This window comes from Macaca fascicularis, chromosome 2 (assembly GCF_037993035.2).
Source record: "Macaca fascicularis isolate 582-1 chromosome 2, T2T-MFA8v1.1".
Taxonomy (NCBI): Eukaryota; Metazoa; Chordata; class Mammalia; order Primates; family Cercopithecidae; genus Macaca; species Macaca fascicularis.
The window spans coordinates 54,723,590-54,775,000 of NC_088376.1; the positions used below are offsets into that span (position 1 = coordinate 54,723,590).

Sequence of the window (51,411 nt, forward strand, 5' to 3'; positions counted from 1 at the left end):
TAAGAAAAGGCTGAAATGCTTCCTGCAAAATCTATGAGATTTAATTAGATAAAGATAGGCATGGAGAGAATAAGATAGCATTTTCTTTCCAAGAAAAATGGTGGTGGTGCATTCAATATAAAGGAGCAGATTTCCCTTAAATGCACAAGTGGCCAAAAATGAGGGTGAAAATGGCATTTCTGAGCACTGTCCTCAGAACACTAGAAAACCATCATAGCAGCCTACCATGAACCTGGAGCTTGGATATTTTTTTCTTTAATTTAAAGTTTCATTTGCATTAAAAAAATTTCACCCAGTCAGGTAACGTCAATGACTTTCAAACTTTTAGCTGTGATCAAGTTTTCAAAATTGTTCAGGGAAATACTTTTGGAATTTAAATAGTAATCACAATCGAGATTTTGTGTGGCCCCAATAGGTACTGATGATTAATTATGTTTTCAGTAGCAAATCAAGACTCTTCTCAAGCATTTGGAAACTTATTTTGGTTTGGATTTGTTTTTTTATTGCCAAATTTATTTGAACTTCTCAGTAAATATCTTTCTTTCTAGGAATACTGGAATCTGCTCACAAACTTGGAATATCAGGTTTTGGTATATCTGACTTTATGGTCACTGAATAGTTCTCGCTGAATAGAGAGGCAAGAAATACGTTGTGCCTCACCTAAATAAAATAGCCTGACCCATAAAAGTGTTATGAATGAATTGCACTGTTATGGGATATTGAGAATCAGAGGCCACCAAATAAACCTACCTTTATTGCTACAGAAAAACACTAACCCTGCTAAGCCAGGACTAAAACTGCTGTAAATCAGTACAGCATATTATCATAGCCATTCAAATTTAAAACAGTATTGACAGCACACACCACAGCACTTCTCACTAGCAGGATTATCTATTATTGAAGAAGAGCAGAAAATAGTCATTGACCAGGAAAGGACCAATTTGTCTGCTAATGACAGGACACCAAAACTATTAGTAAGGGTGCCCCTAGACTCTGCCTAAAGATCTCAGAGAACAGAAACTTTCTCTTCCACATTTAATCCTTTAAGCTGAGTTAAAATGCTACTACTGTGTGCGAAGTCTCGGAATGCTTACACAACACGAAGGAAATACCCAATGTCTTCGCCTTTGTAACTACTAGCTCTATTGTGGTTTTTTGAGTACACTGATATTCATGACACGGGCTCATGTATTTGTTCTTTTAGGGAAGCATCATAATAGTCTAGCCCCCTCCTCTGTACATCCATATTATCCAATGTGCATATAAAAGTGCATATCAGAGTTGGCTACATAATTTGTGGAGTGCAGAGCAAAGTAAAAATAAAGGACACCTTATTCAAAAGGCAGACTTAAAAATGCAGTTAAAAATATTAAAACATAAAGACTTTTCTTTAAAAAAATGTATTATATTATAAAATAGGAGTAATAGTGATATGAATACAACATAAAGTTACAAATTGCAAAACCATGTTTGCATCATTTTGTATAATATAATGAATAACAACTGAATAAAAACAATTTTTCAGTGTGATTTATTGATTGATCATAAGATTTTCTGGCCCACTTTTTTGTAAATTTATTTTATCGTTCAAATTTATTTATTTTTTTGCTTCATTTTCTTTCTTTTTTTCTTTCTTTCTTTCTTTCTTTCTTTCTTTTTTTTTTTTTTTTTTTGGAGACAGAGTCTCGCTCTGTTGCCCAGGCTGGAGTGCAGTGGCATGATATCAGCTCACTGCAACCTCTGCCCCCTGGATTCAAGCAATTCTCCTGCCTCAGCCTCCCAAGTAGCTGGGACTACAGGTGCACTCCATCACGCCTGACTAATTTTTTGCATGAAACTAGGTTTCACTATGTTGCCCAGGCTGGTCTCGAACTGCTGAGCTCAGGCAATCTGCCTGCCTCGGCCTCCCAAAGTGCTATGATTACAGGCGGGAGCCACCGTGCCCTGTACATTTTCAAATGACATAGTTGAAAGTGAAGTCAGTTATTCTTGGCAAATGCAAGACTGCAATTAAGTTTTGATAATTTTTAGTTTTGAGAAGGCTCATTCTTCTGATACAACTGTTAGTAGAAGTGGGAAGACTATTTTATGGACTGTCACAACATTGGGATACATTTCTGATAACATTTAAAATATAAACTTCAATGCATCTGGAGTTGATGATTCCTTTGAAAGAATTCTTTAAAAAAGATTCAACTCTTGATATAAGTGCTTTTATAAAAGTTTGAATTAATTTTAAATGTACATTTGTACCATGAAATGTTAGTGTTTGCTCTGACATTACCTATAACTTGTGGAGGCTGTACAAGAAACTGAATTTTTTGTATGCCTACTGTTTTTCTGCATACTTGTTCTAATCATAGAATAATAATAATTAAAAGAATATTTTTCTAATAATAATAACCTATTATTAGACCATGTAAGAATTAATGAGATAAGAGTGTTAATCGCCAACTAATACTTTTTTTAAATTCTTTTTATTTTTTGAGACGGAGTCTTGCTCTTTCGCCCAGGCTGGAGTGCAATGATCTCGACTCACTGCAAACTCCACCTCCTGGGTTCACGCCATTCTCCTGCCTCAGCCTCCCGAGTAGTTGGGACTACAGGCACCCGCCACCACACCCGGCTAATTTTTTGTATTTTTAGTAGAGACGGGGTTTCACTGTGTTAGCCAGGATGGTCTCGTTCTCCTGACCTTGTGATCCACCCGCCTAGGAACCCAAAGTGCTGGGATTACAAGGGTGAGCCACCGCGCCTGGCCAATAATTTTTAGTATTACTGTCTTTCCCCTTACTATTTTCAGCTCTTGCTTCATTAACTATGAAGTTCTGTTGTTACATGCATATACACTTAGAATTGTTATGTCATCTTGGAGAACTGAACTTTTTGTTATTACAAAATGTCTCTATTCCAGTTAATATTCTTTTTTCCCAGACACTTATATGAATATTTTTGAGATCATTATATTAAGATTTCTCCTTGAACATCATTTTAATAATATTTGGAGAATAGAGAGGATGTTAAAACATTGCTTACCTTACCATCTTGTTTTATAGGTATTTCCTTTTGAAATATACACTTGAAAAATGAATAGGATTTTTTCTCTGAAATCTCAATAACTAGGCCTTCCATGAAAAAACTGTAGAAGTTTTTCATCTACTTTATTGAGTTGTTGGTCTATTCCTTCTTTGTATGAGTTTGTTATACTTTCTATATACTAATATTTTCATATTTTCTTATTTATATGTATTACATATATCATTATCCACATTGTAACTTGTCTTTTCTTTCCTTTCTTTTTTTCTTTTTTTGAGATGGAGTCTCGCTCTGTCGCCCAGGCTGGAGTGCAGTGACACAGTCTCGGCTCACTGCAACTTCTGCCTCCTGTGTTCAAGCAATTCTCCTACCTTGGCCTCCCAAGTAGCTAGTATTACAAGTGCCCACCACTGCACCTGGCTAATTTTTGTATTTTTAGTAGAGACAAGGTTTCACCATGTTGACCAGACTGCTCTAGAACTCCTGGCCTCAAGTGATCTGTCTCAGCCTCCCAAAGTGCTGGGATTACAGGCGTGAGCCTCCATATCTGGTCACGTAGCTTGCCTTTTCAATCACTTTATAGGGCAGTTTGATTAACACAAATTATTAATCTTAACTAAACTCAATTTTTCAATATTTCTATCATGGCTTTTGATGGTTTCCTTTGTTTGTTCCTTAACGTGTGTGTGTTTTATTAAATTTTTCTTAAGGATTGTCTCCTCTTACCCACTGTCATACGCCCAGAAGTATAGGAATAGCAGAAGACCTGCACTTCTCTCTTCCTATATTTTTGTTTTTCTCTAGGCTAAGCTCATTTAATCTGACTGAGAGGCCTTCTGCTAAGTTTGTTGTCCAAACTCTACTTTCCTTTCAAGTTCCAGTTCACTCCAAGTTGAAATTCTTTTCCTTCTCTTGCATCTTTATGATTATCTCAGATAACTTTGTCTATATCTCTGGTAAGATCTTGTTTTGTCATTCATGTCTCTCATTTGGCTCCAAGGTTTTTGTTGGTGGCAGTTTTGTTTTGTTTTAGGATGATGAATTTACCTGTTTCCACTTGGTCTTCACACTATTTCACGCAGAATTATAGACCCATAATGGTATTCCTATTGAATGATGGGTAAATGAGGATTCATTTCACTTAGAATAATTCTTATTTTACAATATTTGAACTTCTGTATATTAAAGTGGTATCATTTTTCCGAGAATATGTAATTTAAGACCATTTGGATCATACCATATATGAATGCGGACTTCTTGGTTCAAAATTATTTTTGACACTTAGAATGTGTGTGTATGTGTATGCGTTTTATTTTAGACCCTGTTTGCTGAAATGTTGGGGCCAAACAACTTGATAGAGCCTGTGATGTTCCTCTCAAGCTTCCTAAAGCTTCCACCAACCTCAGATGAAAATATAACTGTGAGAAGTAAATTTAACAGCATTCTTGTCTGCATATGTGTGCCAAAATGGAAGCCAGAATCATGAAGAATCAGCTTATTTTATAACCATGGTGGTGGCTTGTGTTTGAGTAGTAACAGTAAGTATCAATTGTTGGAAAATGTATTTAATACAATTCTGATATTACTTTGACTACTCATATATAATCTGCAAATTAAATATCATGTTCTTACTTCCGAAATTTATTTCATTAAAGCAAGATAAATTAATTGAATTTTTGAAATCTCAATCTAAATAAAAGTTTAGTAACAGCTGAACTTTGAAATATTTTACTAGTGTTTTGCCCTACCTAAGAGTTTCTGACCCTTCCATTCACTGACAGAACTTACAAATCTCACAGATTTACCAAGCTCCTTTGTGAGCTTGCCAACATACCGCTGGAAATGACTCATTTTTCTTTTGTGGCTCAAATAAATAATTCTTTTCCAAATATGCTTCTCTCAAGTCCCCAAATAGAGGTAGGAAAACTGCAGAGTTTTCATATACTAAAATTAAATATTGGCTAGGTGTGATGGCTCATGTCTATAACCCCAGCACTTTGGGAGGCCAAGGTGGGAGCATCACTTGAGGCCAGGAATTTGAGACCAACCTAGGCACAATAGTGAGACTCAGTCTATAAACTAAGTATAAACAATTGAATATTAAGACATAGTTTGCTTTCTTTGAATTGTTTCCTGCTTAATATTATAGGATTAAATAATGGGTTGTATTTTCCTTTTAATTTTTTCTCCAACAATATTATTATCCTTTCCAAGATCAAAACGTACTCCAGAAAAAATGCTTCAGTTTTCCTGTTTAATAAAACAGCTAGTATTTTTTTTTTTCATGTGGAATATTTCAATGAACAAGACAATAGATTAAATGTAGAAAGATAGTTCAAGGCTCAAGGTCCAGGGTGCTGGGAGTATGGCCTAGAAAGGAAGGGACATGCCCCCTTGCTCTGCTAGTCTATGCCCTACAGTGAAGCCAGCAATCAGAGGAAAGCCAGACAGTCCTCTAGAGTGTGGGGCTTGGGACAGAGGCCTCAATTGCCAAGATTTAAGGAGGGTTCTGATTGTCAGTGTTACAGGTTTGGGCTTAGAGTGTGCTGACCTGTAGCAACTTGCAAATGGTGAAGAGAGAGGGTACACTCTTAGGTGACTGAGAAGGGCTAGAGATCTACAGGAAGCCAAGAGAAAAGAATATCAGGAAAGAGGATGGACTTAGTAATTTTCCTTTTTGCATATAAATGTTTTATAATTTTATGCAACAGAACATAAGATTTCAGTAACGTAAAATGAAAATTAAATGTTAACTTGAAAAACTATAAAATTGCAAAAGTAATGAAATCGAGACAATCTTGTAGTATTAAATTTAAACATCGTTTTAAGCTCATGTTTTCAAAATCTGTCTTTTCTAGCTCTGCAAACTAAAATGGCTTAGTACCAATGACTACATATAATGTCAAGATTTTTTTCTTTACTAACATTTGCCACTAAAGGAAACCAGGACTCCTTGAAGAAATTATTTACTCCAGGCTTCAGCCAGGAAAGATTTATGTATGTATTAAAAAAGTTATAACAGTAAATACACGAAGGTGTCAACATCAGTGAGCTTAGCAATGTAGGAATCTGGTTTATTATTACTGTTAGGGTCCACCCAACTGGACTGTTTTCCCCTACCATAGACCTAAGCCCCAAAGGCCAAAAGTAAAACCCCCTACCCCAAACCCACCTGTGACTGACCAGAGGCCAGCTGTTTCAGGATGTGGTCAAGACGTCTACCTTACACAACAGAGCTGGCAAGAAAAACATCCCCAGGAAGCTGTCAGACACCTGGCACAAAGGACCCCCGCCCCCAACCTTTTCTTTTTCCTTTACCCTGACCCGTTTCTACACCCTGTACAACCTTGCTATAGCCTGTAAGCAGGGCTGCTTCCTCTGCTTTTGTCAGGAGGTAGCCGGGCAGGACTGACAATAAATCAGCTTGCCTGAACTTGGGTCTATTGGCCTCATTTCTTTCTTGGCTGTCCTTCCAATTATGCCTTACAATTATTATTTTTCTTTTGTGCATTTTTATTGTATAACATATATATATGTATATACAAGATCTTGGAAAAAAATAAGTTGTTTGAAAATGTTTTCTATGTACTCTCCGAGCTACCTTGATTTTTTTCTGGCTTTAGTACTTGAAGTATAATGACCTTGGCCAAGTGATTTAGACTTTTAAAAACTCATTTTACTCATTTTGAGAAAATAATAGTACTAGTCTTATAGGTGTCTGGACTCAGATTATATATCCAAATCACTTAACATAGGGTTTGAATCTCAGAATAAATAATAAATGTCCACTATTACTATTATCATTACTATCATTATTATTTTTATAATCTCCCTCTCAAAAAATTTTCAGATTGAATTACCAATATTTCTGTCTCTGACAAGATAATTTAAATTTTATAAGGGCAGAAATAATAGCTGTTTTGTTTTCTACACTCTCAACACTAAGAATATATTTGGCCGGGCGCTGTGGCTCACGCCTATAATCCCAATACTTTGGGAGGCCGAGGCAAGCAGATCACTGGAGGTCAGGAGTTCGAAATCAGCCTGGCTAACATGGTGAAACCCCGTCTCTACTAAAAATACAAAAATTAGCCAGGCATGGTGGCGCAGGCCTGTAATATATATACATATATGTATATATGTATATACATGTATACGTACATATATGTACATGTATATGTATATATGTATATACATATTTACGTATATATGTATATACACATATATGTACGTATAATGTGTATATACATATATATGTATGTATATGTACATATATATGTGTGTGTGTATATATATAATTTGTTTTTTCCATGATAAGCTATTTTAAAACAAAGATGCTGAATTCAGTATGTTTTCTATGGATAATTTTGTTAGAGTTAAAGAATTTTTTCCCAAGTTATTACTCAATACATGCTGTTTATTGGAATACAAATAACACTATGATCATTGACAAACTTTGCCCTAGTTTCCTGTTACTCATTAAACCTTGAAGTTGCACTTAACACAAGTGTATCTGGATAACAGATAAAATTTTGACCTTATTATGCCAACCCTTAAACTAAGTGAGCAACTCTATATTCAGAAGAGCAAGATAAAGCTTTTGGGTGGAGCTGAAGCACACTACTTATTAAAGTACACTATTCAGACACATCATGTGTCTGTAAGTTTACTTTCTGTGTTTCTAGAGACCAAGAAGCAGGACGTACACCATGGGAAGAAAATCACTGTACCTTCTGATTGGGGGGATCCTCATAGCATATTATATTTATACGCCTCTCTCAGATAACATTGAGGAGCCATGGAGATTGATGTGGATAAACGCGCATCAGAAAACTGTAGAAAATTTGGTAAGTTTGGAATTTTATGAATTCAGATGTGCATACACCACGAACTGACCCAGAGAATTAAGTTTTTCAAGATTCTATTCTTTTGATTTTTTGACTTATTCATCTTTTAAAATAAACGCTGTGGCCTCTGACAATATATTACTTAGAAACGTCGTTTGTTTTCTGTCTTACGTATTGGAATCATGTTAAAAAGCTATCAAGAACAGCAAGCAAGGAGTCATTTGAATAGGTTTTACTAAAAAGTACTTTGTTTAGGTAGCTTTAATGTCACGATAGTGGCTCTCCTTTGAATTATTATCTTAGGTATGGTTTGTTACCTAAATTTTATACTCAAATTAGAGATCATCTGATTATGCAGCACTGTGTTGGTTATAGATTTTTATGCATTTATCTTTAGAATTCAGAATATAGACTAAGGACACGTAAATAAGTTCTCAAGAAAAGATTCAATAGGCAGGCTGGTTGGCACATGCCTAGGATTAACCACGAGAGGCACAATATGCATAAATGAGAAGGGGAGGGAGACCTCGGTGTCCTGGCAACTGGCTGCTTGCCAGGGCAGCTTGAATGCTGGCAAACTAAAAAGGTGTAGCTCTCTCTGGATCCTTGAGGATATTTTACTATTACTTCTTTGGTTACTTTATTATCTTCATTAAAAAAAAAATCTCTTTTCAGAACTTAAACCAAATGAATGTTGTAACTCCTGGATTAATCTTTTACTATGCATTTATTCAACAATTCAACTCTGTCAAATCCTATTAGGCAAACAAGTGGTCTGTCCCCACACAGTTGACATTCTAGTGGTGGAGAAAAAATATAAATTAGAATTAAATGAATAAATGATTTTAATTCATGAGAAGTACCTTGAAGGAGGTAAGATGGAAAAAAGGAGTAATTTGGGCAGAAGGCAAGAGTGGGATACTGTATGTATGGCAAGAAAAAGCCATTCTGAAGAGGAAACATCTACTTAGAGACCAGAAGAATGAAAAGAAACCAACCGTTCTAAGTGCTCAGACAAATGTTTTCCAGCAGAGACAGCAGCAAGTACAAAAACCCCAGCTACAGAATATTGACAAGTCCAAGAAATCATATGAAACATTTGGGTTTAATGGGGAAATTGTTGCAATTAGTTTGGAGAGGTTAGAAGTCACATCATACAGTGCTTTGTGGGCACTGGTAGTAAGTTTTGATTTAATTCTGTATGTGATGCAGAACTATTAAAGATCTTTAAGAAAGGGACACATTTTTTTTTCCTCATATTTGCTGTCTGTGCTACAATATGTGAGAGGTCTTTGATTTTTTTTCTTGGAGTCTTTATATTAATTTTTTATTTATTTAAGCAATTATATATATATTCTTATCTGCTAGCCTTTTAATTCATTCATTCATTAATTTACTTACATTCTGCTCACAATTTATGAAAGTAACATATTTTCAGAGCTCTCAGTAGATATACTTTTTAAAGGTTGTTTTAATGCTTTTTCTTATTCCTGAATTATCTGCTTGTTTGTTTGCTTGCTTTTTTGTGGTCAATTATGCTCCTGGTTTGTCCCTTTTTTCCTGATTAGTTTTGCTGGCTTCTCTGAAATGTCTGGCAATCTTTGAGTGTTCATACCCTTTATTAAATGTTTACATTATGAACATTACATCAAGAATCAAACTACTAGATTGAGAATCCTGGTAAATATCATTTACTAGCTGTGTAGGCATAGACGACATATTTAACCTTCCTGGGCTCACTTTCCTCCTATCTGACATGGATATGAAAATGTTATCTTCCTCCCGTATAAGCAAGTTGTTAATATTACTGAGATGACAACAATAGAGTGCTCAGAACTGACTCATTCTACAGTGAAAGGATGGGCTGCAGGCAGGCAAGCTGCCCTCCCTTTTTCTCCCACTCATTCCTTCCCTCCCAACCCTGACTCTCAGCTCCCACGTACAACCAGCTGCATAGCCACACCTCACTGCACCTCCCTATTTCTAAACTAAACCAGTTCCTCGACCTGCCAGGGTTTTTCCTTTTCTTACTTGGTTAGCAAAAGACTTAGGAAAAGGTATTTATTTCAAGTCTCAGATAAAATTGCTTTTCCAGTTGCTACTCCCAGGTAGCTTTTTGTAATTGCCTGCTGTTTGCTCCCAAAGTACCTTGTACTGAGCTCTGTAATATATTTACATTGTTTGGTAACCATTTATTTATCTGTCTTTCACACTTAACTCTGAGATGCTTGAGAAGAGCATTTGTCTGGTTCATCTCTGAAACCCTAAAGCTTGGTAGAGAACCTGACACATTTTAGTGAAATAGGAACTAAATCAGTAGCAGGGGTCAATATGAAACTTCATCTTTGCCCTCTGAAGGTTGCTGAAAGTCAACTGACAGGTCTGGTTAATAGAAGAAAAAGGCATATACATTTTTTAGCATACTTAATAGACTTACAAAATATAAAATCTCAAAGAAATGGCCAGATGGGTGACCTTTTATTTTTATTTTTATTTTTATTTTTAAACTATCTTGAGGTTACAGAAAAAATGATGGCTTGGCCAAAAAATGTTATGGTGGCAAGACAGGTTATGGGAAGAAGAGAAGAGGAGACATGGTTAGTAAAAATGGTCTTGTTAGGTACATGGATCCTCATAGGTAGTAGCCCTCAGAGAGAATAGATGGTAAAAATTTCTTTCAGACCTTTAAAGGTGTCAGATTCTCAGTAGATTTTTCCCAAATCTGGACAAATGAAGGCTCTCAGAGAAAGCCTGCATTAATGCAGATTTTCTCTGCAGATGCAAATCACCTTCACAAAAGAAAAGCTTTCCAGCTATTCTTGTATTTCCAGCCCTTCTGAAAAGCCACCTTGCAATATGTCAAGGAGATATATTTTGGGATGAAATATTTTTATTTCCTTCACAGTATACTCCCTCTTTTTTAAGAACCACCCTAGGCATCACCTTCGAATTTCTGGTTTCTTTTAAAAGGACCAAACAAGATTCATGCATGAAAATTTAGTTCATTCCATTTGAGTTTATTAAGGATTAATGTGTACCTGTGAGTCCATAGATCTCTTTGCCATTTGATACTTGAATTTTAAGATGTTTTTGAATTTCATTTTTAGGCTACATTTGTGGAGCTGCTGGGACTTCACCACATTATGGATTCTTTGAAGGTTGTCTGGAGCTTTTATGAAGTCCCACCAACCTCAGATGAAAATGTCACTGTGACTGAGACAAAATTCAACAACATTCTTGTTCGAGTATATGTGCCAAAGAGAAAGTCTGAAGTACTAAGAAGGGGGTTGTTTTATATCCATGGTGGAGGCTGGTGCATGGGAAGTGCTGGTAAGTGAATGCTTTGAAAAATCTCTGTCACTGAGGTAGTTCGCAAACATTTTACTAAGTCTTCAGTAGGTATACATGCCCTTTGGCATGGACATTAATGCCTCTTTTATCTTCTCGTACTTTGTTCTGATGGCAAAGTTTTACTTTTCCTTGAATCTTTATATCACTCTTTTCCGCATATGCATTTCCTCATCAACCCAGGTAGAGGTGAGAAGACACTTTTTTTTTCTATTTATTGCAATTACTCTAAGAAAGCCGTGTTATTTCTATCATTCTCCACTTGATGTTATAGAACCATTTAATGTTTTCATCCATTTACTCATGTGTACTATATGCCTGGTAATATTTTGAGATCTTTGAATATATTTTTGAATAGACAAAATTTCCTCACACCTGTAATCCCAGTACTTTGGGAGGCCAAGGCGAGTGGATCACTTGAGATCAGGAGTTTGAGACCAGTCTGGCCAACATGGTGAAACCCCGTGTCTACTAAAAAAAATACAAAAATTAGCCAGGCATGGTAGCAGGTGCATGTTATCCCAGCTACTTGGGAGGCTGAGGCAGGATAATCTCTTGAACCCAGGAGGTGGAGGTCACAGTGAGCCAAGATCGCACCATTGCACTCCAGCCTGGGCAACAGAGCAAGACTCTGCCTCAAATTAATAATAATAATAATAATAATAATAATAATAATAATTCCTGTCTTCCTGTCTTCTTGGAGCTTACATTCTAATGGAGACAATCTTTAATCAATTGATAAATAACTAAAAAATGCAGTGTGTTTTAAAGTGATAAATGTAGGAAATAATAGGCCAGAATGTTAGAAGAAAAACCTTAGACAAATTGGCACCGTCCCAAACCAGAATAGGTTCAGAGAGTCTCCAGCGCTGCCTCATGGTTGAAGAAGAGTTACGAATAGAAAAAGGAAAGTGACATTTAGAAAACAGAAGTGAGGTACAGAAATAGGCGGATTGGTTACAGCTCAGCGTTTGCCTTATTTGAAACTGATTTGACAAGTTGGTTACCTTTGGCTGAAACTCAGTGATTGGGACAAGAGTAGATTACACATCCAATTAAGTTACAACTCACTATGTATCGAGAAACCTTTAAACTATGGAAAGAGGCAACTGTAGGCTAAACTTAGTTTATTTGGCAAGAGTAACCAAGATTGGGTGTGAAGGTTGTATATTTCTTGATGTATAGAATTACAGCAGAAAGAGAAAAACGTTTAGAAGTGGAAGCACTAGGATAAAAGTCCCAATTGTGTGAGAAAATCACCTAACCCACCTGAGCTCTAGGGCTCTTGATATTTATCTGTTTACCTCCAATGAATACAGTATAGATTAACTGGAGGAGTGAAGATTGGACTGGGCCTACTAAGTTAAGAACTCTGAACTCTAGAGAGGAAGAATAAATTAGTCCTGAAAAGAAAATGTTACAAGCTTGAAATTAAGCAGATTTGTCCATTGATGTGGGAAGTTAGATGAAAAAAAAGACAGAAAAAAATGAGAGAGACACCTGAATGAGTGCCTTGTTTCTGACAGGCTGACTGGGAGGGTGAGAACAGATTTCTGGGGAATGCAAACAAAATTGTTGGGTGAAGGAATAAGCAGACAGCAAAGCACTGAGGTGGTCAAAAAAGTCAAAAATGAAAAGAAAGCCAAAGAAGGTGAGAACCTCAAGAAAGACGAAATAATAAAAGTACTGGATTGTGTAGAAATGTCAAGTAAGTAGGATGGAAGTATGTCTCTTGGATGTTGAACTTTTTATGTTAATATTGTTGAGGAGAGACTTGTTGACATGACGGATATTCACAGAGAAACACATCACAGCAAGCAAAAAGAGAGACAGAAGAATATAAAATGGTAAGAATAATTGCTGGCCTTGTATTGATGGAACATATCGCAAAATAATAAGAGCTATTTATGACAAACTCACAGCCAGTATCATACTGAATGGGCAAAAACTGGAAACATTCCCTTTGAAAACTGGCACAAGACAGGGATGCCCTCTCCCACCACTCCTATTCAACATAGTGTTGGAAGTTCTGGCTAGGGCAATCAGGCAAGAGAAAGAAATCAAGGGTATTCCATTAAGAAAAGAAGAAGTCAAATTGTCCCTGTTTGCAGATGATATGATTTTATATTTAGAAAATCCCATTGTCTCAGCTCAAAATCTCCTTAAACTGATAAGCAACTTCAGCAAAGTCTCAGGATACAAAATTAATGTGCAAAAATCACAAGCATTCTTATACACCAGTAACAGACAAACAGAGAGTCAAATCGTTAATTAACTCCCATTCACAATTGCTTCAAAGAGAATAAAACACCTAGGAATCCAACTTACAAGGGATGTAAAGGACCTCTTCAAGGAGAACTACAAACCACTGCTCAGTAAAATAAAAGAGGACACAAACAAATGGAAGAACATACCATGCTCATGGACAGGAAGAATCAATATTGTGAAAATGGCTATACTGCCCAAGGTAATTTATAGATTCAATGCCATCCCCATCAAGCTACCAATGAGTTTCTTCACAGAATTGGAAAAAACTGCTTTAAAGTTCATATGGAACCAAAAAAGAGCCCGCATCTCCAAGACAATCCTAAGTCAAAAAACAAAGCTGGAGGCATCACGCTACCTGACTTCAAACTATACTACAAGGCTACAGTCACCAAAACAGCATGGTACTGGTACCAAAACAGAGATATAGACCAATGGAACAGAAGAGAGCCCTCAGAAATAATTCCACACATCTACAGCCATCTGATCTTCGACAAACTTGAGAGAAACAAGAAATGGGGAAAGGATTCCCTATTTAATAAATGGTGCTGGGAAAATTGGCTACCCATAAGTAGAAAGCTGAAATTGGATTCTTTCCTTACTTCTTATATGAAAATTAATTCAGGATGGATTAGAGACTTAAATGTTAGACCTAATACCATAAAAACCCTAGAAGAAAGCCTAGGCAATACCATTCAGGACATAGGCATGGGCAAGGACTTCATGTCTAAAACACCAAAAGTAATGGCAACAAAAACCAAAATTGAGAAATGGGATCTGATTAAACTAAAGAGCTTCTGCACAGCAAAAGAAACTACCATCAGAGTGAACAGGCAACCTACAGAATGGGAGAAAATTTTTGCAATCTGACAAAGGGCTAATATCCAGAACTCATCTGACAAAGGGCTAATATCCAGAACCTATAAAGAACTCAATCAAATTTACAAGAAAAAAACAAACAACCCCATCAAGAAGTGGGCAAAGGATATGAACAGACACTTATCAAAAGAAGACATTCATACAGCCAACAGACACATGAAAAAGATGCTCATCATCACTCACCATCAGAGAAATGCAAATCAAAACCACAATGATATACTATCTCACACCAGTTAGAATGGCAATCATTAAAAAATCAGGAAACAACAGGTGCTGGAGAGGATGTGGAGAAATAGGGACACTTTTACACTGTTGGTGGGACTGTAAACTAGTTCAACCATTGTGGAAAACAGTGTGGCGACTCCTCAAGGATCTAGAACTAGAAATACCATTTGACCCAGTCATCCCATTACTGGGGATATACCCAAAGGATTATAAGTCATGCTGCTATAAAGACACATGCACACTTATGTTTATTGCGGCACTATTCACAATAACAAAGACTTGGAATCAACCCAAATGTCCGTCAGTGACAGACTGGATTAAGAAAATGTGGCACATATATACCATGGAGTACTATGCAGCCATAAAAAGGATCAGTTCATGTCCTTTGTAGGGACACGGATGAAGCTGGAAACCATCATTCTCAGCAAACTATCGCAAGAACAGAAAACTAAATACCGCATGTTCTCACTCATAGCTGGGAATTGAACAATGAGATCACTTGGACACAGGAAGGGGAACATCACACACCAGGTCCTATTGTGGGGAGGGGGGGAGGGATAGCATTAGGAGATATATCTAATGTAAATGATGAGTTAATGGGTGCAGCACACCAACACGGCACATGCATACATATGTAACAAACCTGCATGTTGTGCACATGTACCCTAGAACTTAAAGTCTAAAAAAGAAAAAAAAGAATAATTGCTGGCCTTAAAAGGACTTAGTTGTGAAATAAGCAAGAAAATTATAGATTGAAACGAGAGCTAAGTAAGAGCATTTTCTTTTATTTTTGTGCAGGAGAAATATAAACAAGTTGGTAGACTGAAATAAATGAAGGTAATAAGTAGAAATACGTTAGCCAAGTAATGGGCTGGGAGTGTTGACTGATAGATACACATCCCAGAGGAAATGAAAGGGAAGAAAATTTAGAGCACTAGTAAAATAATTGGATATAGAGAGGAAGGTTGGAAATGGAAAAAAAGAGTATTACGTCTTCCTCTTAGACAAGAGAAAAAGAGGCAAAGACAGGCCTCAGCTAAGTATATTCTTAAAGTAGTAGTACAGATGCAAGCAGTAAGTTCTAGTGTTTGTTTAAGGGGACCTAGTTCTATTCCACTTATATTCAGGTGCCTTTTCTATTGTCCCGTGCAGACTTAGGTGATCCTTCTATGTTGCTACAATTCTGTCTGCATCTCCTTGGCTCACATATCTGACAACATGTTGGTCAAGTTAGCGACTTGTCTTTTTATCTTTGTATACCCATCATCTAAAACAGAGCCAAATCATTACCTCCTTCCAGTAACAGAGCTGGGTTAATCTAGAGAATGAGTCTGACATAGAAGGATCAATGGCAAAATGTGCAAGACAAAAGATAAAAGGCAGGGAGAGCATTAGGAGGTTCGCTGGGAAACTTGAATTCCACTGAGTCGTGGATGGATGGCTTCTTATAAATACAGTGTTAAATTTGTCTCTCCTGTTTTAAGGTAAAACAGAACTTCCAGAACGTGAAAGAAGTGCAGCAGGATTTTTTTGTGAAGGAAACAGCCTTGTCTTCGTTTGTCTATTTTACTAATATGTTGCTTTTATCCTTTTATTTCAGCTATAAATGATTATGACTTGCTGTCAAGATGGACAGCAGACCGACTTGATGCTGTCGTCATATCAACCAAGTAAGAGCTGTGCTGTTTGGTTTTCTGGCCAGATTCCTGACATGCCCAGATTCTCTCAGCTTTCTTTTTTTGTTTGTTTGTTGTGAGTGTGTGTGTGTGTGTGTGTGTGTGTCACAGTCTCACTCTGTCACCTAGGCTGGAGTGCAGTGGTAGGATCTCAGCTCGCTGCAACCTCTGTCCTGGGTTCAAGTGATTCTCAAACCTCAGCCTCCCGAGTAGCTGGGATTACAGGCGCGAATCACCACGCCCAGCTAATTTTTGTATTTTCAGTAGAGATGGGGGTTTCACCATGTTGGTCAGGCAGGTCTCGAGCTCCTGACCTCAAGTTATCTGCCCTCCTCAGCCTCCTAAAGTGCTGGGATTACAGGCGTGTGCCACCACGCTCAGTCAATTCTCTCAGCTTTCTCAGCCGATGCATGATTATGCCAAAAATAAATGTTTCTCAGATGACACTAAGTAGGCAATTGCAAGTGAGTGCTAGGCCTGACCTGATTAGAGCTGAGAAAAAAAAATCTGTATATGTGTGTACACGTGTTATTTAGGCAAAAAGAAACAACAAAAAGTAAAAAAACAAATTGTTTTCACATAAATTCAAACTGTATCATTTATGGACATAATTACCTGAATGATATTTCCTTTCAATCCTTAATTCACAGTCTTTCAAAATGAGTGCCCTGGAGTCACAGGGTCATCTATAAAAGTGCATCATAAATAATTTCCATCTCAGATGGTCATTGTGAAGAGTAAGTGATAACATCCTTGAAACAGACTTAGCCCAGTGTATAGCACTTGGTGAGCCTAAACTGTAGGCTATATAATTTTAAATATTTAAAATTTTTATATTTTAAATATTTAATTATTTAAAATTTTTATATTTTAAATATTTAATTATTTAAAATATAGCCTATATTTAAAATATTTAAATATTTAAAATATAGCCTACAGTTTAGGCTCACCAAGTGCTATACACTGCACTAAGTATATTAAAAATTTATTATCAAATTAAACAAAATAGATGAGTTCATATAAAATTGTGTTAAATAATCCACTTATGGAAAGAGCACTTAGGGACAGTAAAATTAGGGGTGGATTGCTGGGTAGACCCATGCCAGAGTAGTATATATTTAAATTGAAATTTCAGAAAGTAAATGAACAGTTAAAAAATAACATACTTATCCCCATTTGTCAAGTTAAATCATTATTATAATGTTGGGACATAATCTTGATCAATATTTGGTTGTATGTGATCACTCATAAATGTAGTGGCTAGAATAATATTTTGTAAAATGCAGTTAGAAAATCCAGGCTTATGGTGTTTTGCATTCCAACTTTATTCTTAAAGAGAATTTTCTTAAATATGGCAAGTCAAATTACAGGATAAGACCTACACCTGTGTTTGATTCATTGAAATGACTAATAAATCACATGCACTTGAAAGATAAAATATACTTTTAAATATGTATGAAATATATGCCTTACCTTCAAATATTCTCATTTTATTGATATTAAAGATGAAGAACTCCAACATTAAAAGATAGATAATTTTGGTTGTATTTAAATTAAAATGACCATTAAGCTCATGAAAAGATGCTCAATATCATTAGTCATTAGAGAAACGCAAGTCAAAACCACAATGAAATACCACTTCACACCCATTAGGATGGGTATAATATATATATTTAAAAAGATAATAACAAGTGTTGGTGGGGACATGGAAAAATCAGAATCCTCTATACTACTGGTGCGAATAAACACTTTGACAGCTCCTTAAAACGTCAAACAGAGTTACCATATTGACCCAGTATTTCCATTTCTAGGTGTATACACAAGAGAAATGAAAACATGCCCATATAAAAACTTGTATGTTTGTAGAAGCATTATTCATAAACCTTAAAAGTGGAAGCAACCCAATGTTCATGAACTGATAAATAGATGGATAAAATGTAGTATATCTATACAACTGAATATTTAAAATTCAATCAAATATTTAAATCAAATGCGGCATATCTATACAGATATTCAGTTGTGTAAATATACCACATTTTATTAATCCATTTATCAGTTAATTATTCGTTTGTTAATAGAAGGACTGCTACAGTATGGACAAATCTTGAAAATATTATGCTAGATGAAACAAGTCAGTCACAAATGGCAAGTTTTGTGATTCCATTTATAGAAAATGTCCAAAATAGGGCAAATGAGTAGAGACAGAATGTAGATTAATGGTTGCCTATGGTTGGGTTTGGAGGATGGGGAGAAATGAGAAGTGACTACTAATGGGTATAGGGTTTCCTTTCAGCGTGAGGAAAATCTCCCAAAATTGATTGTGGCAATGATTGCACAACTCTGAATATATTGAAAATCACTGAATTGCATACTTATAATGTGTTAATTTCATGGGTTATGAATGTCTCAGTAAAATGGTTATGTTAAAAATTCAGGTCGGGTGCAGTGGCTCACGCCTGTAATCCCAACACTTTGGGAGGCCGAGGCAGGTGGATCACGAGATCAGGAGTTCGAGCCCAGCCTGGCCAACATGGTGAAACTCCATCTCTACTAAAAATACAAAAATTAGCCAGGTGTGGTGGTGGTCACCAGCTACTCGGGAGGTTGAGGCAGGAGAATTGCTTGAACCTGGGAGTTGGAGGTTGCGGTGAGCTGAGATCGTGCCGCTGGACTCCAGCCTGGGCGACAGAGCTAGACTCTGTCATTAGCAGAAATCTTAAAGTTTGTGTGTGTGTATATATGTGGGTATAGACATATATGTAAGTTAAACAGTTTTAAATACATATATACTTTTTCAAATCCAAAATATAAAAACACTTACCGGCCGGGCGCGGTGGCTCAAGCCTGTAATCCCAGCACTTTGGGAGGCCGAGGCGGGTGGATCACGAGGTCAGGAGATCGAGACTATCCTGGCTAACACGGTGAAACCCCGTCTCTACTAAAAATACAAAAAACTAGCCGGGCGTGGTGGCGGGCGCCTGTAGTCTCAGCTACTCGGGAGGCTGAGGCGGGAGAATGGCGTGAACCCGGGAGGCAGAGCTTGCAGTGAGCCGAGATCACGCCACTGCACTCCAGCCTGGGAGACACAGCGAGACTCCGTCTCAAAAAAAAAAAAAAAAAAAAAAAGCACTTACCAATTAATAGAAGTATAGGGGAAAGACTCAGAAAGACAATTTACAGAAAAGGATATCCAAATCATCAAACAATATATGAAAATGTACTGTATACATCAGGAAAATACAAATTAAGACTATTGCGATACCTTTATATACTCAAAATTATAGATAAAATGAGAAAGACATAAAATACCAAGTGTTGATGAGGTTTTGAATCAACAGCATTTCCATAAGCTCTGGTTTGAGAATGACTTGGTAAACTACTTAGCAAAACTCTTTGACATTATTAAGTAAAGCTTATGCATACCTCTGTTACTATCAGTAACACAGGTATATATCAACAAGAATACATCCATATGATCACAAAAAAAACATGTACTAGAATATTCATAGCAGCACTGTTTGTGCCCAAGACTGCAAGCAGTCTAAATCCCCATAACATTTTTTTAATCTGGAAAAATATTTATTTAGTATTTATTGTTTGTTTAACTATTTGCAAGAATATTTAATATGTGATCTACCCTCTTAATGAATTTTTAAATTTGCATTATTTTTGACTCTACAGCAGATCTGTAGAGCTTATTCAACTTGTTTGACTGAAACTTTATGCCAGCTGATCAGTAACTCCCCATTTCCTCCTCCCCACAGCCCTTGCAACCATAGTTTCACTCTGATTCTATGAATTTGACTATTTTAGACACCTTATATAAGTGGAAACATACAGTATTGGTTATTCCACGACTGGCTTATTTCACTTAGCCCGTCAACATGTTAATGGCTGAATGATTTGTGGTATATTCAAACAATAGAGTACTATACAGGAAGGTAGAAGCAATGTGAATGAGGCTCAGAAACATAATGTTGAACAATTGAAACCAGATACATAGTATATGCTATATGATTTCATTTATTTAAAGGCAAAAACTAGGCAAAATTAATTTATGCTGTTATGTCAAATTAGTGGTTACTTTAGGAATTAAAGAGAGTAAACAAAAGGTTTCTGGGATGCTGGAAATGTTATATTTCATGATCTGAGTGCTGATTATGTGGCTGTGTTTAGTTTGAAAATTAAAGAAATTATATACTTATGTGCACTTCCAGCATGTACTAGGTTGGTGCAAAAGTTATTGCGGTTTTGCCATTATTTTGCACCAATAATATATTACGTTCTAATAAAAACAAAAAAATGTGTGAACTATGTTTTCTCTCTACAGCTACAGATTAGCACCTAAGTATCATTTCCCAATTCAATTTGAAGATGTATATAACGCCTTAAGGTGGTTCTTACGTAAAACAGTTCTTGCAAAATACGGTGTGAACCCTGAGAGAATCGGTATTTCTGGAGATAGTGCAGGAGGGAATTTAGCTGCAGCAGTGACTCAACAGGTATGATGTTGATAGTTTCTATGCTTTTTAAAAATAGTCTACTTATAAACATATTTAATGCATGTATTAAAATATAAATGCAAATAGAAGATATTAATTTTTTGAAACTATTAAAGAGAATATTGAGAAGAAATGACTAAAACATTATAATGTCAATCTCTGCTTCTGTCATAGATTTTTTTTTCTTTCTTAAGGGAATGTTAACTCTTTGGATAAATCATTAATTTGAAATTATAGCCTGCATGTGGTAGCTCAGAAGTGCAATCCCAGCGCGCTCTGAGAGACCAGGCAAAAGGATCACTTGAGACCAGGAGTTTGATAGCAGCCTGGGAAATACAGTGAGACCCTGTCTCTACAAAAATAAATGAATAAATAAATGAATAAATAAATAAATAATAAGAAAAGAAAAATTAGCCTGGCATAATAGTGTGAGTTTGTAGTTCTAGCTACCTGGGAGGCTGAGGAGGCTGAGGCGGAAGGATCTCTTAAGCACAGGAGTTCAAGGTTACAGTAAGCTATAATCACGGCTCTGTACTCCAGCCTGGTTGACAGAGTAAGGTCCTGTCTCTTAAAAGCATAAAAAATAAAATAATATGTGTCAGTAAAATATTATACTAAGTAGGTGAATGAGATCATGTAATTGTGAGACTAATGATCCTATTACCCTATTAGAGGTTCAGACGAATTCATAGAACCTTTGATGGCATATTCCTCTATTACCATAACAATAATCCTATTTTTAGAAAATTATCAACACATTCAAAGATTCCCATGCTACTTACAAAGAAGAAATATGAAGAATTCAAAAGATTTTTGTATGTAGATGTAAAATCAGATCTTTTTATCGTCATTTAATGATGATATAATAATAATAAATGGCATTTTTGCCCCAGATTATATGTAGAATAGATTTTGTTTTTATGATGAAGAAACACTGCTATTGATCGTTTAAACATCTAAACTCTTTTCCCATGTAGTAGTCGGAAAGGGACTATTTTCCCATGGAGTGGCAGTCAGGAGAAGGAGCTACCTAAGATCTTCTCTCTAAGAATGTATGTAGAAGGTTAGATTTTATTAGTTGACTTTAGTTACAAATGAGGGTTCTAAAGCAATTTTAAAACATTGCTGTTATTGGTTTTGTTAATTACATTTACTTATAATTTTTCACACTTAAAAGCATTTTGACTGCTAGAATCTGTTGAACAATATTCTCAAAAGTAAAGATTTATAATTGCACTTTGTTTCAATCATAAGACAGAACAAGTATTTGAAACTTCACAGGTAGATTTCTAATCATTACGATAAATTTCATAATGTAGCAGCAAAAGCATTAGATTGGACATCAGGAAACTTGGAGATGCAGTAATTTCTAGAATTGATACTGGCTTAATCTCTTTAAATAAATATTCATTTTCTCTCCTGTAAGAAAAATGAACTCTTTCAACTTTAAAGAGTTGTTTGAGGGTCATATGAATAAATTTATATAAAAATGCTTGGCAACTTGTACCAATCTTTACAAATAGTCTCCAAAATGGTCTATTTTGATAATTATAGTTAAAATGTAGATAAATACCACAATTTGCAAAATATTTGAGGTTACATCTAATAATATCTGTAATTTTATGTAGAAGTTCTATACATCTTTTATATTATATTATACACTTTGAAAACATAAAATTATTTTTTAACCTATATGTTTTCACAATTTAAAACATATTTTGTAATATTTCATTCTTATAAGTCTCCTTTTTTCCTACCTGGTATTGGTATATCTCTTTTTACAGACTGATTATTACAAATATTAGCACAATAGACTTGATATAGAAGATGATGTTAATAGACCATTTCACAGAGAAGTCTTGCCCAAATCTCCTAAAGTAACATGTCACTTTAGCATCAAAGCCATGTCAGAAACCTCTATTAAGTGATCCTTCTTCTTCATAGCAAAGCTTATTAATATACTGGTATATTTTAATAATTTTTTTTGAGACAGTGTCTCACTCTGTCTCCCAGGCTGGAGTACAGTGGTGTTTTCTCAGCTCACTGCAACCTCCACTTCACGGGTTCAAGCAATTCTTGTGTCTCAGCCTCCTGAGTAGCTTGAATGACGGGTGTGTGCTACCACACCTGGCTAATTTTTGTATTTTTAGTCAAGACAGGTTTTTGCCATGTTAGCCAGCTGGTCTCGAACTCCTGACCTCAAGCAATTCACCCACTTCAGCCTTCCAAAGTGCTGGGATTACAGGATTGAGCCACGATACCAGGCCTATTTTAATATACTCTTACATGAATAGAAGAGAATATTTATGCAGTTCTTCTGGTTATCATTCCTAGTAGAAAGTATAGGAGATTGACTTTGTAATGATCACTTAGATCTTTTTGTATTATCCATAAAGCATATATGACAGATGATTTTCCTTAAGTTGAAAATATTGATGAACATCTAGCTCTAGAAACCCATTTCGAATGTTAGAAAGTCTGTTGTGATGGTATGTTTCATTTATTACTTAAGTCTTTTTGAGATCATGAATAGATAGATAGATAAAGACAAGATAGATAGATAGATAATCTTATTAGGGCTACTTTATTGTTTTAAATGAAAATGATTTGTGCAAATCATCTTGTTTCTCAGCTCCTTGATGACCCAGATGTCAAGATCAAACTCAAGATCCAGGCTTTAATTTATCCTGCCCTTCAGCCTCTTGATGTAGATTTACCATCATATCAAGAAAATTCAAATTTTCTAATTCTATCCAAATCACTCATGGTCAGATTCTGGAGTGAATATTTTACCACTGATAGATCACTTGAAAAAGCCATGCTTTCCAGACAACATGTACCTGTGGAATCAAGTCATCTCTTCAAATTTGTTAATTGGAGTTCCCTGCTCCCTGAGAGGTTTATAAAAGGACATGTTTATAACAACCCAAATTATGGCAGTTCTGAGCTGGCTAAAAAATATCCAGGGTTCCTAGATGTGAGGGCAGCCCCTTTGTTGGCTGATGACAAAAAATTACATAGTTTACCCCTGACCTATGTCATCACCTGTCAATATGATCCCTTAAGAGATGATGGACTCATGTATGTCACCCGACTTCGCAACGCTGGAGTTCAGGTTACTCATAACCATGTTGAGGATGGATTCCATGGAGCATTTTCAATTCTGGAACTTAAAATTAGTCACAGACTTATAAATCAGTATATTGAGTGGCTAAAGGAAAATCTATAGTAAAACATGTAGCTATAACATATTTTTTAAAATAAAGTAAATCTCAAAACCTCAGAAAATTTGCATTAGAAATTGGCCTTTCTTAGAATGGTCTAATTAAGTTCCACATGTAGCATAATTCTTAAATAGTCACTTTTCTGTTTTTTTTTCTTACTGTGGGATTTCATTTCAATTTTCTACATTGTCTATTTGCTTTTTCTGAAATTTTCCTTCTTACACTGTTAATCTTATTTTTAAAAATATTACATTCTTGTATACTTTATTTTTGTGTGTTGGCTACTATTTACAATGCAGGAGAATAAATGTGAGCAAATATTGCCTGTCTGAATAATGTCCAGATTTTAATCAATGTTCATTTACAACCTGAAACATTCCTAATCACAGATATGAATTAAATGCCAATTCTTTTCAAAAGCAGTTGTCTCAGTGAAATGTCAATTTATTACCACAGTAAATTTCTCTATGTAACACTTTTAGAATTCAGGTACCAAGTGTTAAACTAATCAATGCTAAAATATATATATATATATATATATATATATATATATATATATATATATCTCACTGTGGTACTTTGGGGAATTAGCTGCTTTTTATTTGAGGAAAGGTAAAGAAACTGAAGTTTAGTAAAGACAGAAGAAATATTTGGGATGAAAACTTACCTAACAGCCAAAGACTACAGATGTGGAAGTCACTGGCCAATGATAGAAAAATCAGAGAAAATTTTAATCTCTGAAAATCCCATCCCAATACTGCAGGGAGAAAAATAAATAAAATGGAATATATTTAATGCTGGGCAGAATTACTTGTATTGACTATGAACTATGTAGTGTATTCTAATTATAAAGAAGCCCAACTACGGCAGTCTTCAGATGGTGCAGAAGCTCCACATCATTATCGGGGACTAAAGCTTTTTCTATCTTTGTACTCACTGATATGGTTTGACTGTGTCCCCACCCAAATCTCATCTTGAATTGTAATTCCCACAATTCTCAAGTGTCATGGGAGGAACCCAGTGGGAGGTAATTGAATCATGGGGACGACTCTTTCTCATGCTGTTCTCATGATAGAGAATAAGTCTCACAAGAGCTGATGGTTTTAAAAATGAGAGTTTCCCTGCACAAGCTCTCTCTCTCTTTGCTTGCTGCTATCCATGTAAGATATAACTTGCTCCTCCTTGCCTTCCCCCATGATTGTGAGGCCTCTCCAACCATGTGAAACTATAAGTCCATTAAACCCCTTTTGCTTCCCAGTCTCGGGTATGTCTTTACCAGCAGTGTGAAAACAGACTAATATACTCACCATCCTCAGTGTCTGTTTGTGTGCATACTTATAATTATTGTATTTTTGAGTACCATCTAAATATTCTATCTAGGCAGAGAAGGGATATGGCAGAAGAGCTATATTTGAGGTAATTTTATTTTATCAGAAAAGCAGTAGTAATCTCAGGACATCCAACTAAGAGACTTCTTATATTTCATTTTCTAGGACAGTGTCACAAGGAATTTTGCAAAATAGAATTTTAGTAGTTGGGCAAATTGTAGTTTTTTATTTTAAAAAATAAGGCAATACCCTAGCCAGAGCAATCAGACAAGAAGAAGAAATAAAGGGCATCCAAATCAGTAAAGAGGAACTCAAACTGTCACAGTTTGCCAGTGATATGATTATACCTAGAAAACCCTAAAGACTCATCAGATCATAGGTCTGATAAATGAATTCAGTAAAGTTTCAGGATACAAAATAAAATTACACAAATCAGTAGCTCTGCTATATACCAGCTCAGTGACCAAGCTGAAAATCAAATCAAGAACTCAACCCCTTTTACAACAGTTGCAAAAAATGAAATAAAATTAAATACTCAGGAATATACCTAACTAAGTAAGTGAAAGATCTCTACAAGGAAAACTACAAAACACTACTGAAAGAAATCATAGATGACCTAAACAAATGGAAATACATCCCATTCTCATGGATACATAGAATCAGTATTGTGAAAATGACCATACTACCAAAATCAATCTATAAAATCAATGCAATTCCCATCAAAATACAATCATTATTCTTCACAGAACTAGAAAAAATATATAAAATTCATGTGGAACCAGAAAAGAGCCCACATAGCCAAAGCAAGACTAAGTGAAACAAAAACAAAAGCAAAAACAAAAACAAATCTGGAGGCATCACATAACCTGACTTCAAACTATACTACAAGGCTATAGTTACCAAAACAGCATGAAAATGTTATAAAAACAGGCATGTAGACCAATGGAACAGAATAGAGAACCAAGAAATGAACCCAAATACTTACAGCCAACAAAGCAAATGAAAACATAAAGTAGGGAAAGGACAACCTATTCAACAAATAATGCTGGGATAATTGGCAAGTCACATGGAGAAGAATGAAACTGGATCCTTATCACTCATCTTATACAAAAATCAACTCAAGATGAATCAAAGACTTAAATCTAAGACCTGAAACCATAAAAATTATAGAAGATAACATTGGAAAAAACTTCTTCTACTTATTGGCTTAGGCAAAGTGTTCATGATGAAGAACCCAAAAGCGAATGCAACAAAAAGCAAAAATAAATAGGTGGGACTTAATTAAACCAACACACTTCTGCATAGCAAATGAAATAATCAGCAAATTTAACAGACAACCCACAGAGTGGGAGAAAATCTTTGCAATCTATGCATCTAACAAAGGACTAATATCCAGAATCCACAAGGAACCACAAGGAACAAATCAGCAACAAAAAAACAATCAAATCAAAAAATGGGCTAAGGCCATGAATAGACAGTTCTCAAAAAAAGATATACAAATGGCCAAGAAACATGAAAAAATTCTCAGCGTTACCAATTATCAGAGAAATGCAAATCAAACGGCAATACAATACCACCTTACTCCTGCAAGAAGGCCATAATTTAAAAATTAAAAAATAATAGATGTTGGCATGAATGTGGACAAAAGTGTAAAAGAAAACACTTTTACACTGCTGGTGGGAATGTAAAGTAATACAACCACTATGGAAAACACTATGAAACTTTCTTAAAGAACTAAAAGCTGAACTACTATTTGATCCAGTAATCCTGCTACTGGGTATCTTCCCAAAGGGAAAAGAAGTCATTATATGAAAAAGACCTTTGCACATGCATGTTTATAGCAGCACAATTTGCAATTGCAAAAGTATGGAACCAGCCTAAATGCCCATTAACCAACAAGTGGACAAATAACATATATATGTACACACACACACACACACACACACACACACACCCACCATGGAATACTACCTAGCCATAAAAAGAAATGAAATAATGGAATTTGCAGAAACCTGGATGGGTTTGGAGACCATCACTGTAAGTGAAATAATTCAGCAGTGGGAAACCAAATATTATATGTTCTCACTTATAAGTTGGAGCTCAGCTATGAGGACACAAAGGCATAAGAATGATATAATGAACACTGGGGACTTGGGGAGAAGGTTGAGAGGGTGGTGAGGGATAAAACCCTACACATTGGGACAGTGTATACTGCTCGGGTGATGGGTGCAACAAAATCTCAGAAATTACCACTAAAGAACTTATCCATGTACCCAAACACCACCTGCTGCCCCAAAATTATTAAAATAATGAAAAATGAAAAAAAAAGTCCAGGGGATAAAAGTTGGAAAAAAAATTAAAAGCACTTAATCTGTAAAACAGGCAAAAAATAAATAAAGAAAAGAAAAGAAAAAAAGAAAAGAAAAGAAAAGAAAGGAAAGGAAAGAAAGCAATAATATAGGCAACTAGTAGAATGTGCCACACATATCTACAGCAGGAATTTGTTAAAAAAACAATTGTGGAATAATGATTTTCTGAGTAAATAAGGAGAGTTGTAGGTTAATATTAAAGGTAATGAATAGAAACATAAGTTGCATTATGGTCCCAAATTGACCGTTTCTGTACCATGTACAAATAAAAAATGTGTTGGCTGCTTTGAAATAATCTCTAGAACTCATCCATGCCTGGCATGTGCTATTGTTTTATCTGATCCTTCTTCAAGGGTAGAAAGCAGTGACACTAACATAGATACTAATAAGCAAACACCTTCTTGGTCAGAAAGTTGGGTTTTTAACTGTTATCTGTGATATCTGTACGTTAAGCAAGTATTTTCTTTGACACTTTGATATTCTGCTTTTTGCCTTTAGGACAAAAAGAACTAAAAGCTGAACTACCATTTGATCCAGTTTTCAAAGGCATAAAGTCCTAAAGGCAGAAAGCAGACAGGAGAAGCAGGTCAGAGTGTCAGCCTACTGAGGTCTATGAAACTAACATTCTGAAAGTTGGAACTTTATCTTCATAAAGGTGATAATCTTTTTAGATTAGTTTAATTTTTAGTAAAGTTGAGTGGCAGTGATACGATTTCAAAACAGGGGGATTACTTTGGGAGAAAATCCAAAAATTCCAATGATCTGGCAATTCTACTTTCAGGTGTTTTTCTCAAAACAAATTGAGACATAGGTCTACAAGACAGACTGGTACAGGTAAGTGTACTTTAGCTTTATTAGCATCAGCAAAAAAATTGGGGAGGGTGGAATTCTCTAACATTTTGTATTTTCCTCCTCTTCAACTTCTAACAACTGAAATTTAGTACTTGAGGATGCTGCTTTCTCTATACTCCTGACACAAGGGCTAGGAGTGAAGTGGGGATTTGCCTTACTTACTGCTCCTTGAAGACCATTCCTTCTACCTCCAGTTTTGTTCAGGGGTTAGCAACCTACAGCCTACAGGCCAAATTCAACCTCTTGCCTGTTTTTGTACAACTCTAAGATAAAAATGATTTATACATTATAAAGCAGTGTGGAAAAAATAAGAAAAATAAGAAGCAGTGATGGTAGCAGTGGAGGAGGAGTAACAGGAGGAGCAGCAGCAGGAGGAAGAAGAGCAGGAGGAGGGAGGAACGGGAGCAGGAAACAAAGACTATATATGACTGGCAAAGCCTAAAATTTTATTATCTGACCCTTTACAGAAAAAGCTTGCAATAGACCTTACCACTAATACTCAGTTCTCTTTGAGGTCATCTCCTGAGCCCTGTGTTACTCTCTCTCATATCTTAAAAGATTTTTAGCTCACTGACAATATCTCACAATTACATTGGTAATCTCAGTATTTATCTAGATAATCTGTTGAACTACCTAGAATCTCAGCTGTTTGGCATTCTCTCCTCCAATAATCTTGTTATTTTCTTGGATAAAAGACTCTCATGGTCAATCCTAGAATGTGTTATGATCAATTACTGTGCCCACTCTAGAATATACCAAACATTCTAGTTCACTCCCGTTGGGTCTCTAATTTTAATAACATTTAAGAAATAATGGAACTTAAAATTCATTGACTATATCCAACATTTCACTCTTCCTCATTGCCCTAATGTAATTTTTTCTCTTCCTTACCCAGAATATGTTCTGTGGTCAATTAGAATAATGTCTCCCTTGCATATGCCATCAACCATCAACCCCTTTGGATCTCTACTAATGTACTTGTTTATCAGAACTCCAACCTTGAAGACCTTCACTCACTGCCTACTCTTCACATGTACCTATGCAGCTACACATGGTTGAAGAAAAGCAAAAAAGTGCTGAAATGTCCCAATTAAATGAAGTCTGTAAACCTCAATTATGCCTTTAATAATGCCTAGCAATCATACTATAATTTTCTAGTCCCTTGAGTCTTTTGTTCCTAACTCTCATCAGATCTACAACACCTCCTCCACCATCTTTTATCTCAACTGATTACTGTGCTTCCCATTTCACCAAGGACACAGAAACAATTGAAGAAAATTTCCACAAGTTCTCACCCTGTATCGATCCAAGCACCAATATCCTCACCTCTATAGTCTATTTCACCTTTTATTACTATAGATGAACTGAGCGTTTGTGCTTCTGTGTAAGGATTGTTCCTCTCAATATGTGCACACATGAATGACTTGATTTTGATATTTCTTCAAGTTTAGTGTGTATTAAGAATCATCTCAAAGGGTTCTTTTAACAAATGAATTTCGGGATACCACTACCCAGAACTTTCCTTCATCAGGAAGCCCTTAGATTATTCCAAACAAAGAACATTTGAAATAAAACCAATCTGGTGACAGAGAAAGATAAATATATTAACCACTTCAGTTGAATAAGAATTTTGTTCTTCAGACTGGAAAGAAGGAAGGAAGCGTACTGCCAAGAAAACCTTGACACTTGCTCTGAATTTGGAGGAACAGACGGGAGTCCCCAGTGAAGAGGATAGCTGTGGGAAAGCATTGGAAACAGGAGAAACAATGCTTTGGAGATCCTGGAGGCAGTAAACCACATAGTTCATTTCATTCTTTGACATCTTTCCTGGAGAGTAGAAGGCAGGAAAGCTGGCTGGAGAAGTGAGGTCCTGAGAAGCCTGGGCTGCGGAGCCAAATACACTGAAGGTTGCTCTGATTGATGCGGTACATGATGTGATCTTTAGGAGAACAGTGTGGTAGGTGGACTGCAGAGACACTAAATGGAAACAGAATGAGGCCCTGGCTATACCTGCAGTGATTGTGTGGCTTGAGAAGCTGCAAAAAAAACTAGGGGAGTGTCTCTGAGGAATTTGTAGGGACACAAGAATTTCAAGAAGAAGGGGGTAATTGGTTCTGTCGTTGCCAAAAATAAGATGTGAGAAAGTGTCAGCTAGTCTCCTAAAGACCTGTGGCTCATGCAGTTACTTTCTGGATCTTCCTTTTTCCTTCCCTGAGCTTCAAATATAAAGGTGAAGTCAAGTCATTCCTTTATGACATAGGGCAGTGGTCTCATATTACTATCACATGAGAGTTTTAAAACATCATTTGCTGAAGCCACACCTTGAGCTACTATTATGTCTCAATCTCTGATGGAATGGCCTAAGCATCGGTATTTTTTTGAAGCTCTTCACAAGATTTCAATGTACAGGAAGATCAAGAAACTCTGACTTAGAGAGTGAGGAACATTTCTTTTCATGTACAGAGTTCCAAAACCATTTAAGTGATTCAATTTTCCAGTAGTAATATTTATCATCGACCAATAATATTCATCAGACTTTACTTTAGGAAATATATATCTTAGAAAATCCTAGACATAGATAGATAGATAGATAGATAGATAGACAGATAGATAGATAGATACAGATGTACACATACATATATGTATATATGTCTATATCGTAGAACTAAATGAGTATATAAATATGTGTGTACACACTCATTTAGTTTTCACAATTTCATTAGGTAGACAATATATGTAGTATATATAAAAATATCCATATAGTTTTTCACATATATACACACATATATAAAATATATTTAATATATTTAATATATTTATATATAATATATATATAAAATATATGTGTGTGTGTGTGTTTGCGTATATATATATTTTTTATTTATTTATTTTTTTGAGATGGAGTCCCACTCTGTTGCCCAGGCTGGAGCGCAGTGGCACGATCTCGGATCACTGTAACCTCTGCCTTCCGGGTTCAAGAGATTCTCCTCCCTCTGCTTCTGGAGCAGCTGGGATCACAGGCGCCCACCACCACACCCGTCTAATTTTTTTTTTTTTTTTGAGAGGGAGTCTCACTCTGTCGCCCAGGCTGGAGGGCAGTGGCGCGATCTCGGCTCACTGCAAGCTCCGCCTCCCGGGTTTACGCCATTCTCCTGCCTCAGCCTCCCTAGAAGCTGGGACTACAGGCGTCCGCCACCTCGCCCGGCTAATTTTTTGTATTTTTAGTAGAGACGGGGTTTCACCGTGTTAGCCAGGATGGTCTCGATCTCTTGACCTCGTGATCCGCCCGCCTCGGCTTCCCAAAGTGCTGGGATTACAGGCGTGAGCCACCGCTCCTGGCTGACAACAATATTAATAGGTGTTTTGCAGAGAAGGAAAAGGAAGAAATTGAATTTACATGGGTTTCCAAGGTCCCATGGCTAACATGTGGCAGAGCTGGAAGCCAACCCCCATGGGCCTGCTTCAAAGGCTTTGCCATCAATTGCTTAAGGATTTTGGAGACTACTTTTTGCTTTCTTAGAAAGGGTGGCAGGAAAACAAGGGAATCTGAATCATAGAAATACTAGATTAAGTATAAAACCACTAACTAGATAACCTCAGGAAAGTCTCAAGATTCCTGAGACTGCCGCAAAGATCCACAGCTCTGTTGTTAATAGTGTGCAACGTGGATAATCAAGAGTTCGTTATGCTTAGTTTCTTTACCATAGAAACAAATCAACACCACTTGTGATGTACCTCAATCGTGGAAAAAGCATTTAACACTTTGCAATGAATCACTGCAAATTGGTATGTTGCTTTGGTCCCAAGTGTATGTGTTGGGGAGCATCAGGAGGGAATTTGAGCTGCACAAATACCCAGTGAACCAAAAAGGTGCTCAGGCGTTTAGAAACTCACCAGATGCCAGAGGAGGCATGATGAGCAGGATCCAGGAGTTAGATTTTGATTTCCTCTGTGCTCTGAGCTCTTTAACCTGGACCTGAGGAGTATCTGCCTAGCAACCCGTCAAAAGGAAGCAGTGGGAAAAACACCCATTGTGGCTGGTGACAATTTTAGCTCAAAAAAACCACAGCTGCTGTTTGTTACCAAATGCCAAAAAAATCACCAAACCTTGTTAATTGTTTCACGTAACTTATGTCTAGCCTTCTAGCTTTTAAAATTTTTCATTTACACGGGGAGCAGGATTGAAAATAAATTAAATTAAAAAATAAAATAAAATAAAATAAACTTTTCATAGCTTTCCCGGAGCTTTTCAAGTTTATTTTATATTATATTATTGTTAAATGGGGTCTAATCTTGGTACCAGTACTTTAAATTGTTCTCTTAGGATGAATATTCACAATTTCTTTCTCTTGATACCAAAAAGAGATTAATTAGGGCTGGAATTATTTCCAATGGCATTTCAAAAATTCGTAGCTCCTCCCTCTCCCTAGGCTTGAGCATTTTTATAAAATTAAAAATCGTCCTTTTTTGGAAAGTCCAAGATTCTTTAAAACTGAAGTCTCTTATAAAAAACCAAGAGGAGGCTGAGAGGAGGCTTCTCACTCATTTGCCAGTTTCTTTAAAACAAGAGGTACTGTTGTCAGTACTTTCAAAGTGCTGAAAAAGACTACATAGCTGCAAAAGAAGGCTGTTTCATTCTAGAGCTGTTTTCTCTCAGTGAACATCCATTGACTTCATTTGGATATTGTATCTGAGTGAGACCTCTTTTTCACAAGTAAAGTCAGTCAGTTGAACTCTTTATCAGACAAACATACTCTTCATTTATCTCTTGATGAGACAATGTCATTCTTCCCTTTGAAGCTGAGGCTTCGGATTCTCCAGAGGTCTCCACCTCCCACAAAGTCTTCACGAGGTGACTCGCTCTTCAAGGAGCCCTACTATTATGCCATATGGTGTTATGACTCAGCAAACCTGCAGTCCCTTCTACTTCCAAGACCTGGAGAGACATGTTCTAACTGCTTCTGGATGAGCCAGGCATACCAGTACTAGTTCATGCCATCCAAAAAGAAACTTCATGTTCTTTTAACTCTAAATTACTAAAGCTGGAAGCTATATTCTTCTGATCTTCAAGAGTTCCCGGAATTATGCTCTCTGGTGGTTAAACTCCCTTCCCTAAAAAGTGGCTCATCCTAATAGCGCAATGTTCACTATGTGTCAGCTTGAAAATTCGATGCCTGTAAAATACTTGAATTAGAGAATGCATTTTTTGTTTTTTTCCAAACGGTTCTTCTTAACTTTCTGAGGGTGAAGACCAATTTAACAGGATTACATGTAAATTGGCCTTTCAGCTACGACCATTTCAAATCTAGGAAAATTTTTCTCCTGTATATGCTTTATCCTTAGGTAAAGATACATAGTATCTATTTAGAGATCTAATCTCAACTTTATAACCTTTAAAATATTTATTCTATAAATTAAATACTAAATATGAACATAAAGTATGTACACATATACATATATGTATATGTGTGTGTGTGTATATAGGTATACACATATACATAAAATCTCAAAGAAATTGGCAATAAGATTAAACTGTGACCCCCTGGAGTATAGGAGAAGTTATATACATGAGCTAGAACTCAATCAGTAGTTTGGAATTGAAGATTGGTTAGGAAATAAGAAACTTCATACTTTATACTAATTTAAGTAAAACACTTTGCTTGAATATATTTAAGTATATAGACTGTTAGATGAATTCTATTTTTAATCTAATTAAATTAGAAGTAACATGCATTAATATATTAGCTAAATCTCATTTATTTACAGTGAATTGAAGTTGGACATATTCCTTGAAGATATTTTGAACATTATTTTAATGATTATTCAATTAAAAAGTGATTTTACTTTATTTGCTAAAGAATGACTTTCAGTAGTTTAGTCTCAAAATTGTTACACATGATTACCAGTGTGAAATATATGAGCACACATAAAAATAATATCTCCCTGACAAAAACAGCTCCTGTTAGAAAATATTTTATTAACTAATCAAATAATCTTCTGGTAAATATAGAGAGATGTTTAAAAGTTGCAATCAAACTATGAGGACACAATAAAACTAAAGGAAATGCAAGAATACCTGAACCATTTATTAATAAAATACTGATTTATACAATTGGTATTTAAAAATGACAGTTATTTTGTCATTTTCTTTTGAAAATAAACAAACTATGCCTGTAATCTCAGCACTTTGGGAAGCCGAGGTGGGCGAATCACGAGGTCAGGAGATCGAGACCATCCTGGCTAACATGGTGAAATCCCGTCTCTACTAAAAATACAAAAAATTAGCCCAGCACGGTGGCAGGCGCCTATAGTCCAGGCTACTGGGGAGGCTGCAGCAGGAGAGTCACTTGAACCCAGGAGGTGGAGGTTGCACTGAGTCGAGCTTGTGCCACTGCACTCCAGCCTGGGCAACAGAGCGAGACTCTGTCTCAAAAATAAATAAATAAATAAATAAATAAATAAATAAACTATTACTTAAAAATTAATTAATGGAAAATAATGGATTAGAAATTATTACAATTTACTCCTTTAGCATAATCGTGTATGACTTCTGCACAGTTTTCTCTCAGAAGAAAATGAGAAGATGGGTATAGTCAAATGAGTTTAGATTTTTTAGTGCTGAATTTTCCAATACTGTGCAAAGAAACTGAAATTGCTTTCACAGTCAGAAGAAAATAAGATAAAATTCAGAAAAAGGAAATAAAGGCAAATGCATTCAGTTGGAACGGAACTCCACCACCAGTTAGTGACTACAAAGTATGGATTGTTTTCTTTCATACGTTCTTAGTCTGCCCCCTTGTGGGCTCCAGAAAGCTGTTACCCAGCATAAGCTAACGTGATAAAGCTAGATATCCAATAAAATCATGTTTGAATAATTCCTTTAATGTGGTTTAGAAAAATGCCTACACTTGCTTTAGCCCATCAAATAAAAGCATTTACAATTATAAATAAATATCTCAAAACCTAGACCTCTAAATAAATTGAAAAAAGATATTTCCTTTAATTCCTAATTTTTTTTTAAGAATGAAATTACCCGTCCTGGGCAACATAGGGAGAGTCTGTCTCTAAAACAATTAGCCAGGGATGGTGGCATAGTCCCAGCCTCTCAGCAGGCTGAAGGGGGAGGATCCTTTGAGCCAAGGAGTTTCAAGCCGCAGTGAACTGCCATCATTGTGCTACTGTGCTCCAGCCTGGGCTGAGAGACGGAGACTCCGTCTTTCAAAATAAAAGAAAAAGAAAATAAATTACTATATAAGCCTCATAGAAATTGGAACTATAAAGCAATTGTCAAGAAATGTTATCTGAAACAATCTGGCTGAGGCTTTTTTTTTTTTTTTTTTTTTTTGCATTTATTTAATGTTCCATGTATAGAATGGAAAGCATTTATGACTTCTTTGTAAAAATAAACTGCATTACTATTATCGGAGAGAGGAATAGGCACATTAACTACAGTATCTTCGTGTAACTGAAAATTGCTCCGATGGAGATACTGCAAGTTTGAAGATCTGAACTTCATTGCCAATGTCATTGTCATTCCTTGATTTGCCTAAACTTAAAATTTCAATATTTGTAGATTATAAAAGGTATCCTGTGATAACCATCTCCTGGCATATTTATAACTAATAGCTAAATATTGTTGATGTGTTTTAAATTAAATTCTTAAATTTTTAGCATTTAAATAGGTAATCACTAGGTAACTATAATCAATATGCTTGATTTTGTTTTTTATTACGTATCCATATGTTTCATTTTATCTTCTACATTACACACAGTTCTTCTGTGAATTCAGGCATACATTGTTTTTCATTTTTGGCAGTACAGTACACTTTTGGCTTTCCATGTTTAATTGGATGAGTAGATTCTTACACATAATAAGACAAAGAATAAACATTAACACTTTGTTTAATTATAATACCATTTTCTCGAGTAGTGTTCCAGGATTCAGTATGATCATAACCTTTAAGTAAAGTTCACTACATTGTTTCAAGATATAAAGCAAAGTAAAACCAGGTAGTACAAACTATGTTACATGCTCATACAGGCCCGCGCGTGTGTGCGCGCGCACACACACACACACACACACACACACACAATTTTCTTACCGAGACATCTCCCTATAACTCTTTGGTAATCCTGGACAAGGTTCCCTTGCCTCTTTGGATTTAGTGTTCTTACCTATGAAATGGTAGTATATCAATATTTTTTTGAACCGAGGTCTACAAATCCGCTTGTGTATCCACAAGTGGTCCAGGAGGATTTTAAAGTACAGTTTTCCCTCAGTATCTCTAGGGAATTGATTCCAGGACCTCTCACAAATACTAAAATCCACTGGTGCTCAAGTTCCTGTTATAAAATGGCATAGTATTTGCATATAATCCAAGGAAATCCTCCTCTGTAGATTATTTGTAAATCCTCCTCTATACAGTCATGCATCACTTAACCATAGGGATACATTCTGAGAAATGTCGTTAAGCAATTTTGTTGTTGTGTGAATTTCATAGAATGTGCTTACACAAACCTGGATACACGACTATACACCTAGGCTATATGGTATAGCCCTATCACTTCTAGACTGCAAACCTGTACAGCATATTAGTGTACTGAATACCACAGGCAATTGGAATACAATTGTATTTGTGTATCTAAACATATTTAAAGATAGCAAAGGCGATGCCATGCACTATAATGTTAAAATGGCTGTGATATCACTAGGCAGCAGAAATTTTTCAGCTTCATTAGAATATTATGGGGCCACCATTGTATATGTGGTCCATTGTTGACCAAAACATCAATATGTAGCACATAACTGTACTTTAAATCATCTCTAGATTACTTATAATACCTCATCCACTGTAAATGTTATGTAAATAGTTATTATACCATGTTGTTTAAGGAATACGACAAGAAAAAATGTCTGCATATGTTCAGTGCAGATACGATTTAAAAAAATGTATTTTTGATCCAGGATTGGTTGAATCCACAGATGTATAACTCATGACTATGAAGGGATGACTGTGCTTTGTTTTTATAATTATGGTAATATAAATATACACAAATTGTGGATAATTTAGATGACCACTTTATAACTGGGCACAGCCATGAAACCAAAACCTAAAGTCGAGGTTTTGAATTTTTAAAATTGAAAAATCTTTGTAGTCCTCATAGGTACTCTTGATAGTCCATAAGTGCCCAAATTTGAGAAACGTTTCTCAGATTCCTTTCAGTATTTAATATTGATTTAAAAATATGATGTTCACTTGCTTTAAATGAAGCTATCAGCAGAAAGCAGCACACTGAAAAAAAAAAGACAAAATTGAATTTCCTCTATTGGGTTTGCGTACTCAACTTCTACAAGCGTCTTGAAAGAAGTAGAGCGATTTAGACGATAATGCATGTGATGTCTAAAGTCAAGCAGTAACAATGTTTGTGAAGGAAAACCTCCAGGAAGCGCTTGCTAAAATTTCTAACAAAATGATGTTAATCTATAGTGCTCTTTGTCAGCATGTAACAGAAGAGATGTCATAAACTCTGAGAGAAAAGAAAAGCCAAAACATTAAAAGGATTCATGACATCAATGATACAGAAGCAAAGAATGTTAAGCATTTCAAGGAAATACACTCCACAAGCACAAAAGTCACTCCCTTGTGGTTTCAAAATAATTGAACTTATGCAAAAATGAAGTTATGAATGGACTGAACATTATTAAGAGCAATTTATCAAAAGAAAGGTTGCTGATCAGTTGCAGAATGAACATACTCTAAAGGTAAAGATGGTTCAGAGTATTTGGACTAATCAGTTGTAATAACTCAAAACAGAAGGAAATAGATGGCAAGTAGAAAGACTAATATCTGTTGAGCTTCTACTGTGTGTTTATTTTAATCAAATAATTACTAAGATCATCTACCAATAACAATCATGGGTTCAAACACTGTCTCCACTAACAAATAATTCAAAGCCCACAAATTTGTAAAGATCACTAAAAACAAAAGCAGAATTCAAAAATTGTCAAATACAAAATTTCTTATTTTTAGGAGCCAATATAATTAGTTACCAATATTTATTTTTTGTTTGTTTTGGGGGTTTTCGTTTCATTTTATTTTTTGTTTTTTGGGTTTTGTTTTTGTTTTTGTTTTGAGACAAACAAAAACACTCTGTCACCCTGGCTAGAGTGCAGCAGTGCATTTATGGCTCAGCCTTATCCTCCCCAGACTCAGGTGATTCTCCCGTATCAGCCTCTGGAGTGGCTACAGGTGTGTGCCACCATGCCAGGCTAACTTTTCTTTTTTCTGTAGAGACCAGGGTTTTGCCGTGTTCCCCAGGCTGGTCTTGAACTCCTGGGCTCAAGGGATCCTCCCGACTCTGCCTCCCAAAGTGGCTGGATAACAGACTTTAGTCACCAGGCACAGTCAGTTACCAACACTTAATTACTATATTGATGCTACTTTTGAGATCTAATTATTTGAGTTTTATTTAATTTGATCTGATATGTTGAGTATAATAAAGACAATCATGAATCTGTTACCAAAATATCTAATGATTATACTTTTTCATTAAAGAAACTAATTTAAAATTCATAACTGAGTATTTGTCATAAAATACATCATTATCCTATAATTAATATGTCCTATAATTGTATCCTATAATCCTTTCTTTTTTAGCATATATGTGTTCTTTCTAGACATATAACAGAGGGGATATGCTTTAATACTAAAATTATAACTTTAATTTTTTAAAAAAATTATATTTCTTTATGAATCAGTCTTTAAAAATTTTAGACTCTTTATGGCACCATATATTCATTTCTGAACAAATACACCAAAAATAAAAACAAAAACCCAGATAAACACCAGAACTGCCCATCTAAGTTAGATCTTGCCCCTTTCTCTCTTGTGAATAATGGAAAAATCACCAGCTTTCACAACTTTGCAGAAAAGGTCAAAAATAAACAAAAGAACAGGCCCTGTGTTTTATTATGATAACACAAATAAAAGAGAAAGCAAACATTTCTCCCTCTGCTTTCATGGTACACAAGATTAAAAGCAACAGCTGGTTTTGCCTTCCTAAAGCTATCTATCATGTTCACAATTGCCTAACACTGACTTAGAGATAAACTGAGCTGAAGGTATATGGAGAGAAGGGGACTATCATAATTGTGCCGTGACTTCTGGCTGACCGAATTCTGTGAAACCTACAGCACTCCTGATATTCTCCCTCACTTCAGAGCAGTGTCTCAACACTTTACTAATTAGTGTACTAGCTTTGTGATTTTGCCATATCTATGTGTCATTCATACTATTAATTTTCTTAATGTTTTCTATTATTATGAAATTAAATACACTTGTTCTTAAGAAGTCAACTTTATATTATATCATAAGTAGGAAAGCAGTGTCTCCTGTCATGAATGTAATAGAAACAAAATACTAATACATACTATCTGAATACTCTTGCCTAACAAAACTTTGAGCCTAAGGTCTCCTATGTCTTTTATAAAGGATAACAGCAAGTGTTACAGAACACTAAAAACTTGAAATAATCAAATAAGAGTTTCTTCTTGATGTATTTCACATTGGTTGAAAGGTAATTGTGAAAAGGAAATGCAAGATGAGAGTTTGGTAATAAAAAAGTCAGGATTGAAAATGTTTTAGATTCTTACATTTCCAGGCACTTCAGAAAAATATCAATTTTATGTCAAGTTCCAAGACAACCCAGAATATCCCATCAGGCCTCCCCAAGGTTGGAGTGAAGTCTGCTGGAGGCATAATAGGTTTCATCCTCCACAGACTCAGCTCTCCATCTGTCCATATCATTCCTTTCTCCTGATATATGATTCTCTCACTATGTTTCCTTCAAGTTAATGGGCTGTTAAATGTACACTGGCTACTATATTAGAGTAACAGCAACTTATTGGGTATAAATAAAACTATGAGATTTGACAGAAATATAGTTTGGAATTTGCTGTTGTTTTCCAGGTTGACTTCCATCCAATACTAGGCTGAGGTCAGTTATGTTTATTTTGTTTGCTTGCTTTCTCCCCAGTTGTATCAATTATTGAGCATTTAAGATCCAATTTTGTTTGCCTCCAAAGTTTGCCATTGATCAACATATAATTCAATTTCTAGAAGCAAGTGATAAAACTTAACCGAACCAACTACGCCCAAACCACATCAGTTAACACCACTTGGCTGAATATAATTCTTTTCATTCTCTAAGGCTCAACCCGAAAACATTCTCTTTTTACTTTTTCAATAAGAACTTTATTTCATTGTTGCAACACTCAATTTTTGTCCTCTTTTTAAAAATTATTTTAAGTTATTTTTATTTCATATTTTCCTGTAGTACCTATTACAATGTTTTGTATTAGAAACTAAATAATTGCTGAATTCATTTATGAATAAATAGATAGGAAGTGACTATATTTGAACCAAACGCTATTAAAGACTTCCCAAACAATTATGTTGATTACATTAAAAAGAATATATATCTTGTTTTTTGCATACAGTATATTGAATCTCTAATGAAAACAAGCTTTGAAAATATATTTAGGAGATTAACTTTGCATTTTAAAATCCAACATGTGGTATTTTTATAAAGATGACAGCATTTTGCATAGAAATGTACTCCCTCCCTCAAAGGAAGAATGGAGAAAGTCATTGCTTTATCGTGATTCCATTTAATAAAATTTATATCTGTCCTCAGAGAACTTATGAAACCAAGTATTTAATTTTTATGTATTAAAACTGACATAACTATGTCATATAATAGCAATTGATATTTAAATGCAGAGACCAAAACTTTTAGAGTTGTTTTATAAAAGCAGACCTAACAAATACTTTTAAAATGTTTGTCTTTTTAACTTAGCTATAATTTATTACTGAGTAAGATATAAATCAAAGTTAATCATTCTCTGTATTTTTATTGCTTTAAAAGGCATATCTGAAATGGTGAATTATTTTCTCATTAGAATTTTAATCAATTAGAAAAGTTCCATTTTATGATTTATTTATTTTTGTAGTCAATATTTAATCTGCTATTATGTGTTAGGCACTTCAAGTGAATAATGATTAATCAGCTTTGTCTTTTCTGTTAGTTGGGACTCTTGTTTTTAAGTAAAAGAAACACGTTTAGTCATTTAAATAATAAAGCAGTTTAGTGGGGATTTGAGGGAATATGGGAGAGTAATTTCTAAAATACAGCAAAGCAGCTGATAGAAAACCAAAGGCAGAAACTGCATAGAGTCAGAGATCATGGAAAAGTGAAGGTAACAGCTATCAGTGACCCAAGGGCCTCTCTCTTAGAGGGTGATTCCCCTACCTTGCTCTGGATTTCTGATTTAAAATGGAATAAATGACACAGCAACAACTTTTACCTTATAGAAATCTTGATACATGCTTTGACTTCTGCTCTTGATGATGCCTCATTTTCTCAGTTACCCAGTTTGAAATTTCCAAAGAGAAATCTAATATCTAGGCTTACTTTTCCAAACCAGATTATTTGGAGATTCAGAGGTCAAACCATGAGAGCCCACCCTTAAACATCGTGCACAATAAGGGCTTACTTGCTCAGCATGCCCTGCGGGTTAGCAGGATCTCTTAAGTGTGACTGAGATTTCTTGAATATTTTCCTCCAAAAACTTTTGGTTTCTAGAGGTAGATAAGCACATCATTCAGAGTATTCTTTGCATATTCACAGGTAGAACCTAATTTCACTTTTTAGTTTTTTCAAATAATATGTTAACATAATCATATATGTTTTCTTATCTCACATTACAAGTAAAAATCTTGTCAGATTACATGAAAATTCTACTTATGTTATATTTCTTTTTTTCTTTTTTCTTTTACTTTAAGTTCTGGGATACAAGTGCAGAACATGTGGGTTTGTTACATAGGTATACATGTGCCAGAGTGGTTTGCTGCACCTATCAAGCCATCATCTAGGTTTTAAGCCCCACGTGCATTAGCTCTTTGTCCCAATGTTCTCCCCCGCTTCTCATTCATGCCCCTTACTGGCCCAAGTGTGTGTTGTTACCTTCCCTGTGTCCATGTATTCTCATTGTTCGACTCCCACTTATGAGTGAGAACATGTGGTGTTTGGTTTTCTGTTCCTGTGTTAGTATGCTGAGGATGATGGCTTCCAGCTTCATCCTTGTCCCTGCAAAGGACATGAACTCATTCCTTTTTATGGCTGCATAGTATTCCATGGTGTATATTACCACATTTTCTTTATCCAGTCTATCATTGATGGGCATTTGGGTTGTTTCCATGTCTTTGTTATTGTAAATAGTGCCACAATAAACATTCATGTGTATGTGTCTTTATAGTAGAGTAGAATGATTTATAATCTCTCAGGTATATATCAGTAATGGATTCCTAGGTCAAATGGTATTTCTGGTTCCAGATCCTTGAGGAATCACCCCACTGTCTTCCACAATGGTGGAACTAATTTACATGCCCACCAACAGTATAAAAGCTTCCCTATTTCTCCACAGCATTGCCAGTATCTATTGTTTCTTGACCTTTTTAATAATCGCCATTCTGACTGGCATGAGATAATATCTGATTGTGGTTCTGATTTGCACTTCTCTAATGATCAGTGATATTGAGCTTTTTTCATATGTTTGTTGACTTCATAAATGTCTTCTTTTGAGAAGTGTCTATTCATATCCTTTGCCCACTTTTTGATGGGGTTGTTTGGCTTTTTTTCTTGTAAATTTGTTTAAGTTCTTTGTAGATTCTGAATATTAGACCTTTGTCAGGTGGGTAGATTGCAAAAATTTTCTCCTATTCTTTAGGTTGTCATTCACTCTGATGATAGTTTATTTTGCTGTGCATAAGTTATTTAATTAGATCCCATTTGTCAATTTTGGCTTTTGTTGCCATTGCTTTTTGTCATGAAGTCTTTGCCCATGCCTATGTCCTGAATGGTACTGCCTAGGTTTTCTTCTAGGGTTTTCATGGTTTTGGGTTTTACATTTAAGTCTTTAATCCATCTTGAGTTAATTTTTGTATAAGGTCTAAGGAAGGGGTCCAGTTTCAGTTTTCTGCATATGGCTAGCCAGGTTTCCCAGCACCATTTATTAAATAGGGAATCCTTTCCCCATTACTTGTTCTTGTCAGGTTTGTCAAAGATCAGATGGTTGTAGATGTGTGGTGTTATTTCTGAGGTCTCTGTTGTGTTCCATTGATCGATATGTCTGTTTGGGTAGCAGTACCATGTTGTTTTGGTTATTGTAGCCTTGTATTATAGTTTGAAGTCAGGTAGCATGATGCCTCCAGCTTTGTTCATTTTGCTTAGGATTGTCTGGGCTATATGGGCTTTTTTTTTTTTCATTTAAATTTTAAAGGAGTTTTTTTCTAATTCTGTAAAGAATATTAAGGGTAGCTTGATGGGAATAGCATTGAATCTATAAATTACTTTGGGCAATATGGCCATTTTTATGATATTGATTCTTTCTAACCATGAAGATAGAATGTTTTTCTATTTATTTGTGTCCTCTCTTATTTCCTTGTGCAGTGGTTTGTAGTTCTCATTGAAGAGGTCTTTCACATCCCTTGTTAGCTGTATTCCTAGGTATTTTATTCTCTTTGTAGCAATTGTGATAGGGAGTTCATTTACAATTTGACTCTCTGCTTGTCTATTGTTGGTGTATAGGAATGCTTGTGATTTATGCACATTCATTCTGTATCCTGAGACTTTGCCTAAACCGCTTCTAAACTTAAGTAGTTTTTGGGCTGAATCAATGAGGTTTTCTAACTATAGAATCATGTCGGCAAACAGAGACAATTTGACTTCCTCTCTTCCTATTTGAATACTCTTTATTTCTTTCTCTGGCCTGATTGCCTTAGCCAGAACTTCCAATATCATGTCTATGAGGAGTGGTGAGAGAGGGCCTCCTTGTCTTGATCCGGTTTTCAAAAGGAATGCTTCCAGCTTTTGCCCATTTAGCATGTTATTGGCTGTAGGTTTGTCATAAATAGCTCTTATCATTTTGAGATACATTCCATCAGTACCTAGTTCATTGAGAGTTTTTAACATGAAGGGATGTTGAATGTTATCGAAGGCCTTTTCTGCATCTGTTGAGATAATCATGTGGTTTTTGTCATTGGTTCTAAGTGACAGATAATGTTTATTGATTTGTGTATGTTGCACCAGCCTTGCAACCCAGGATGAAGCCAAATTGATCATGCTGGATAAGCTTTTTGATGTGCTGCTGGATTCAGTTTGCCAGTATTTTATTGAGGATTTTCATATCAAAGTTCATCAGGTATATTGGACTGACTTTTTATTTTTTTGTGTGTGTGTCTCTGCCAGGTTTTGGTATCGGGATGATGCTGGCCTCATAAAATGAGTTAGGGAGGAGTCCTTTTCAATTGTTTGGAATAGTTTCAGAGCTTTTCTTTTTACCTCTAGTAGAACTCAGCTGTGAATCCATCTGGTCCTGGACTTTTTTTGGTTGATAAGCTACTAATTACTGCCTCAATTTCAGAACGTATTATTGGTCTATTCATGGATTCAACTTCTTCCTGGTTTAGTCTTGGGCAGGTGTATGTGTCCAGGAATCTATCCATTTTATAAATTTTCTAGTTTATTTGCATAGAAGTGTTTATAGTATTCTCTGATGGTAGTTTGTATTTCTGTAGGGTCAGTGGTGATATCCACTTTATTATTTTTTATTGTGTCTATTTGATTCTTCTCTCTTTTCTTCTTTATTAGTCTAGGATTCTTCTCTCTTTTCTTCTTTATTAGTCTAGTTAGTGGTCTATATATTTTGTTTTTTGTTTTTAATAAAAACAGCTCCTGGATTCATTGATTTTTTGAACTCTCTGTGTGTGTGTGTGTGTGTGTGTGTGTGTGTGTGTGTGTGTGTCTGTATCTCTTTCAGTTCTGCTCTGATCTTAGTTAATTGTCTTCTGCTAGGTTTTGGATTTGTTTGTCTTGCTTCTCTAGCTCTTTTAATTGTGATGTTAGGATGTTGACTTGAGATTTTATAGCTTTCTGATCTGGATATTTAGTGCTATAAATTTCCCTCTTAACACTGCTTTAGCAGTCCCAGTGATTCTGATACTTTGTGTCTTTGTTCTCATTGTTTTCAAAGAACTTCTTAATTTCTGCCTAAATTGCATTATTTACCCATTATTCATTCAGAAGCAGGTTGTTCCATTTCCATGTAGTGGTGTGGTTTTGAGTGAATTTCTTAATCCTGAGTTCTAATTTGATTGCACTATGGTCTGAGAGACTGTTATGATTTCTGTTCTTTTGCATTTGCTGAGGAGTGTTTTACTTCCAAGTATGTGGTTGATTTTAGAATCAGTGCCATGTCCACTAAGAATGTATATTATCTTGATTGGTGGTGGAAAACTCTGTAGATGTCTATTAGGTCCACTCGATCCAGAGCTTAGTTCAAGTCCTGAATATCCTTGTTAATTTTCTGTCTCAGTGATCTAATATTGGCAGTGGGGAGTTAAAGTCTCCCACTATTATTGTGTGGGAGGATAAGTCTCTTTTGTAAGTCTCTAAGTATGTTTTATGAATCTGGGCACTCCCATATTGGGTGCATATATATTTAGGATAGTTACCTCTACTTGTTGAATTGATCCCTTTATCATTATGTAATGCCCTTCTTTGTCTCTTTTGAACTTGGATGATTTAAAGTCTGTCTTGTCAGAGACTAGGATTGCAACCACTGATTTTTTATTTTATTTATTTTATTTATTTATTTATTTTGCTTTCCATTTGCTTGGCAAATTTTCCTTCATCCCTTATTTTAAGCCTATGTGTGTCTTTGCATGTGAGGTGGGGCTCCTGAACACATCCTGAGCACATCAATGGGTCTTGATTATCCAATTTGCCAGTCTGTGTCTTTTAATTTGGTATTTAGCACATTTACATTTAAGGTTAATATTTTATGTGTGAATTTGACCCTGTCATCAAGATGCTATCTGGTTATTTTGCACACTAGTTGATGCAGTTTCTTCATAGTGACATTGGTCTTTATATTTTGGTGTTTTTGCAGTAGCTGGTACTGGATTTTCTTTTCCAAATTTAGTGCTTCCTTCAGCAGCTCTTTTAAGGCAGCTCTGATGAAATCTCTCAGCATTTGCTTGTCTGTAAAGGATTTTATTTCTCCTTCTCTTATGAAGCTTAGTTTGGCTGGATATGAAATTCTGGGTTGAAAATTATTTCCTTTAACAATGTTGAATATTGGCCCTCACTCTCTTCTGGTTTGGAGAGTTTCTGCTGAGAAGTCCACTGTCAGTCTGATGTGCTTCCCTTTGTAAGTGACCTGGTCTTTCTCTCTGGCTGCCCTTAGCATTTTTCCCTATATTTCAACTTTGGAGAATCTGATGATTATGTGTCGTGGGGTTGATCTTCTCATGGAGTATCTTAGTGGTGTTCTCTGTATTTCCTGAATTTGCATGTTGCCCTGTCTTGCTAGGTTGGGGAAGTTCTCTTGGATAATATCCTGAAGTGTGTTTTCTAACTTGGTTCCCTATCTCTTTCAGGTACTCCAGTCGATCATAGGCTTGGTTTTTTAACATAGCTCCATATTTCTCTGAGATTTTGTTCATTTGTTTTCATCCTTTTTTCTCTAATCTTGTCTGCATGCCTTATTTCAGCAACACGGTCTTTAAACTCTGGTATCCTTTTTTCTGCTTGGTCGATTCGGCTGCTGATACTTGTGTAAGCTTCATGAAGTTCTCGTGCTGTGTTTCTCAGCTCCATCAGGTCATTTATATTCTTCTTTAAATTGGTTATTCTAGTTAGCAGCTCTTTTAACTTTTTATCAAGGCTCTTAGCTTCTTTGCATTGGGTTAATACATGCTCCTTTAGCTCAATGGAGTTTATTATTACCCACCTTCTGAAGCCTACTTCTGCCAATTTCTCCATTTCATCCACTGTTGAGTTCTGCACCCTTGCTGGAGAGGCATTGCAATCATTTGGAAGAGAAGATCCACTCTGACCTTTTGGGTTTTCAGTGTGTTCTCATAGATTCTTTCTCATTTTCATGAGTTTACCTAATTTCAATCTTTGAGGCTGTTGACCCTTGGATGAGGTTTTTATGGGGACTTTTTTTTGTTGATGCTGTTGTTGTTGCTTTCTGTTTGTTTTTCTTTCAGTGGTCAGGTCCCTCTTCTGTAGGGCAACTGCAGTTGGCTGGGGTTCACTTCAGGACCCATTCACCTGGTTCATTCTTGTGCCTGGAGATGCCACTCGAGGAGGCTGGAGAACAGCACAGTAAGGTGCCGGCTCCTTCCTCTGGGATCTCTGATCTCAAAGGGCACTGACCTGATGCCAGTAGGAATGCTCCTGTATACAGTGTCTGACAACCCCTGTTGGAGGTCTTACCCAGTTGGGTAGCATGAGGAGCAAGACCCCTTTAATGAAGCACTTTGACTGTCCCTTGGTGGGGTGGGTGTGCTTCACTGGGGGGAAACCCATTCATCTGGGCTGCCCAGATTCCTTGGAACTAGCAGAGGAAAGACTAAGTCTCCTGGTCTGTGGAGACTGTGGCCACCTCTATCCACCCTAGGTGCTCAGGTCCAAGGAGATCAGGAGATCAGAGTTCTGTCCCAGAGCCCCTGACTGGAGTTGTTGGAGTTCCTGCGGAGAGGCCCCACCCAGTGTGGAAGGATGAGTCAGGGTAAGGCCCGAAGAGGCACTCTGACCGCAGTCTGCCACAGCCAGTGTGTTGAGCTGTGGGGCATACTGGTTGGGACCAAGCCATCCAGCCCTCCCTGGCTCCACTAGGGGAAAGCAAGGCCTGGAGCTATAGAGATGGCTGCTGCCCTTCCCCCACTCTGGGAGCTTAGTGTATGAGGCAGCTATCAGTCCCAGTGTTGGCTGCTGCCCCTCCCACAAGGAGCACAAATGGCTTAGACATCAGGCAGCGTCAGCTGAGGTCCTGGCCGCCCCTCCCCCCAGGAATTCGACGCTTAAGCAGATTGTAGCTGACTGGCTGTTGAGGATCTGTGTGACTCTGTGGTTGGGACCCTAGGCCTCGGTGGCATGAGCTCACGGATGGGATCTTCTGATCCACAGGTTTCACAGTTCTGTGGAAAAAGCAGTTTCCCAGGCTGGGTAGCATGCTCACTCACCACCTGCCTTGGCTGGAGGGTGGGTACTCCCCTGTCCTGTGTGGCTCTCAGGTGCGCCGCTGCACCACACTGCTCTTCCTTCCTCTCTGTGGGTTATGCCAGCGGCCTAGTCAATTTTGATGACAGAGCCTGGATACCTCCGTTGCCAGTGCAGGATTCACACGCTGTTATGGTTCTTTTCGGTGGGAGCCTCCATCATCACTGCTTCTAGTCAGCCATCTTGGTCTTGCTCCTCCTTAAGATATTTTTCTACACTTTGTTATAAAAAGTTTTAAACTGTTTTCTAAGATTTTATCTCAGTTTTATGTATCTACCTTCATAATATACCAGTGCTAATGTTTTTCTTTCAGTTATGCTCTAGTTAGGACTGAGAGTTAAGACCAGATGGTTTTTTCTCAATAAAGGGAACCAAGCAGCACACCATGATTTTTACATTTTGGAGAAATATTTGTAACATAATAGTTATTCATCTCTAGAAAGTTTAGAAAAATTCCATGCAGTTTATTTTTGAAGTTTGTTTTATTGTTCTTGTCACATCCTCTATTTGATGCTGTCGTTTTTGCTATGTTGGGTTTTTTAAGTAGTTTTCCATTTCCAGTAGGAAATAAACTTTGTATTTCTTAAGTATGGTATTTTGCCTATTGTATAACCTTTTTCTACCTCTTATTTAATGACATATCATATCCTATCTTTTATTAATTAGGTGATTTTGTCTAGCCAGAGATTTAAATCACCTGATTTCATTAGCTTTCAGATTATGTTTACTTCTGCTTTTTTCTTATAGCCTCTTTCTGGGTTCCTTTTTGGCTCTTTATTATAGATAGAAACATGGTGGCAGTGTTTACCCTTTATCTGTCTTACAAATGGAAACACCTTGGTCAATACACTACTCCTTAAGGAAGATTTGGTGAAAAGGCCTACCTTCTGTGAAAGGTTATGTTTTTTTGTTTTTTTTTTGAGACGGAGTCTCGCTCTGTCACCCAGGCTGGAGTGCAGTGGCCGGATCTCAGCTCACTGCAAGCTCCGCCTCCCGGGTTCACGCCATTCTCCTGCCTCAGCCTCCCGAGTAGCTGGGACTACAGGCGCCCGCCACCGCGCCCGGCTAGTTTTTTGTATTTTTTAGTAGAGACGGGGTTTCACCGTGTTAGCCAGGATGGTCTCAATCTCCTGACCTCGTGATCCGCCCGTCTCGGCCTCCCAAAGTGCTGGGATTACAGGCGTGAGCCACCGCACCCGGCCGGTTATGTTTTTATTTTTAGTTTTTGTCATTTTTTTTCCAACATTTAATATGACGATTTTCAAACACTCAGAAAATTTGAGATAATTTAATATGAATACTCATATACCCACCACCTAGATGCACCTGCTTCATCAGTTAGTTGTCTATCTATTCTCTATCAATCAGTCCACCTTTTTTTTTTTTTTTTGAGAAGGAGTCTTGCTCTGTCGCCAGGCTAGAGTGCAGTGGTGGGATCTCGGCTCACTGCAACCTCCACCTCCTGGGTTCAAGCAATTTTCCTGCCTTAGCTTCCCAAGTAGCTGGGATTACAGGCACCCAGCACCACACCTGGCTAACTTGTATTTTTAGTAGAGACGGGGTTTCACCATGCTGCCCAGGCTGGTCTAGAACTCCTGACCTCAGGTGATCCACCTGCCTTGGCCTCCCAAAGTGCTGGGATTATAAGCATGAGCCACCACTCCCGGCCCCATCTTTTTTTTTTGTACGTTGCAGACATCAGTACATTTAATCCTTAAACATTTTAGCATGCATTTTAGTAACCAGAGTACAGTATTTATTTTTGTTCCTGCTGTTTTTGAGGTAAATTTATATACAATGAAAGACAGAAATATTATATAAAATATATATCATATATAAAAATATATATATTCTTACATATAAATATATATCATATATAAAAATACATATATTCTTTTATATATATATATAAAAGGAGAGTTTATAAAGTATTAACTCAAACAATCACAAGGTCTCACAATAGGTCATCTGCAGGCTGAGGAGCAAGGAGGGCCAGTTTGAGTTCCAAAACTGAAGAACTTGGACTCCAATGTTCAAGGGCAGGAAGCATCCAGCTCAGCAGAAAGATGTAGGCTGGGAGGCTAGGCCAGTCTCTCTGTTCACATTTTTCTGCCTGCTTATATTCTAGCCATGCTGGCAGCTGACTAGATTGTGCCCACCCAGATTAAGGCCATGTCTGCATTTCCCAGCCCACTGATTCAAATGTTAATCTCCTTTGACAACACCCTCACAGACACACCCAGGATCAATACTTTGTATCCTTCCATCCAATCAAGCTGACACTCAGTATTATGCATCACACTTAGGCAACCCAAACGCTATCTCCATCAAGTTACAGAACATTACTATCATCACCTCCCAAAAAGTTTTCTGGTCCCTCTTTCCAGTAAATCCCAGTCCCATGGCCACAGATCCAGCCTTTGCCCAAATGTTTCCACAATAAATTTGTGTTTCTATACTCAGAAATCTTTTAATTTGCCCTAGTTTTCCTCACAAATCAAAGTGTTGTTTGATAAAATACTGTTAAATTTCAATAATATGAGCAATGTTATAGTAGTTTATAGCCTAAAGCATTTCAAATGTCGTAAACTATCTGATTTGATACTCCCCTACCACCACCAAGCAAATTTCTTTTACAGATGAAGATCTGATTACAGATGAACATCTGAGGCTGGTAGAGGTGGAAAAACACATTTGAGTGCAGTCAGAACCTAATCCCAGATTTGAAGA

The 51,411-nt window shown here is 36.3% G+C and overlaps 1 protein-coding gene across 1 annotated transcript; it reads left to right on the forward strand.

Annotated features, from left to right (window-relative positions):
• The first annotated feature begins 7,688 nt into the window (after positions 1-7,688).
• LOC102130817 (arylacetamide deacetylase) lies at positions 7,689-24,421 on the forward strand. Its single transcript, XM_045386759.3, has 5 exons — positions 7,689-7,883; positions 10,991-11,213; positions 16,201-16,270; positions 20,607-20,778; positions 23,411-24,421. Exons 1-5 carry the CDS (start codon positions 7,746-7,748, stop codon positions 24,005-24,007), a joined length of 1,200 nt encoding a protein of 399 aa, XP_045242694.2. The 5' UTR covers positions 7,689-7,745; the 3' UTR covers positions 24,008-24,421.
• Positions 24,422-51,411: the final 26,990 nt, after the last annotated feature.

Coding starts and splice junctions, on each gene's coding strand:
- LOC102130817 (XM_045386759.3), top strand. CDS start 7,746: ATGGGAAGAAAATCACTGTACCTTCTGATTGGGGGGATCCTCATAGCA. Junction 7,884..10,990: donor AGAAAACTGTAGAAAATTTG/GTAAGTTTGGAA, acceptor TTTCATTTTTAG/GCTACATTTGTGGAGCTGCT. Junction 20,779..23,410: donor CTGCAGCAGTGACTCAACAG/GTATGATGTTGA, acceptor CTTGTTTCTCAG/CTCCTTGATGACCCAGATGT.